This window comes from Sorex fumeus, unplaced genomic scaffold (assembly GCF_029834395.1).
Source record: "Sorex fumeus unplaced genomic scaffold, SorFum_2.1 ptg000199l, whole genome shotgun sequence".
NCBI lineage: Eukaryota > Metazoa > Chordata > Mammalia > Eulipotyphla > Soricidae > Sorex > Sorex fumeus.
In genome coordinates, this window is record NW_026606256.1 from 1684335 (window position 1) to 1751762 (window position 67428).

The following is a 67428-nucleotide window of genomic DNA, read 5'->3' on the forward strand; positions in this document are numbered from 1 at the left end:
ACACTCTTCCCTGCTGTACTGTTGCTCCAGCCTCTCCCCCACGTCTTTCTAAGTACATTTCATTCAATAAAAACTATTTTTCTGGGGGCTGGAGCAATAGCACAGCGGGTAGGACGTCTGCCTTGCACACGGCCGACCAGGGTTCGATTCCCAGCATCCCATATGGGTCCCTGAGCACTGCCAGGAGTGATTCCCGAGTGCAGAGCCAGGAGTAACCCCTGTGCATCGCCGGGTGTGACCCAAAAAGAAAAAAAAACTATTTTTCTGGACATACAAACGAATCTCAGACCCAAGCAACATGGTGCAGAGATGGCCCTGGACTTCGCAATAGGCCATTTCCGCTGGGCTGCTCCAGACGGGGACAGGTGTTGTCCCTCCACCTGCCCTCTAGGAACTCCGGCAGCCGACATTTTTTAGAAGTCAGAGAGAAACTCCAGGTATGAGTGGCGGTGGCGGCAAATCCCAAGCCTCACGGGACAGGGGAGGAGCGAGCCCTTCTCCTTCCCTGCCCCAATGGGACTCTGAGATGACGCCACATCTGGCCACCATCTACTTAAACTCCCACACGGCCACGATCCAGAGACACACAAATGAATCTCGGACCCGAGCAACTTGCTGCAGCAATTTCTTCAGATCCTAATTATTAAAAGTTTAGAATTCCTGGGCTGAAGCGATAGCACAGCGGGTTGGGCGTTTGCCTTGCACACAGCCGACCCGGGTTCAATTCCCAGCATCCCATATGGTCCCCTGAGCACCGCCAGGAGTATCTCCTGAGTGCAGAGCCAGGAGTAACCCCTGTGCATTGCCAGGTGTAACCCAAAAAGCAAAAAAAAAAAAAGTTTAGAATTCTTAGAGCGCATGGCAGCTCTCACGACTATGCGACATTATATTATATCCATAACGAGCAATTCAAAACACATTGTCTAGCATTGCTTTTAGCAGGTTTGAGTGGTGGTAGGAATGGTCTCAAAATATTGAAGATAACTAAAGTTGAGAAAGAGAGTGTTGTGCAAATTGTTTGCCACACAGGCGGGGGGAGGTGTGGAAGGGGGGGATACCGGGGATTTTGGTGGTGGAAAACGGGCACTGGTGAAGGAATGGGTGTTTGATGACTATGATCGAAACTCAAACATCAAAGTTTTGTTACTGTACTTCATGGTGAATCAATTAAAAAAAACTATTTTTCTTCACTAAAAAAGAAAGAAAGAGAGAGAGAAAGAAAGAAAGAAAGAAAGAAAGAAAGAAAGAAAGAAAGAAATTAGATTAGAGGTTTTTGGGAGATGGAGTTGGGTGGGGTGTGGAGGGAGGAATTATAGAGGACCTAATGGGAATGGGGGTGGGCAATGGTGAACACACAGTCTTGATGTTAGTTTCTAAAACCTTGATTATGGTTTCATAGCGATAGCACAGCGGGTAGGGCATTTGCCTTGCAAGCGGCCAACATGGCTGACCCGAGTTCGATTCCTCCACCCCTCTCAGAGAGCCCAGCAAGCTATCGAGAGTGTCTCGCCTGCACAGCAAAGCCTGACAAGCTACCCGTGATGTATTCAATATGCCAGACACAGTAACATGTCTCACAATATTTCTGGGCCTGCTCGAGCAAATCGATGAACAATGGGAGGACAGTGACAGTGACAGGTTAGTACTTACGCTAAAACATGTCAAACTGTAAGCTTGACATATGTGTGACTTGAAATATATGTGACTTATCTCAATAAAGCATTTTGGGGTGTCACACCCAGTGATGCTCAGGGGCTACTCCCAACTCTGCTCTCAGGGATTACTCCTCGGGGTGCCAGGGGACCACATGGATGCCGGGGATGGAACTCAGGTAAGACGCATGCAAGGCAAGCATCCTACCCCTGTACTATCACTCCAGTCCCCTAAATAAAGCTATTTTTTAAAAAAGCAAGTGAGGGCCTGGAGTGATGGTACAGGGTTAGAGCATTTACCTTGCATGCAGGTAGCTTACTTGGTACCATAATCCGTGGTACCACACAGGGTGCCCTGAGCCCTGCCAGGAGTGATCCCTGAGCACAGAGCAGGAATAAGCGCTGAGCATCACCAGGTATGGCCCAAGAACCCCAAGAGTAAATAAAGAAGCAAGTGATTCGGGGAGATAATTCAAGGATTTTTGGAGTACATGCCTGGAATGTGTTTGATCCCCAGCAGTGACAGCGACCCTCAGCAATGTGCCAGAAGCTGCCCCAAAGTCTGTGTGGCCCCCAAAACCAACATACAAACAAAAAACAAGTGACTGATAAGCTTCACACTCTGGAAGGGGGTGTGTGCTGGGGTGGGGTGTGACTGTGCCAGGCTTCAGTCTAGGTGAGAGCGCCAGATATAAGGTATTGGAAGCTTCCAGTTCTGGGCTTGGGGGACAGATTCGCCCAAGAGATAGCACAACAGATTGGATACTTGCTTTGTACACAGCTGAGCTGGGTTGGATTCCAGGCACCCCATAGGGTCCCCTAAACCCCACCAGGGATGATCCCAGAGCACAGAACCAAGAGTAAGCCCTTAGAATTACCAGGTGTGCCCCCCAAACAAATAGCAATGTGTACGCTCGCAAATACACAAAATAAAAGCCAGCCACATCATGGGACCAGAGCCACGGCACGGCGGGTAGAGCGTTTGCTTTGCCCGTGGCCAACCCGGCATTTAATCCCTGGTCCCCTGAGTACTGCCAGGAATGAATCCTGAGTGCAGAGTCAAGAGGAACCCCTGAACATTGCTGGGTGTGGCCCAAAAACAAAAGAAAAGACAGCCTCATCCAGACCAAAGATGGGAGTGTAACAAAGAAAATGAAAGGACTGGGATTTATCTGTTTCTGTGCAGCTACTGCACAGATTCTTTGTGTGTGTGTGTGTGGAGGGTGGGGGGAGTGGTTGGGGCCACACTTGAAGTGCTCAGGGCTCAATCCTAGCTCTGCACTAGGGATCACTCCTGACAGTGTTCAAGGGGACCATATGGATGCTGGGGATCGAACCCAGGTCAGCTGTGTGCAAAGCAGACACTCTCCCCACTGTCCTGTGTCTCCAGCCCACCTAAGGTCAGATTCTTTTTTTTTTTTAATTTTTATTAGTGAAACACCATGAGGCTTACACATTTTAGACTTACAAATTTTTGTGCTTGGGTTTCAGTTATACAGTGATCGAATACCCATCCCTCCACCAGTGCCCATTCTCCACCACTACTAGTCCCAGTATCCCTCCCACCCACCCCCCATCCCCACATCCCACCCTGCCTCTGTGGAAGGGCATTCCCTTTTGTTCTCTCTCTCCTTTTGGATGCTGTGGTTTGCAAAAGAGACATTGAGTGCAATCATGTTTGGTCTATAGTCTACTTTCAGCATGCTTCTCCCATCCTGGGAGGATCCTCCCAACACCCTTTATTTGGCGCTCCCTTCTCTATCTGAGCTGTAAGGTCAGACTCTTAAATAGCTGTGCCTGTGTGCTGGGGGAACTGGATACGTACAGGCAAAGAATAAAACTTGGGAGAGCCAGTGCGACCGTACAGAACAGGAGTGAAGTTGTTTGCCTGACACGCAGGCGACCCTGGTCCAGTCTCTGGTACCTCATGTAGAGCCCAGAGACCTGCCAGGAATGATCACTGAGCACAGAGTGAAAGTCAAATGTGATCCTGGAGCAGAACTGAGTGTGCCCCCCTCAGTCCCCTAAAAAGGTTTCTTTAACCGGGATGCCAAAACACAAACAAAACAAAAACAGATAAATTAGACAAGCAAATGAAAACATTTGTACTTCAAAGAGGACCACCAAGAAAGTGAAAAAAAGACAAGCGGGGCTGGAGCAATAGCACAGCGGGTAGGGCGTTTGCCTTGCACGCGGCCAACCCGGGTTTGATTCCCAGCAATCCCACATGGTCCTCTGAGCACCGCCAGGGGTAAATCCTGAGTGCATGAGCCAGGAGTAACCCCTGTGCATTGCCAGGTGTGACCCAAAAAGAAAAAAAAAAAAAAAAAAAGACAAGCTAAGAATCTGGAAAAAACCTGAGTGCCAGAGAACAGATGACTGGTTAAAGAAACTTTGGTACATCTACACAATGGAGTACTATGCAGCTGTTAGAAAAGATGAAGTCATGAAATTTACATACAAGTGGTACTACATGGAAAGTATCATGCTAATCGAAATGAGTCAGAAAGAAAGGGACAGACATAGAAAGATTGCATTCATCTGGGGAACATAAAGTAACAAAATAGGAGACTAACACCCAAGAATAGCCGAGATAAGTACCAGGAGGCTTACTCCATGACTTGGAGGCCAGCTGCACATGCTAGGGGAACAGGCAGCTTGAATAGAGAAGGGAGCACCAAATAAAGGGTCTTGGGAGAATCCTCCCAGGATGGGAGATGCATGCTGAAAGTAGACTATAGACCGAGCATGATTGCCACTCAGTGCCTCTTTTGCAAACCTCAGCACCCAAAAGGAGAGAGAGAACAAAAGGGAATGCCCTGCCACAAAGGGTGAGTGGGATGGGGGATGGAGGAGAGAGATACTGGGATCATTGGTGGTGGAGAATGGGCACTGGTGGAGGGATGGGTTCTCGATCACTGTGTAACTGAAACCCAAGCACAAAAATTTGTAAGTCTAAAACTGTACCTCATGGTGTTTCACTAATAAAAATTTTTTAAAAAAGACAAGCTACAGAATAGGCGAAAACTGGACATCATCAAACTGGCGAAGGGATGTTTCCATGGGCCTGGAGAATGCGCAGGTCTCAGCAGAGCAGCAGCGAGGGTTGACGGCTCCTGCTTTGCATGTGATTGGCTCTGGTTCGTTCCCCAGTTCCGCATGTTGTTTCCCAAGCTCCACCAGGAGTGATCCCCGAGCACTGTCTAGTGTGGCTCAACACTCTCTCCCACACACACACAAAATTAACTCAGATCATGAGCTGGAGAAATAGCGCTGGGGTGAGACCTGTGTCTGGCATGCAGCCAGTCTTGGTTCCATTCCTGGCACTACAGAGGGTCCCCTGAGTCCTGCCAGGAGTGATTGCTGAGCACAGGTCCAGGACAAGCCCTGAGGACCGTCAGGTACATCCCCCTAAAAAAAAGTTCACCATACAGGATCCCCACTCCTTGATAGAGAACCAAGAGAAATAAAACATGTCCAGCTAAAAACTTGTGTCTAGGGTCTGGAGCGATAGCACGGCAGGTAGAGTGTTTGCCTTACACGCGGCCAACCCAGGTGTGATTCTCAGCATCCCATATGGTCCCCTAAGCACCGCCAGGAGTAATTCCTGAGTGCATGAGCCAGGAGTAACCCCTGAGCATCGCCGGGTATGACCCAAAAAGCAAAAAAAAAAAAACAAAACAAAAAAAAACCAACAACAACAACAACAACAAAACACTTGTGTCTAGTTAGTGTTTTTGCAGCAATATTCAAAGGCAGCTTGAATAGGGCAGAGTGGGCAGGGTGGGAGAGAGGTGGCAGGGATGGGGAATAGGCTTCACGTGTAGGAGCCCCGACTCGGATCCCAGCACACATGGTCCCCCGGCACCACCAGGAGTGGCCCCTACGTACTGGGCCAGGGGTAGCCCTGGAGCGTATCTGACCCCAAAGACAGAGGTTGGGGGTGGGGGAGGTATGAGAATCCCAGTGTGTGCCTGCGAGCGAAGGCCAAGCTTGCACAGTCCCCCGAGGGCTGCACTCAGGAACTTGGCCGGACCCCCTGGCCTCGCTGACCCTGTCCCTCAGCAGTGCAGCCTGGCTGCGCTGACGCTCGGCGTGACCCCCCACGCCGGCTTGCAGAATTCCTTGGCCGGTGCCACAGCCGCCTCCAGAGAACAAGCCCGTGACTGAAGGCCACCTGCCCCTTCGCCACTCGACACTGAGCTATGTCCAGGTGTGGAGACTAGAGAGACCCCAGCACACACAGGGAGTCCCCCACTCCCACAGGCCACCACCCGGCAATTCTTCGTGCCGGCTCTCTCTCTGCCTCCTTCCCTCCCCCGCTCCCTCCTGCCTTTCTTTCTCTCTTTCATTCATTCTTTTTATTTCTTTCTCTCCCTTTTTTTTTTCTTTTTAGGTCACACGTGGCAATGTACAGGGGTTACTCCTGGCTCATGCACTCAGGAATTAATTACTCCTGGCGGTGCTTGGGGGACCATATGGGACGCCTGGCATTGAACCCAGGTTGGCCGCATGCAAGGCAAACACCCTACCCATTGTACTATCACTCCGGTCCCTCTCTCCCTCTTTTTTCTTTCTATCTCTCTCTTCTCTTTCCTTCCTTTCCCTTCCCTCCTTTCTCTTCCTTCCTTCCCTTCCCTCTCTCCCTCCTCTTTCCCTCCTTCCTTCCCTCCTTCCTTCCCTCCCTCCTTCCTTCCTTCCTTCCTTCCTTCCTTCCTTCCTTCCTTCCTTCCTTTTTCCCTTCCTTCCTCTTTCTTTCTTTTTCTTTCTTTCTTTCTTTCTTTCTTTCTTTCTTTCTCTTCTCTTTCTTTTCTTCCCTTCCCTCCTTCTCTATTTCTTCCCTCCTTCCTTCCCTCCTTCCTTCCCTCCCGTCCTCCTTCCTTCCTTCCTTCCTTCCTTCCTTCCTTCCTTTTTCCCTTTCTTCCTTCCTTCCTTTTTCCCTTCCTTCCTTCCTTCCTTCCTTCCTTCCTCACACTCAGCAGTGCTCAGGGCTTACTCCTGGCTCTGCACTCAGGAATCACTCCTTCCAGACTTGGGGGACCCTGTGGGATGCTGGGGATCAAACCAGGTCAGCCACATGTGAGGCAAACGCCCTCCCCGTGGTACTGTGGCTCCAGCCCTTTGTATAAATTTCTAGCACTGCTCTGACAAATGACCCAGTCAGTGGCTGAGACCCGCACACATTCATTATCATAGACTCCTGGGTGGCCTGTATCCAAATGGGCTCGAGAGGGTTGAAATCTAGGAATTGGCCGAGCCACACTGCCCCAGTCTCCAGGGGCAAGTGCGTTTCCTCGCCTTGTCTGCTTTCTAGAGGCTGCAGCATTTCTGGGCCTGTGGCTGCAGAATTGCCGCCAGGGACGCTGTCCACGTTTTCCCCCCTGACTCCAACTCTGCCCTCCTCCGAGTATCCACTTCCTTGATCTGGACCCTTCTGCTTCCCTCTTTCAGGGTAAGAGACTCCCAAGCAGTGCTCAGGGCATGCGGGAGTGATACTTGCCTCCAGGTCGATGGTTCCACACGCCCCAGGCCCTGTGGTGCCAGGAGCCATCACTTGCCGCTCAGAGGTTTGGAGTGACCCACGGTCCTGGGGAGGGGATCTGTGCTGCTGAGCATGGACTAAGGGTCCTGTGCGTGCGAAACCCGCACCCCTACCTCCTGTGCTCTCTCCAGTCTCCATTTCCCTCCTCTCAGGCCCTTTGGGTCTCACAGGGCCCCCAGTGGCCTGGAATATTCTCCAGCTCGGTTCTTCTCTTCAGAGATTGGTCAAGTTCCTTTCGCCACAGAGGAAACAAGTTCAACCCAAGAATAGTAGAGATGAGGACCAGGAGGATGATTGCTCCACAGCTTAGAAGCCGGCCTCACATGCTCACATGCTGGGGGGAAAAGCAGCTCAGATAAAGAAGGGACCACCAAGTAAAGGGTGCTAGGAAGACCCGCTCGGTATGGGAGATGTGTGCTGAAAGTAGACTATAGACCCAAACATGATGGTCACTTAATGCCTCTATTGCAAACCACAACACCGAGAGAGAGAGAGAGAGAGAGAGAGAGAGAGAGAGTGAGCAAAAGGGAATGTCGTACCACAGAGGCGGGGTGGGGTGGAGGGAACGGGGTGGGGCTGGTGGGAGGGATGCTGGGAACATTGGTGGTGGTGAAGAATGGGCACTGGTGGATGTGTACTCAATCATTGTATGACTGAAACGCAAGCACAAAAGTCTGTGACTGTACCTCACTTTGATTCACTAATAAAAATTAATTGATTAAGTAATTTAGAAAAAGAAAAAAAAAAGAAACACGTCGTCCGTTGTGGTTTGGGATGCAGACTCTTGGGGGCCGTTGTCCTGCCCCCACCAGGGAGAGGGGCTGAGCACGACTGCGTGGCAGCTGTCCCAAGCTCTGCGTGTCCCTCGGTTTGTCCCCATCCCTCTCCCTGCTCCTGGCTGTGAGCTGACGCCCAGCTTCGGCTGACCTCTCCGGGCTGTCTGGGCTCTGGTCACGCTGTGACCAGAAATGAGGCAGGGGATGAGGTTTCGTGCCCGACCAGTAGGGGACTGGCAGGAAGGCCAGGTTTCACTTCGGCGAAAGTCGTGGCTGTGAAGTTCGGTTAGAGGAGGGTCCAGTCGGATTTTTCAAGGGAGTTGGGGTCAGACCGGCTTTACGGACAGTGGACAGGCTGTGGCTTAAAGGGCATGATTTCACAGCACCCAAAAGGAGAGAGAGAACAAGGCGGAATGCCCTGCCACAGAGGGCAGGGTGGGATGAGGGGGTGGGGTGGGGGAGGGATACTGGGACCCGTGGTGGTGGAGAATGGGCACTGGTGGAGGGATGGGTATTTGATCATTGTATAACAGAAACCCAAGCACAAAAATTTGTAAATCTACAACTGTACTCATGGTGTTTCACCAATAAAAATCTAAATTAAAAAAAATAAAAATAAAGGGCATGGTTTTGGGGTCCCACTGTAGTGGGGATCTCGGATGGAGTTTTGGGACACCCAACCTTAGGAAAACAGCTTTTGTTTTTTTTTTGCTTTTTTTGGTGGGGCAATGCACAGCGGCAATGCATAGCGGTTACCTCCTGGCTTTGCACTCAGGAATTATTCCTGGTGGAGTTCTGGGGACCATATGGGATGCTGGGAATCAAACCTGGGTCAGCCGCGTGCAAGGCAAACGCCCTACCTGCTGTGCTATCGCTCCAGCCCCGAAAACAGCTTTCTTAAAGGTACCAGCCAGGCTCTGGGCTTCACAGCCAGCCCCAAAGACAGTTTATTTCCTCTTCATTTTTTTTTTTTGCACCACGCCCTGCATTGCTCAGGGCTGACTCCTGGGAGGGCTTGGGGAACCATATGGGGTGCCCGGGGATTGAACCCTCGGCTCAACCATACAAGGCAAGCGCCCTGTCCCTGGTTTCCCTTTGGACCCCGCAGGCAGGCCAGCCGGGCTGTGCTAACGTTACCTTTAACTCTGTTACTTCAGAACTAGGAAAGCTCCATGTCCGCAGGTGTTTGTGAGCTCCTGCCTCAGTGCTCAGCTGCTGCTTCTCACTCGGGGTTCACAGTTCGGCTTTTGAGAGAACAAGGACTTGAGGAAATGGCCCCCAGCCCTGGCTTGACCTGAGTCCCTGCAGCCTCCTGCCACAAAACTGAGGGCTGAGAGGACCATGGGGGCTTGAGGGCGGAAACTGGGGCTGCCGTGTGCGGCACCCAACAGGCTCTCTGGCCCTTTGAACCATCTCCCCAGACCACCATCAAAATTCCCCCCCAAGACGAAAGTGCGGATGACAGATTTGGTTTGTGCTGAGGGCTCTCTCCTGGGCTGGCTGCGTCCTCACATCGTCTGGGGAGAGGGGACAGAGAGAGCACTCTGGTCTCCGCCCTCCCTCCCTCCCCCTCTCTCTCCCTCTCTCCCTCCCTTCCTCTCCCTCTAACCTTCCTCCCCCCTCAGTTCTGGGGTCACACCCTGCAATACTTAGGAGTTACTCCTCACTCTTGGTGGGGCTTGGGGGACCATCTGGGGTGCTGGGATGGAAGGTAAGGCAAGCGCCCCTCCTTTTCTCCTTATAAGGACAGGGATCCTGTACCAAGAGATAGGAGGGGGGGGGAGGGGGGCGGGGGGGGGAGGGGTGCTGGGGGAAGTCATTGACCCTGCATGTGATTGACCCTAGTTCAATCCCTGGCACCACATACATCCCCATCAGGCGTGAACCCTGAGCACAGAGCCAGGCAGGAGCCCTAACCACTGCTGGGTGTAGCCCCAAGACTCCCCAAAATAAAATTAACCTTTATGGGGACCCCTCCTTCACCCCAAAATCCCATCATCTTGTGGGGTAGAGCTCAAACATGAGAATTGGGGAGACCTCAACTGCCTCCAAACACTCAAATACTCATTTCCCAAAACTCAAACCTTTTCCAAACACTGGTTTGTTTTGTGCTGTTGTTTTTGTTGTTGTTTTGCTTTTTGGGTCACACCCAGCGATGCTCAGGGGTTACTCCTGGCTCATGCTGTCAGGAATTACTCCTGGCCGTGCTCAGGGGGACCATATGGGAACCCGGGTCGGCCGCGTGCAAGACAAACGTCCTATCCGCTGTGCTATCGCTCCAGCCCCCTCTTCCAAACACTGGGATGTGCATGAAAGACGGGCAGCAAACTACTCTGGTCTTTTGTTTTGGCGCCAAGAACCAGACCCAGGTCACACCTATTGGGACACCCCTGGTTCCCAGGGGCCAATCTAAAGGCAGAAACTTGGGCCTGAGAAATCGCTCCAGGGGCTGGAGTTCCTGCTTGGCGTGCAGAAGGGCAGGTGTGACTCCCACACACACCTTCAGGGGCAACCCTTGACCACTGCCAGGTGTACCCCCAAATAGGGCAGAAACCAAAACTGAAAGAGATGCAGAGAGAGGTGACTGATGGCGGGGCTGGTGGCCGTTGGGGCTGCGACTTGGCTTTGGGATGAAGAGAGAAGACAAGGGCCGGAGCATGGGCAGAGCAAACCCAGGGGACAGAAGCTTGTGCAAGTAACGGGCAGTGGGGTTGTTACCAGAAGTGTCAGGTGAGGCTTTGGAGGGACGAGATGTGAGGAAGACTTGTAGACCATCGACAAGGGGCCCTGGTGTTTTAGGGGGGCCAAACAGACCAGGAGCCTCCATCAAATTTTCCTGGAAGCTTAGGGTGAAGGTTTGCAACCCAGAGGGGGAAGGGCAGAAGGTTCTAGGAGACCCCAGGATGATCACTGCGAACCGGGAGGGCGGGGGACTTCCTGATCACAGTCGGAAGCTGGCGTTGGCAGTGGTGACACCCAGAACTGTGGTGAGGGACACCAGAGACAGTGTGGGCCCAGAAGAGCACACAAGCCAATCCCTAGAAACGGAGAGGGCTTCCTGGAGGTAGTGGCATTCCAAATGACTACAAAATGAGAGCGTTGAATGCCAGCCACCGCGGGAACGGGAGTGCAGTCCTCACTGCCTCCTGTCTGCCCACCCCTTCTTCCCATAGTCCTCCCAGGCCCAGTGTGCTAAGGCTCAATTGGGACAGTTTTATTTTGTTTTGGGGTGCTCAGGGGCTACTCCTGGCTCTGTGCTCAGGAATTACTCCTGGCGGTGCTTGAGAGACCATATGGGATGCCGAGACTCGAACTCTGGTCAGGTTCATACAAGGTGAACACCCTCCCCGCAGTATTATTGATCAGGCTCTTGTTTTTGTCTTTTTGTGAAGTAAGATAGGTTTTGAGTTTGGGGTTTTTTTAGTTTGTTTTTATTTTTAAGTCACACTCAGCAGTGTCAGGACTTACTCCTGCTGGGGCCTGGGGGACGACATGGGATGTTGGGGATAGAACCCAAGGCAAATGCCTTATCCACTGTCCTATCTCTCTAGGCCCCAGTTCTATAAAAACTTATTTAGGGAGATTTGAGAGGAGAGAAAGGGAGAAGGGTGTGTTCAAGCCAGAACACAGGCTTCTCCAGAGTAGAAAACAGGCGAGCAAAGAGACACAGAGACATTCAAACACGATACGTGCGCAAGGGAGATGGGCTGGAAGAGAAAGGTCACACTGGCGATACTCAGGGGTTACTCCTGGCTCTGCACTCAGGAATCACTCCTGGTGGTGCTCAGGGGACCAAATGGGATGCTGGGAATCGAACCTGGGTCAGCGGCGTGCAAGGCAAACGCTCTACCGGCTGTGCTATTGCTCCAGCCCCATGGGGCAGTTTTTTTTTGGCCTCCACTATCCCCCTTTTCCTCCCTCAGTTTATAGCGCTCTCTTGGGATTCAGTATTTTCTTTCTTTCTTTCTTTCTTTCTTTCTTTCTTTCTTTCTTTCTTTGTCACACCAGGCAATGCTCAGAGGTTACTCCTGGTTCCATACTAAGGAATTACTCCTGGCGGTGCTCGGGAGACCATATGGGATGCCGAGGATCAAACCCTGGTGAGCCGCGTGCAAGGCAAACGCCCTCCCTGCTGTACTGTCACTCCCGCCTGGGATTCAGTGTTGTCTCAGAACTCCTAGATATCCTTCAAAGCCCACTCAAGCGTCACCTACTCCTGCAAGCCCCCCCCCAACTGCCCTGGTCCTAACTCCGTGCTTCCTTAGCAGGGTGTTGAAATGGCACCAGCTGGCACATGGATGTTTGATTTTAGACTAGTGACTGACTTTCCAAGGAACAGTGGCAAAGGAAGTTCGGGTGCACTGATACCCGGAATTCTCTTTGCCCTAGAGTCAGTTGAGTGAGAAAGGGGCTTTTGGGGCAGAACCACCCCCCAGGGCAGAGATTACTCCTCCTGGGAACTCAACCACTCTGGACACTGCTGGGTCAAATAGGCCCAGATTATCACCTCCGGGCCTGGGCTGTGACTTTGGACGGTGGTTTCCTCCTGGGGAACCCCAACTCAGGCTAGCAGCATGTGGGGGAGGCACTGTGCCCTTCACCCCATTATTTTTTTGCCTTTTTTGTGGGGGGTCATACCCAGCGATGCACAGGGATCACTTCTGGCTCTCCACTCAGGAGTTACCGCTGGCGGTGCTTGGGGGACCATATGGGATGCCAGAGATTGAACCCAGGTCACTCGCGTGCAAGGCAAACACCCTACCCGCTGTACTATCGCTCCGGCCCCTTTCTTTTTTTCTTTTTTTTTTTCCTTTTTGGGTCACACCGGGTGATGCACGGGGGTTGCTCCTGGCTCTGCACTCGGGAGTTACTCCTGGCAGTGCTCAGGGGACCATATGGGATGCTGGGAATCGAACCCGGGTTGGCCACATGCAAGGCAACCCGCTGTACTATGGCTCCGGCCCCTTTCACCCCATTTTCCAGCCTTGTAAACCGAGGCTCTGAAGGTGCACGGCCTGTCCACGGGCAGGGCACGGTCCGAGATGGGGGGGGGCCCATCTAACACTCAGAAAATTGTGGCGCGAAGCCAAGGCGGGCTGGGGTGGGAGGGGGGACGTGAAATGAACCCCACAGAGGGGGACCGCCTGCGGGGGGCGCTCTGTCTGCCTGGGGGCGTGGCGAGAGACGGCCGGGAAGGGTGCGAGGGACGCGGCCTCGGAGAAGGACGGCGGCGGCGGAGGGCGGGTTGGGGCGGCCCGCCCCCTCCCCGCCCCGCAGCCCCGCGCCGCGGCCCCTTTAAGGGCGGGCGGGGCGCCCCCTGGCGGCGGCGCGCGGCCGAGCCGGAGCGGAGCGGAGCCGGGGCGGAGCGGGCCGAGCGGGCCGAGCCAGCAGCCGAGCTGGGGGCGCGGGCGGGCGGCATGTACCGGGCCCGGGCGGCGCGGGCGGGGCCGGAGCCCGGCAGCCCGGGGCGCTTCGGGATCCTGAGCACCGGGCAGCTGCGGGACCTGCTGCAGGACGAGCCCAAGCTGGACCGGATCGTGCGGCTCAGCAGGAAGGTAGCGCGGGGCCGGCGGGGGCGCGGGGGGCCGGGCCGCGGCCTGCGGGACCCGCGCCCGGGCCGGGCCGGGCCGGGCCGGGCCGGGGCGCGCGGGGCGGGCGGCGCGGGGACCCCGGCGGGAGCCCGCGCCCCCGGGAGGGCCGCGAGGCGTGTCCCCGGGCGGATGCCCCGAGCCGTGTTCCGGGGGGCCGGGGGCGGCCGGGGGGCCCGGCTCGCCCACCCACGTCCTGGAGGGCCCGAGAGGCGGCGCCTTCCCGAGGCGGAGCTCGGGGGGCCTGGCGGCGGGGGGCCCCGCCGAGGGGGTGGGGGCGGGGGGCGCGGCCTCCGGGGGGCCCGGGGTGGGTGGGGGGGCTCGTGTCGCCCCTTGGGGACGGGACCCGCGCCCAGGCCCCCGCCGGAGAAAGTTGTCTGTTTCCCGGGAGATAGGCCCCAGCTGGCCGCCTGCCTGCGGGCTGGGCTGGGGAGCAGAAAGGGAAAGTGTCTGTGGCCCGCCGGGGGGCGGGAGGGGCAGGTGCACCCCACCGGGGACAGATGGAGGGTCGCGCGCCCTCGGGGGGCCGCGGGGGGGGCGGCCGGCCCTCCTGGCAACGGGCAGGAAGGGCTCTCCCAGCGCCAGGCAGCCCCCCGAGCTGCGCGCTCCAAGGGGGAGGGAAGAAGGAAAAGGGGGTGTGTATTTCTGGGGGTGCGGGGATTCCACTGGAGGGCAGAGGAGGGGGGTGTGGGAGGAACAGCAGGTGCCCCCCGGAGGCGGGTGCCGGGCGGGGACCGGGCCGCGGAGTTGGGGCCTGGGGAGCACCTGAGGAGGAAGGAGACAAAGGCCTGAAACGAGCGGCCACAGCCCGAGCGTGGAAAATGGGACAGCGGAGGGCGGGGACCCCTCCCTCGGGGACCTGAGCAGACATATTAATTGAAAAATTAAAAATTAACTAACATTTGTAGAGGCCTTCCGAGTCGGCCTCGTGAAGTCTTACAACTGGCCGGTGGGGTGGACGGGGCGCCCGGCAGTGCACTTGGCCTTCAGGGGAAACTGAGGCCTGCTCCAAGAGGGTGTGCGGGCCGGCTTCCCCCCAAGCTCTCCACCTGTTGGGTGGGCTCCGCTGCCTGCAGGTCTGGGGTGGCCTCCCGCCTGGCCCTGGGGTGGACACGGGTGCCGGCCGGGCCTCGCTGAGCCCGGCGTCTCTGCCCGCAGTTTCAGGGCCTGCAGCTGGAGCGGGAGACTTGTCTGGCCTCCAACTATGCGCTGGCCAAGGAGAACCTGGCGCTGCGGCCCCGCCTGGAGATGGGCCGGGCCGCCCTGGCCATCAAGTACCAGGAACTGCGCGAGGTGGCCGAGAGCTGTGCAGACAAGCTGCAGAGGCTGGGTGAGCGGCCCAGCGGGAGCCTGGGGTGCAGGGTTTGCGGGAGAGCCATGGAGGGCAAGTCAGGCTGGGGCTCCGCAGGGAAGCCCGGGTGAGGTGAGCGGGGTCGGTCAGAGAGGCCGGCGGGGGTCCTGGGCAGTGAGGGAGAGCGGGCCCGGTACCCACGGGCCTTGGGGCACCCCAGGAGACGAAGCCCCTGCCTCCTCTTGGGCAGCCAGGACTAGGGGACGTGGAGAGGGCATAGTGAGGAAACTGAGGTCCCCGGGAGGGGGAAGGAAGTAACTGGCTCCTGCACCTGGTGAGTGAGGGCAGCAGGCCTGGCCTCTGCCCTGCGCCCTGAACCCCTCCCCACTCCCCCCCTGCAGATGATAGCATGCAACGCTGGAGCCCTCACTGCGCCCTGGGCTGGCTGCAGGCCGAGCTGGAGGAAGCCGAGCAGGAAGCAGAGGTGAGAGCTGGGGGCGAGGGAGAGGGAGGGACACCCCCATGTGGCAGCTGTCCCCCTCCCTCCCCCCGTGGTCCCACAGAGAACCCTTCTCTGCCAGGAAGCCCGCGGGATGGGTTGGGGGGGTCCCACCACTGCAGCCTGCCAGACTTGGGGGACCAGCTACTCAGGGAAGCGGGCTGGCCCTGAGAGGCATCTGGTCGACCTCAAGGGTGGGGCACGGCCCCAGGGTGGCCAGGAGGAGGGTCATGGTCACCAGTGGACCTGCAGTTCAGGTGAGGGGGGAGAGGTCGGGGTGGGGCCCCTCCCCACCTGTGCGTCCGTCTTGCAGGAGCAGATGGAGCAGCTCCTGCTGGGTGAGCAGAGCCTGGAGGCTTTCCTGCCCGCCTTCCAGCGGGGCCGGGCCCTGGCCCACCTGCGGAGGACCCAGGCCGAGAAGCTGCAGGAAATCCTGCGGCGCCGTGAGCGCTCTGCCCAGCCCGCCCCCCCTGCCGCTGCTGACCCCCCAAAACCCTTCCCTGCTGCAGCCGTCCTGCCCACCGGGGCTGCCCGGGGGCCACCAGCGGTGCCCCGGAGCCTGCCCCCCTTGGACTCCCGCCCAGCGCCCCCCCTGAAGGGCTCCCCGGGGTGCCCTCTGGGCCCCGCTCCTCTGCTGAGCCCCCGGCCCTCGCAGCCAGAGCCCCCCCACCGGTAGGATCCAGTGGGTGGCCCCCCCATGGGGGGTCCAGACAAACTTTGACCTGAGGCTCCTCCTCCTCCTCCCCCACTGCCTGGGTGGGGGGAGGGGCAGGCCCCTCCCCCTGGCCTCAGGCAGGCCCTGGCCCTGGAGGCTGAGCTGGGGAGGAGGGTCACCTGGCAGTCGCCCCAGGGGTGGGGGGTCAGGGGGTCCTGCCTCTGTTTCCCCCCAGGTCCCTGCCCTTCCACTGGGCTCGCACAATGCCAAGGCGTCAGGCGTGTGTTGCACCGCGCCCCCCCAAGCCGACTTTCCCCCAGCCCAGCTGCGGGGGTCCCCATCTCCCCACGCGTGCTCAGCGCTCAGAGCCTGGGGCAAGGCAGGCCGGGGCTTGTGCAGGCGAGAGTGGGCCTTCGGGAGACCTCCTGTATTTTTCTGTCCTGTCTCCCGAGAATGGAACCTTTTTGAAAGCAGGTCCTTGTCTTTGTATGTCCTGTCCCCAGCCCCGCCTCCCAGGGGCCGTCAATAAATGTGATGATGAGGACTCCTGCCTGCCTCCTTTCTGCGCCTGGGAACCACAGCCTTGGCAGAGGCCCTTGCTTCCGCTCGGCCCTGTCAAAGTCCGGCTCCGCTGCCTCCTCTCCCATGAAGCCCTTCCTGGTTTCCTTTCTCCCAGTCACTCCCGGCTCGGCACTCCTGGCTGGAAGGTCCACTCGATCCCGCTTCGTGGCTTCTCGTCTATGCATGCCACCATCTCCCAGGCTCTGCAGGCCTTGCGCCTGCACCGGACCCTATTCGAGATCCCACGTCTGCCCCGGGGAAGGTAGCCGCCTTCAGCCAGTGTGGCAGGAGGCCTCTGGCTTTACTGAGCCCTTGGGGACAAGAACAGGGGAGAGATGGAGCCCCAGAGCAGCTGGGTCAAGTCTAACAGGTGGCGATTGGCGAAGAGGCAGGGAGAGGGACAGTCAGTGCTCTGGAGCCCATGGGAGCGGCTCACAGTTCGGATGGAATCATGGAGATGGGAAGCGTGGACACATCTCATATGTGTGTGTGTGTGATGTATTCACTATTTCCCACAGGGTGTGTGTTTGTGTAACTATTTCCTACAGGTGTGTGTGTCGTGTGTCTAGGTGTGCATATGTATGGATGTGTTCAATACTTCCCACAGGGTGTGTGTAACTACTTCCCACAGGGTGTGTATATGTGTAACTACATCCTACATGGGAGTTGTGTGTCTGGGTGTCCACACGCACACATGTGTTCACTACTTCCCACGGGGGGGCGGGGTGTGAGTGTATGTGTGTGACCACTTCCCACAGAGTATGTGTATGTGTGTTTGGGTGTTCATATGCATGCATGTGTTCACTACTCGCCACAGGGTGTGTGTGTGTGTGTGTGTGTGTGTGTGTGTAACTACCCACGGGTGGGGGGGTGATTGTGTATGTGTGTGTGTATGTGTGTATAACCACTTCCCAGAGAGTGTGTGTGTGTGTATACTTCCCATGGGTGGGGCGTGTGAGTGTGTGTGTGTGTGTGTGTAACCACTTCTCAGAGTGTGTGTGCGTGTGTATTGTTTCCCACGGGGTGTGTTGTGTGTCCAGACAGACGCCCCAGTCTGTGCTCTCTCTGGAGGGAGAGGGTGTCCCTCCTGAAAGAGGACTATCAATCTGCACCCGCATGACAGGGAGCACTGAAGATTTTCAGGGTTTGGAGGACTGGCCCATTTGAGCCCGAGAGCCCCTAGTCATGACCAGTTTCCCTGTGGTATGCTGCCAGAGCTCTGGCAGTCCCTGCGCACCGCTCCCTCAGCCTTCCTCCTTGGTCTCCATCGCCCCACCCCCAGCACTTGAGTTGCTGGAGGCTGAGGGGCCCTCCAGGATGCCTGTAGGGGAGGAAGCGAAACTTTCCTGCTTTCCCAGCACTGCCTGGGCAGACGTGCCTGGGCAGACAGGCCTCTCCCCGTCTGCCCCCATCCCCTCCCAGGCCATACTAGGGTTGTTTGCACATTTTGTTTCTTTGTTTTTATTTTTGAGCCACAGGTGGCTGTGCTTGGGGGACCAACTGAGGTGTTGGGATCAAACGCCGGTCCACTGCATGCATGCAAGGCAAGCATCCTGCCCCTTGTGCTATCACCACAGTCACCATTCTGGGGGTTTGTACGGGGGAGCCTCCAAGCAGTGCTCAGGGGCCCAAGAGCCAATCCCAGTGATGCTCAAACAACTGGTTGCATCTCAGTGCTTGGGCCCAAGGACGGGGTACAGACATGATCCTGGTAGGCCCCAGCACTGCCACGGGGTGTCAGCGATCAAACAAGTCTCCGTGGCATGCTTTTCCTGACCACTGAACTACCTTCCAACCCATTTCAGATTTCTTTGTAATTTTTTTGTGTATTTTCTTGCTTTTTGTTTTTTTTTCGGGGGTGGGATGGGGTGCGTACCTGGTGGTGTTCAGGCTTACTCCTGGCAGGGCTCCGGGGACCTTATGTGGCATCAGGGATCGAACTTGGGTTGGCTGCATGCAAGGCTAGCTACTACTGCTATTCTATGGTTCCAGACTGTATTTGTGTATGTGACCCAAAGGTCACATACAAAAGGAATGGCCAAAGGTGAAAGGTGGGGCATGTCTGAAACTTCTTTGGCTACCGTGAGGCAGGAAGCAGCTTCTAGACGGCAGACACTAGAGAACCAGGCCCTTCTGTTCAGCCCACGCTGAAAAGACTTGAAGCAGATGGTAGCAACATCACCAGACCGAAGGGTACCCCGTGCTGGGCAGAGGGAAAAGGCTTCGACGGTTAATGCAGTTCATTATTCTCCCTGCTTGAAGGAACATAGAATGTTCTGGCATGTTTCAGGCAGCCTGGCCTTCCTTTTTTTTTTTTTTTTTTTTTCTTTTTGGGTCACACTCAGCGATACTCAGGGGTTACTCCTGGCTTTGCACTCCTGGCAGTGCTTGGGGGACCCTATGGAATGCCGGATATTGAACCTGGTCAGCCACTTGCAAGGCAAATGCCCTACCCGCTGTACTAGTGCAAGGCAAACGCCCCTACCCGCAGCACTATCCTCCAGCCTCCTTGTTTGTTTTTGTTTGTTTCTGGCCACAACTGGTGACGCTCAGGGATTACTTTGGGCTCTGCACTCAGAGATCATTTGTGTCTGACTTGGGGAGCCATATGGAATGCCAAGATCGAGCCTGAGTCTGCCACGAACACGGCAGACACCCTCCCCACTGTCCTGTTGCTCTGGCCCTGATGTTCTTACCTGCCTTCTAGAACTCAGTCTCCAGGCTCTGGTGATCCAGGACTGTTCTTTTTGTTTGGGGGTCACACCCGGTGATACTCAGGAATTACTCCTTGCTCTGTGCTCAGAAATTACTCCTGGTGGTGCTTGGGGGCCCATATGGAATGTCCGGGATTGAACCTAGGTTGGCTGCATGTAAGGCAAACACCCTCCCACTTATCTCTGTCCCCAAATGTGCTTGATGGCTGTCCTCAGAGAGAAGCCACTCCAGGGGCACCATCCAGGAATGTACAGGAATGGTCCCAGACCACAAATACTTTGACAAAACTGAACCCAAAATGATTTAAAAGGCAAATTCCCACCCTTTTATGGAACCCATTGGATCTGCAGTTTCAAGACCTTGTTTAGAAATCACTAGCTTCTGATCCAGCTTCCATATTATTATTATTATTATTTTGGTTTTTGGGCCACACCCAGTGGTGCTTTTCACTTACTCCTAGCTCTGCACTCAGGGATCACTTCTGGTAGCTCAGAGCACCATATGGGGTGCCAGGGATTGAACCCAGGTTGACCACATGCAGGCAAGCGCCCTCCCCATTGTATTATATCTTTGGTCCCTCCCCCATCTTATTTTCTATCTTTCATTTTGCTTTGGTTTTGTTTTTTTGGGCCATACATGGTGATGCTTCAGGCTCCAATCATAGGGATCTCTCCTGGCAGGCTTGGGGGACCATATGGGATGTTGGGGTTTAAACCCAGTTCGCCATGTGCAAGGCCCTACCCACTGTAGTATTCTCTGCCTCCCACTCCTATCTTCTTTTTCTTTCTTCTCTTTTTTTTGGGGGGGGGGGGTTCAGCCATATTCGTCAATGCTCAGCGGTCACTCCTGGCTCTGTACTCAGGAATTACTCCTGGAGGTGCTCAGGAGACCATATGGTATGCCAAGGATTGATCCCAGATTGATCCCAGATTGCTGTACACAAGGCAAATGCCCTACCCTCTGTACTACCGATAACTCCGGCCCTCAGAAACTCATTTTTATTTTTAAAATTGAATTTTTATTTATGGTGGTGGAAAATGGGCACTGGTGGAGGGATGGGTATTTGATCATTGTATAATCGAAACCCAAGCACAAAAATTTGTAAGTCTACAACTATACCTCATGGTGTTTCACAAAAAAAAAAAAAAAAAACCAACAAAAAAAACGCCAAGAGCGGGTGCGGTGCTACCAGCAGGTCAACCTGTACCCACACACGGGGTGAGTGCATCAACTGCCTGATGGTGCCTTCGGGCTTCCTGATACTCCAAAATTGCTACTGTGCCTGTGACTGAACTTCAACAACTCAGGACTAAGTTTCCTGAGAAATTAAATGGCTGAAAGTTAGGTATGTGGGAGCCACGCCCACAAACCACCTCCAGCTCAGCTACACAAGCTCATTTATCAGCCTTGCTTCAGAGACCCATAAACAAATCTTAAAAGAGATCAAAAGCCGCAGTTAAGGGGCTGGAGCAATAGTACAGCGGGTAGGGCGTTTGCCTTGCACACAATTCCCAGCATCCCATATGGTCCCCTCGAGTACTGCCAGGAGTAATTCCTGAGTGCAAAGCCAGGAGTAGCCTTTGTGCATTGCCAGGTATGACCCAAAAAAGAAAAAAAAAAAAGCTGCAGTTAAACTTGGACCCATGCAAAGCCAGGGTAAATTGGAGGGGGCAGATCAGGCTGGTGCCTGCCCAAGCAAAGATCCTGGTAGCCACTTGTTCCCACAATCTAAAATCATCACCGTGCCCCCACCAGACTCCACCATCTTGGGACGGGGACCTCACTGAGATATAATCTGCTGAAAATTTGGGTATGCAGATTTTGTGACTGAAATCGCCAGGCTTTCCAGGATGGACTACCTTCCCCCACTTCCCTGTACGTCCAGCCTCTGCAGTGATGTCCACACCCCAAAGCTGCCACCCAGTTAAAAAAAAAACTACTCCAGCCTTACCTTCCTGATAAAAATATTGAACACCTTGAACAAACCTCTTAGTACCTGTATTGCAAACTATAATGCACAAAACTGTCCGCTGTAGAGGCAAGCTGGGGGGAGGGGCGGAGAAGAGGGTGCAGGAGGCAGGAGGATGATGAGAGGGAAACAGGAAGCACTGGTTGCTGGTGGGAAGCGTACACTGGTGGAGGGATGGGTGTTGGATCATTGTATGACTGAGACCCAATCATGAACAGCTTTGTAATGCTCTATCTCATAAATATTCAATAAAAAAATAAAAAGAAAGAAAACTGCTAAGAATTGAGCTTCCACACAGCCCAGCAATTTCACTTCTTGGCATCTACACTAAGCCCCAAACACCATTTCTCTTTTTGGTTTTGGGCCACACCTGGCGATTTTACTCAAGAGGTTACACCTGGCTCTGCACTCAGGCACTATTCCTGACAGTGCTCGGGTGACCATATGGAATGCTGGGGATCGAAACCCAGTCAGTTATGTACAAGGCAAGCACCTTAGCCACTTGTTCTATTGATCCAACCCCAACGTTTTGGGAGGAGGGGGCACACCCAGCAATGATCGAGATTACTCCTGGCTCTGCATTCAGGAATCATTCCTGGTGCAACTCAGGGGACCATATGGAATGCTGGGGATTGAAGCTGTGTTGACCGCACGCAAGGCAAATGCCCTACCTGCTGTACTATGTCTCCTTCCCAAGAAATTCTAGCCCCCAAGCCAGAGCATATCTTTGCCTCTTCCCTTTGCTGAACTATTTCACACCTCTACCACACACCTATCTTCTATTCCGGGTTATCTATGAGTCCTGGTCAGCAAGGGACATCACTAATCTTTCCCCCATAGTTACCTGTTAACACGGTCTTTGGAGAAGTGAGATTTGGGTGTTGTAGACTGGCTGGTCTTTCTTGCTGTTGACATGACCTTAAGTTATGTCTACTTTTCCGCCTTCCAGCAGAGTGGACTTCAAGGTTTTTGTTGTTTTGTTTTGTGACCACACCAGTGATGCTCAGGACCCGCACTCAGAAACCACTCCTGGTGATGGAGAGGGGACCATGGGATGGTGAAGATCGAACCCCACTGCATGCAAAGCAAGCATTCTAACTACTGTCCTGTCAATAGCCCCCAAACGCCATTTTAAAAGGACAACTGCACTCCTATGTTCATTGCAGCACTATTCATAGGAGCCCAAAATTTGGAGAAAATCTAAGTGTCCAAGAACAGATGACCGGGTCCAGTAACTGAAAATATATAATGGAATCCAGCTGTAAGAAAAAAAAGAAATCTTGAGGTTTGTTGCTACGTGGATGGATCTGCAGAGTGTCACGCTGAGTGAAGTCATTCAGGAGAGGGGCTGGAGGGATAGTACAGCGGGTCAGGAAGGCACTTGCCTGCATGCAGCCAGTCTGGGTTTGATCCCTGGTATAACACATAATCCCCTAAGCACTGCCAGGTGTATTGCCACTAACCCCCCCCCTGAAAATAGAGAGGGAAGGACAGATACAGAATGATATTTCGTATATGGGATATAAAGCACAATAGGGGAATAATAAATGACAAAAGAACAGTTCTACAAAACTGAATTTACTAAAGGCAGGGGTATTGGACGGGGGTTGTGGGGGTTGAGACACTAGCAGAAGAGGTGGGTATTAGAATGTGGTTTGTATAAAACCCTATCTATAACAGTATTGGAAATCATAGTTAAAAATAAAAAACCTGGAACCAGAACGATAGTAAAGCAGGTAGGGAGTTTGCCTTGCACACTGCCAACCTGGGTTTGATCCCCCAGCATCCCATATGGTCCCCTGAACACCACCAGGAGTGATTCCTGAATGTAGAGCTAGGAGTAACCCCTGAGCATCACCAGGTGTGACACAAAGAGCCAAAACAAATAATATAAAAACACTAAGGGAGCTGAAGAAATAGGACAGCAGGAAGGATGCTTGCCTTGCAGAGTTGACCTGGGTTTGGCACCTGAACCCAGATGGTCTCCTGAGCACCACCAGGAGTGATTCTTGAGCTTAGGGCTAGGAGTAATCCCTGAGCACAAAGCCACAAGTAAGCTCAGAGCATCCCTCCAACTTCCCCCCAAAACGAGCAAAACAAAAACAAAAATATGAAATAACACTAATCAGGACCAGAGAGATAGTACGGGGGTAAGGGGTTAGCTTGCAAGCAGTCACCCTGGTTTGATTCCCAGCACCACATGGTCCCCCAAATATCACTGGGAGCAACCTATGAACAAATAGGCAAGAGAACAGTCCCCTAGCACTGCCAGACATGGCCCAATTCCCAGCAAGACACTGTGCCAAGGGTCAGAGACATCAAGGCACTGGAGTGTGAGCTACACATGATCAGGGCTCCAAGTCCGACACCAGCACTTCATGCCCACCCCCCACCCCAGCACCGCGGGTGGAGCCTCAGCAGTCCCAAACCAACGGACCAGCAGCACCCACTGGGCTGAGTATCTGGAATGGCCATTACTTGGGAGGCACAAACAAAAATCAAAAAACCAACCGCTCCTGGGGTTGGAGTGATAGAACAGCGGGTGGGGTATTTGCCTTGCATGTGGCCAACCCAGGTTTGATTCCTAGCATCCCACATGATCCCCCTGACACCACCAGTAGTTCCTGAGTGCATGAGCCGGGAGTAACCCTTGTGCATCCTGGGTGTGACCCAAAAAGCAAAAAAAAAAAACCAAAAAACAAAAACGCAAAAACCCAACCGCTCCTCAGAACACCTCATATTGGCGGTGGCATGAGCACCTACCTACTGTCCTATGGTGGTGCCCAGGAATGTCCACTCAGGCAGTGGTCTGACTCTCTGATTGCTTCTGGCACACCTAAAAAAGGCCTTATCATCATGAAGCAGCACTCATCCAGGTCTAACGGGGCGAATGCTAGAGGCGACAAGGCAGGCTAAGAAACACACATGCTTCAAGACTAGCAACAGGTTGGAGGGACAGCACCATGCGGAGGGTGCTTGTTTTGCACAGGTTTGATTTCTGGCACACCATATGGTCCCCTGAACTGTGCTGGAGTGATCCCTGAGCTCTGCTGGGTGTGGCCAAAACAATTTAAAAAGTTAAAAAGAAAAGAAAAAAGATGAAGGCAGTACCCCCCTTCCAACAACCCGGAGTGGTGTGAGAACTCCAACGGCATTATAACAGCAGGGCTCCAGGTTCCATACCTGGGCACCACCATATAGCCCCAGTGGCCCCAGCACTGAAGGGAGCCCCCCGCCCCCAAAAAGACAGTGGTGAGATGGTTTGATTCACAGCGGCGCTGCACACAGGCAGAGGATGAGGAGCTTGAGGGCCCAGTGCAATAGGCCAGTGGGGAGGTGCTTGTCCAGGCAGGCGGCCCAGGTTCAAACCCCCGAATCTCATCTAGTCTCCCAAGTCCCACCAGGAATAATTTCCAAGCATGAGTCAGGTGTATCCCCTGAGTACACCAGATGTGGCCCTCAAAACAAAACATTCCCCAAAAATCTATACTTAAAAGTTTTATCCTGTAGCTGGAGGTACGAGGGTAGGGTGTTTGCTTTGCAAGCAGCCAACCGGGGTTTGACCCCTGGCACCCCATGTGGTTCTCTTAGCCCCACCAGATGTGATCCCTGAACACAGAGGTAGGAATAGCCACTGTGCACCTCTAGGTGTGGCCCTTCCCTAAAAAACGTTTTTTTGAATTTTTTAGTTCTCTTTTTTTTTGGGGGGGCGGATGTGACATGCAGTGGTACTTTAGAGGCTAGTCCTGAATCTGTGCTCATAGGTTACTTCTGGTAGTGTTGGGGGGTCATGAGGTATGAGGAACTGGGCCTCCTACACAGGATGTGCTCAGCTTGTACTATTTCTCCAGCTGGAAAGGTTAATAAACTTCATATTCTCTACCCTCTGGAGTTGCAAGTAATGACCCAGACATGTCCCTGCCTGGACCCTTCCCCCACCTGAAACTTCACCTACGTCTCCAGGTGGGGTCCCAAAGAATCTTCTCCAGGAAGAATAAACTTGATACATTTCTGCCAAGAAGCTCCAGACAGCTCCCAGCTGTAAAGACTGCTCTACAAACTGGCACCTCTGTTTTTTGTCTTGATTTTGGGGCCACACTGGGCAATTCCTCAGGGGTTACTCCTGGCTCTGTACTCAGAGATCTCTCCTGGCTATCATATGTGGTGTCACAGCGTGCAAGGCAAGCGCCCTACTGGCTGCACTATCTCTCCAGCCCCTGAACCTCGACATTTTTCTAGCAATTTTCTAACTCAGTCTTGTCTGCAGACTTGTCTGTGGTTGAAGGTCTCTGAACATTTCATTAATTCCCTACATTATTTCACTGACTCCCTAAATATCTCACTAACATTTCACTAGTATATTTCACTAAGTAACATTTCACTAGTACATTTCACTAAGGTACATTTCACTAAGTAACATTTCACTAGTATATTTCACTAAGGTACATTTCCCTAGTATATTTCACTAGGTAACATTTCACTAGTATATTTCACTAAGTAACGTTTCACTAGTATATTTCACTAAGGTACATTTCACTAGTATATTTCACTAAGGTACATTTCACTAGTATATTTCACTAATGGACATTTTACTAAACTCCATTTAGCAGTCTCTGTAGTGGAATTGCAAGAACAGAATGTTCTGCTCCCTCAATATGAAACATAATTGCGTTAAATGCTCTTTTTAAAAGTACATACCCTCCCCTGCCCCCAAATCCAGGCTTCCTGAAGTAGGTAGATCTGAGTCATGCAGTTTCCCACCTCAAATACTGACTGGTGTCTCACTGCTGAGAGGGTGGTCGAATACACTGAAGGACAACTACAGTTGTACTTGCTGTGGGGCTTACTCTGATTTATACAAGTTATTTGCACAAAAAAGTGAGTGCAGGAATCGAGATTGATATACCACTTGCTTGTTTAGCCATGAGACTTGGTGACACATCTCTAGCAAAAGTTTTCCACTGAGGGAGATAAAGTGGATAGGGTGCTTGCCTTGCATATGGCCTATCAGTTAAATCCCTGGCACCTCAAGCCAGGAATAGTTTCTGAGTGCAGAGCCAGGAGTAACTCTTGAGCCAGGTGTGACCCCAAAACAAAAAAATGTTTCCTACTTAGTCCCAACATCATCCATCACCTCCCAACTGCCGATGTCCACCCCATCCCAGGGTACAGCTTTGGCCTTGAAGGCCATCTCAGGGCTTAGCAAGCTTTAAAATACAGGATTAAAGCCTCGGGGATCCAAGTAAGGTGTTGAAATTCAACCATGTGCTTCCACGTGCTACACAAGCTCATCAGCTCCCCAAATTCCAACAACCTTAATGAGGGTCTATAATGAGTTAAAGGGGAGAGCTTGCACCGTGTGGGTCACTCAGACCTGAATCGCTGGTCGCCGCCCTTTTCCGGAAGATGCCCATACTTGGCAGTGGCTGGTATGGAATGACCAGGCCAGCATGGCCCCAGGGCTGTACTTGCCAACCTCATGTTTATTATTTTTATTTTGCTTGAGGGCCAGGTTTGGCAGTGCCCAGGGCACTTGGGGATCCTCGTGGCTCAGTGAGTGGGGATCGAAGGGAATCCCACTGGAAGGCCGCTGCCTGGCCTCCCCCTTCCATCGGAATCAGAGCCCGGAGACAGACCCCAGGCAATCTCCCCTAGGGACGTGGGTGCGGGGGAACATCCCATGACCTTTCCGAGTCCCATGTGATCCCCGCAGAGGGGTAGGGGCCGAGCCCGGCTGACCACGGATAAGCCGTAGGCTTTTGCGGCGAAGCCCCATCCCAATCCGCCTGGGGGCTCCCCCACATGGACTGGGGTACTCACAGAAACACAATATTCGGACAAAACCCCCGTTTTCATGATTCTTATTATTTTTTGGCAGCCCATAAACGGGTCACATGGCACGCTCTGCGGTTACGACCCCGGGGCCCGGCAGGATCAACGGAGGTGAGGTGCCCGGCGCCTAGCCACCCTGGACACCGGGGTGGGGGGGTCCAGCATTCCGCACCCCATCAGGAAGGCAACTTCTGACGGCCACCCGTGCGGGCTTCGGGCCCTCTTCTTCGTCCGCGGGGTCTCCGGGGCGGGGCGGGCGGGGGACGCTCAGGGGCGGGCTGGGGCCGGGCGGGGGGGCTGCGCAGCGCCGCGTCCTGACCCCAGGAGAGGTAGATTCTGGAAGGCCCCGGGTGCGGGCCCCCTTCGGGGGGCGGCGGCGGCGGCCCTAGACGCGGAAGCCCAGCAGGATGAAGAGCGCGAGCAGCAGGCACAGGAACGCCGCGTCGCGGGTGTCCTCCCAGCCGAAGCCCTTCTGGGCCCGCTGCTCGCGCAGCCGGCGCAGCGCCTCCCGCCGGGCCCGCAGGCGCCGCTCGCGCTCCAGCTGCTCCCCGTAGTGCGCCTGGTAGAAGGCGTCGAAGTCGAACATGGGGCGGCCGCCGCCCGGCGCCGGCTGGCCGCGGGGGGTCGCGGCGGCGTGCGGCGACGACGGCGGCGGCGGCGGCGCGTGGGCCGCGGCGGCGGCGGAGGACGCCGGGGAGGGCCGGACGCCGGCGCCGCGCAGGTCCTCGTCGCGGAGCAGGCCGCGGTCGTACTTGCGGCGCAGGGTGACGCTGCCCAGCACCAAGTAGGCCTGGGAGATGCGCGTGAAGCGCTCGGCCGCCTCCGCGCTGCCCGCGTTGCGATCCGGGTGGTAGCGGAAGCTCTGCCGGTAGTAAGCCGCCTTGATCTGCGCCTGCGTGGCGGTGGAGGGCACGCCGAGCAGCTCATAGAGCGCCGTGCGCGAGGAGGGGCCGCTGCCCGGGCAATAAGGCCGCGCCTCGGGGCCCCAGGCCCCGGCCGGGCTCGGCGCGACCCCGCGAGTCCGCCACAGGCTCCACAGGAACAGCCGCGGCCACCTCAGATCGCTTTTGGCCGCCATCTTGAATGGGTAGAGCGGGCGGGGCCAGGCGCAGCGGCCAATCGGAGGCGCGAGTGCTTTGACGGGCCTCGGCGCCCTAGCCAATGGCGTGAGCGAGGAGGCGGGGAGCCGGGTGGAGCATGCGTGTTCCGAGGCGTGCGGGGCGCCGACTGTATATAAGGGGAGCGCTGGGCGCTCGGCGGCGAGCGGCGTGCCTCGGAGGAGTGAAAGATGTCTGGCCGCGGACGACGCCCGGAGCTCGGCGGCCCGCCGGAGCTGGTGAGGCTCGCGGCCCGAGAAACCCCCTTCCCGCCGCCGCTTCAGCGGCTTAGCATCCCCGATTCTTCTCAACTTTTTTCTCTCTCTTTTTTCCCCCGCAGTTCTACGACGAGAGCGAAGCCCGGAAATACATGCGCAAGTGAGTGGCTGTGGCGGGGCTGCGGGGGCCGGTGCGGCTCGGAGAACAGCCGCGTCGGGGTGGGGGGACGCGGGGGAGAAGGCAGCGGGTCGGGTCCTTCTTTCCACCAGGGCTCCTCTGAAGCCACTTGTCGCTGAGCGACTCGACTCCGTGCACCCCGATAATCGGAGTTGAGGCGGCGGCGTCTGCTTCAAGGTGGGGTTCTGAGGGGAGGAGGGGGCCGCTCGCCCCAGCCAGTGGGGAGGCGGCAGAGCCCGCGGATGTCCGTTGCGGGGACGGTGCTGCTATGGGGGTTCGGAACTAGTCGCAGGCTGTTCCCGGCCGTACCCCGACTTCCATCAGCCCGGATCCCCCAAGCCACGCGTGGTGCCTGAGAGTTTCACAGGGGGTGTCGGTCACTCCCAAGCCCCGGTTCCGGGCGACAGCGCGGGAGCCAGGTATTTCCTGCTTTCCCCAGAGAACTCTCCCTCCTGTTCAGTGTAGAGGAGAGGTGGGAGCGACAATCTCTGGTTTTGTAGCAGAGCTGTGTGTGTGTGTGTCAGAGGTGTGTGTGTGTCAGAGGTGTGTGTGTGTGTGTGCGCGCACGCTGATTTTGGAGTCACATCCAACAGTGCTCAGGGGTTACTCCTTGCTCTGCACCGGGGGATCACTCCTGGGGGTGCTGGGGGGACCATATGGATGGGATTCAGAGATGGAACCCAGATTGGCCGTGTGCAAAAGTAAATGTCCACCCCACCGCACTGACGTCTTTTTTTCTGGCATTTTGATAAATAGCGTGCACAGGTTCAGAATTGTTACAGGGGGCTGGAGCGACAGCACAGTGGGTAGGGCGTTTGCCTTGCATGCGGCCTACCCCGGTTTGAACCCCAGCATCCTGTATGGTCTCTCCTCCCCCCCCCCCCCCCCAGCACTGCCAAGAGTAATTCCTGAGCGCATGAGCCAGGAGTAACGCCTGTGCACCGTGGGTGTTACCCAAAACGCGCAAAAAAAAGAGAAAAAACACAGCCAGTTCAGTGGCGAAAGCAACTGCCGTGCAAAAAGAATTGTTAACGACAGGATCGTTCAGTATGCTGTAACCATAGTCCTGTGACCATAGTCGCTCAGGAAAACTAGTTTGCGTTTCTGTAGCTTGAAGAAAAGGAAAAATAATGTGTTGGTCATATGTGTGGGGAAAATTTTTTTTTAATTTTAATTGGTGTGATTTTGGGGCCACACCCCATGGTGTTCAGAGGTTACTCCTACCTCTACACTCAGGAATTATTCCTGGCCGTTCTCGGGATCATATTGGATGCCAGGGATCAGACCTGGGTCGGCTGCAAATTAACAGCGCTGCACTCACATGGATTATTGGGCCCACACTAGAATAATTGTTTGTTAAACTGCAGAGAGGACCTTGGGAGTGTTGTGTTCACTCCTTTGTTGCTTGGTTGTGTTTCTTCAAGCTCGCGCATGATTGATGTGCAGACCACTATGGCCGGGAGAGCCTTGGAGCTCCTTTGCCTGCCTGAGGATCAGCCCTGTTACCTTCTGGACGTTGGGTAAGATCCCAAGACCCACTTCCCGGTTGTTTGTGCAGTGGAGCATCTTTCTATGTCCTGAGTTTCTGGTTTGACTGTCTTCCAGCTGTGGGACCGGCCTGAGCGGAGATTATCTCACGGATGAGGGACACTGCTGGGTGGGCTTTGATATCAGCTCCGCCATGCTTGGTGAGTTGGTCCTCAGCCCTTCATGCCTGGGAAGCAGTGATATAGGTGGTCTCCCCTTGACGTGTTCTTCTTTTTCAATGTAGATGCAGCTTTGGATAGAGAAGTTGAGGGAGATGTGTTCCTGGGGGACATGGGCCAGGGCATCCCCTTTAGACCTGGCACCTTTGATGGCTGTATCAGGTAAGTGTTGGCACATCTTGGAGATTTAGTCCCATAGGTAAGGTAATTTCCAATCATCAAACAGGAGATGTCAGTCTGTACATCTGAAGACTTTTAAGTATAGCGTGTAGGAGCAAGACTCCCAAATACGTGGGATTATTTACTTATTTTGTATTATGAAGTGGCTTGACACCTGTTCAGCACCAGGGCTGCTTTTCACAGTGTGGCTGGTCTTCTAAGCCTCTCGGAGTCACCTTGGTTCCATAATGCATTGGAGAGTTCTGTGGCTGTCTCATATTATTTCCTTTTTGCAGGATCTCAATAGAAAAATGGTCTAGATTGCTCCAATTTCTTAATTGTTTAAGATTCTATTCTGAGTTGTCATGGCCAAATTTTGAGCTTGTAACAAGTGTTTATTTTGATAACCTTTTAGAACATTGAAAATAGAGGGGGCTTGAGAGATGGAACAAGCTGGTATGGCATTTACTTTGCATGTGGCAACCCAAGTTTAATCTCTGGCACCCTGTGTGGTCCCATTAGCCCCCCCAGGAGTGATCCCTGAGCACCACCATGTGTGACCCATAAACTTAAAATAATACAAAAGATTTTTGACTTTTTTCTTCTCAGTTTGAACTTAGTTCAGTAGTTCCTGGGGAGTGACAGGGTCAGATCTGTAGGTGGCTCTTTTGGGGGTTTGAGTCATTTTCAACGAGGGTGTTTTGGGTTGTTGCTGGCAGTGCCCTGGGGATTGCTCGTGGGGCTCTTGCATGTGAAGTGTAGGCTCTAGCTCTGAATATTTTTTGGGGGGGCACACAGTGGTGTTCGAGGCTTCTACCTCTGTGTTCAGAAATCACTCCTTGGGCTCAAGGAAGCCTATGGGATGCTGGGAATCAAAATTGTGTTGGCCACATGCAAAGCAAACATCCTAGCTCTAGTCCTGGAATTTCCTCCTGCTCATTCTCCTTTTGCCCTTTGTTATACTGTCCAGGGCTCAGACTTGCTGTGCTGCCTACTGGTCGCCCTCCCCTTGGTGTGGCCCTGGCCCATTTGGTCGTGATATGCCAGGGTCTGCACACTTGTGGGGACAAGGACCATGATGACAGGGATCCTGAGCTGTGTGCGGGTGGAAGCAGTTGCTCTGCCACTAAGCATGGCCCCAACTCCCGATTTGGAGAAGAAACGAGAGGAAGCTTCTGGAGGCAATTGGGGTGGTTTGTGAGAACTGTCAAAGCAGTGGCTGGAGGGAGGATGAAACACTGGCACTTGGGGGAAGAATGTGTGCTGACACGAGAGACGTGGATGTCTGAGAGCTGCTGAGGTTGGAAATGATTCGAGATGCAGTCACAGGAAGTGACTGAGGAGAGGAGTGAGCGAATGACTTTCGTACATACTGGGAAGTTTTGATCATGGGAGGAGGACCAGCATCCACGGCAGAGACAAGAAGCGGAGTTGAGGATTGTAGGACTAATGCAATTGGGGCACTGCCCTTGCAAATCTGAGGACACGTGTTCCACTCCCTGGTCTGCCACATGTGCTCAGTGCAGTCCTGGCAGCTCTGCGGTCTGCTGTCCTCTGCAGTGAATTTCGGCTGTAGGGCAGCCGGCCTAGGCTCCACGAAAAGGGCACAAATGCTGCGGCTGGAAAACTTGTGCAGAAAGTGTAGCCTGAAGCACAGCTGTAACCTCTGCTGAGAGTGAGACCCTTGGTGAGTGAGTGCTGAACTGGAGAGCAAAGCCCAGTGAACACTGGCCACATGGGCGAACGCCACAATCTGATGTGTATGAGCCCAGCAGGCACCACACGGCTTCTGTGCTGTCACAAGAGCCATGGAGGAGGTGGGGGGATTCAGGAATTGGGGACAGGGGCCAAAGTGATGGGACAGTAGGTAGGGTGCTTTCCTTGCCTGTAGTAGCCAACATAGGTTCAGTCACCAGCACTCCATGTGGCTAACCACCCCCCCACCCTTTCCCAGCCTGCCTGGAGTAATCCTTGAGCATCACCAAGTATTATTTAAAAAGAAGTTAGGGACCAGAGAGATAGTACAGAGCATTAAGTGCTAGCCTTGGACTTGACTGATGTAATTTTGATGACTAGCACTGCCAGGCGTAACCCTTGAGTTCAGCTGGGTGTTTTGCCTTGTCGCTCCCCCCCCCCCCCCCCCCGGAAGCATTTCTGTAGACTGGCAGTATGGATCTTGATTCAGGCCACACTTGCACGCAATTTTCCAGACTTGTGGGGTGGTGCACACAAGAACAAAGTGCGTTGTCAACAGCGGGGGGGGCCCTGTGCTATGCAGTGGGTCGATCACTCATGCCGCAGGAAGGGAAGGGGAGAGATCCTGGTCTCCATTCTGACCTGGTCCTTCCCCCTTGCAGCATTTCTGCATTGCAGTGGCTCTGTACTGCTAACAAGAAGTCGGAAAATCCCGTCAAGCGCCTGTACTGCTTTTTTTCTTCTCTGTATTCGGTTCTGGTAAGTGGAAGATCTTTGCCCCTAACCTGGCTGCTTGCTGCCCTGCAGAAGTGGAGGTGTCCAAGGAACACCAGTGGGAACATCAATGGGATGGTGGGATCTTCCTATGGCTTGGTCTGTTTCAATTCAAAACTTAGAAAGTTTGATGGTGGCGTTCAGCTAGACCAAGAATCCCTCTCTGAGCAACCCATCCTGACGCTCCAACTCACATTTTCCCACTTCTGACTGCCTGCTGCAGGCGTGGGGCGCTGCTGAGCTCCTATGTGAGCTTTATCTTCCCATGTTGGTGCTGATGCAGACTCTCACATTTTTCTAAAAGTGAATTTGAGAGGTTAGAGTGATAGTTCAGTAGGTAAATTGCTTGCTTTGTATGCTGCTGACCTGAGTTTCATCCCTGGCACCCAGTAGAGTCTCCTGAGCACCCCAGGGGTGATCCCTGAGTGCTCAGCCAAGACTAAGCCCTGAGCACTGCCAGGTGTAGTCCAAGAACCACAGTGGGGGAGGTTAGGGGGAGGGCACACAGCCTGGAAGCAGCTATTTGTCGGTCTCCTTGGCTCCCCATTGTGCCCCGCTTTCAGGGGTGGCTTCTTTCCACAGACTGCATGTTCTGGTGCCAAGTTGGGTTTCTTTCTTACTCGGGGTGCTGAAGTTCTGATGACTTCGATGTTGAACTCACTCTCTCCCTGGAAAATTCTGTCTGCTTTCTGTTCAGATGTACCCTAGTTCTTTGTGGAACCAAGAATCCACTCAGGAACCGTCCATGGACCTTTCCTGGGACCTTGTTTTCTTACAGCTTTTCCAGGGGGTGGCCCATATATACTGGGTGCTCAGGGCCCTGTGCAGTTGGTGCTGGGGAGTGAACCCAGGGCTCTGACCTTGTGCAGGGCAAGTGCTCCAGCTCTCGGCGCCATTTGCTGCCCTCAGGAACTTACAATTTGGGGGCCATAGTCATTGCTGATAGTGGGCAGGGGGTGGGGGAGGTGGGTGGGTTTCTTCTTGTACTTGTTACCCAAAGAACCTGTGCATCTGCATTTGGGGGGACACGTTCGGCGTAGCCTATTCAGCTCCTTTGCTTACAGGCACGGGGAGCCCGAGCCGTCCTGCAGCTGTACCCGGAGACCTCAGAGCAGGTGAGCCCCTTGCTCTTGGGGGGGCGCGGGGGAAGAGGGGCAGCATGCAAGCAGTGTAAGAACCTGCTGTTCAGGAGGAGCAAGACTCCAGGTGCTGACCGGGCACGGGACCGAGTGGCCAGCACCACATCCCTGATGGTGTTTTTTTGGTTTTTGCTTGGGGGGTGTGGAGGGAGAGCAGTCCAGTGGACTGACCAGGTGGATAAAGAGAGGGTATAGACTCAAAGCCAGATTCATAAATGGGATGGGGAGGAGGTAGGGGGGTGACACTGAGAACATCAGGAGGGCATGGGGTTTTTGTTTTCTGTTATTTTGCGGCCACACCTGGCAATGCTCAGGGGGTTACTCTTGGCCCTATACTCAGGAATCACTGCTATCAGTGCTTTAGGGAACCATATGGGATGGCGGGGATCAAACCCATGTTGGCAGGGCTAACTCGACTATCGCCCTGGCCTGTACAGCAGCAGTTTGTTCCAGGACATACAAAGTTTAAGAACAGGGAGGTTCATCCTCGGAACCACAGGCCAGTGGTTGTGGAGCAAGTCCTGACTCCTCCCCTTCTCCTGTTTGCCACTTTCACTTCCTGCAGTTTACACGGGAACACTGATCTTGGGGCTAGAAAGCCCATGAGGATGGAGGGAACTGCCTGTTCAGGGGCCATCTCCACTCTACCCCAACCCCATGGTGTAGTTGGTTGTCAGGGTTGGGTCCAGCTTGGGCTGCTTCTTCAGGCTATTGGGCTTCAGAATTGCCTCGGTCAGCTCCATCCTAGGGTCTCCAGGGGGGTGCAGGGGAAGCTGCCTGCCACCCTCTCCCCAGCCTCCCTACTGACCCCCCTCCCCGCCCCCCTGCACTGTCTCTTCAGCTGGAGCTGATCACGGCGCAGGCCACCAAGGCTGGCTTCACTGGTGGCGTCGTAGTGGACTACCCCAACAGCGCCAGAGCTAAGAAGTAAGTCAGTCATGGGTGCGGTAGAGGCAGGGCCCTGCATCCCGTGACCTACAGCCGAGGGGATGGAGGTGCCGGCTTGGTTCCCAGGAGGCTGAGGTCATGGTTCACCCACCAGGCTTTCTTCGCTGTTTTGGGGCACAGTGCTGGGGTTTAAACCCCTACCTAGGCCACTGCTGTCCGCTGAGCTCCATCCCTTTGTCACTCAGCGGACTGAGCCAGGCCTTCACTGCCCTTCTTTCAGGTTCTACCTCTGTCTCTTTTCTGGACCTTCGACCTTCCTGCCACAGGTGAGTTGGCAGGCCTGTGTCCGTTGGATTCCTCTCTGGGCTGGGGGCCTAGGTCCCCCTTAGCCCTGTGGGGTGGAGCAGGCAGGTCAAACATGAGCACTTTGATTCCTACAGGGGCTGAGTGACACAAAGGCTGAGGAGGCGGCTGAGGAGGCCCCCGTGGAGTCTTCCTTTGTGACTGGGAGGTAAGGGGGTTGCCCAAACAAGGCAGAAGCTCAGTTGGCCTGCTGCCCCTTGTCAGAAAAATAATTGCTTCGCACTGAAAGTGCCTTTTCCAGTGGAGGGTGCTGGGGTTGCTTAGGGGTGACTGCTGGCAGGGGGGCTCAGGGTGAGGACAGAGCGTGCACGTGCTCCAGCTTGTTGCTCACTCCAACCCCTGGAAACGGAGCTTTAAGAGAAATCCCTCAAACGCATCCAAGAATTGTCTGCCACCCCTCCTCCTGGGGCTGCCCACTCTGGGGCCTCAGTGGCAGAAGTGGAGTGTGTGCCGGGGGGGTGGGGGGGGGCTGCAAGCAGTGCCTTTGTCCTTGCTTCCTCTGTCTGGCAGGATTTAGTAGTGGTTGTGGCTGGTCCAGAACCCACCAGCACCCTAGAACTACATTGGCTCCCGGGCCAGGTAACAACCTTCAGCCTGACCCCTTTCTCGCCATGGCTGGCAGGCTGGTTCCTTTCGAAGATCTCTGCCACGTCCTGGTCCTTCGGCCTACCTGACTGTGGTGACTTCTTCCCTCACTGCCCTGGGCCGTTTCCATCAGCACAGACTTGAGCTCTGGGCTTAGGAACGCTCCTTTTGTTCTTTGAGGGCTGGACCAGTCATCACCTTCCAGGGGCCTCGTCTCTGGCCCCCCCCTGCAGTTGTCCTCTGGGTGTGTGCCTCTGCTGGACTCTACTGCAGTCTCCTCCTACTCTTCTGGTTTCCCCATCTCTGTCCTCGGGCTGGCCTTGCCTCATTCGCTCCCCTGGCCTCCCCCCACTGTCCTGCTCCCCCCTCCCCACCTTAGACTCCTGATTGCTGCTCCTCAAGCATCTGCTGACCCGGCCTGGCCCTCCTTCCAGCTGTCTGCTTTGAGCCCCAACACTGCCCTTCACTCTGGGGTGGTGACCTTGGTGCATCCAGTTTCTGTGCGTCACACTGCCCTGAGGTGTGTGACTGTCAAAGCTCTTGGTTTTTACCCACTTTCCTCCATCCGTGTCATCCTCTCATACAGCTACTCCACTCTCGTTTTTACGACCCCCCCCCCCCCCCCCGCATTGTTAAGCCTCCTCGCTGAGTTTGCAAAGAGTGTGGACCTTCTTGGCCTTTTCACCTGTCCTGTCGTGGCAGCAGAATTGTGTCCTGTCATCTCTGGTCAGCATTTTTCTATTTTTGTTTCTATTTTGGGGCTGCACCCAGTGTGCTCAGGATGACTTCCGGCTCTGTGCTCAGGAATGACTCCTGGAGGGTACTTGGGGACATACAGGATCCTGGGGGTTGAACCCGGATTGGCTGTATGTAAGGCAAGCACCCTCCCTTCTGTAATGTCACTCTGGAACCCCTTCCTTTTGGGAGCACTGTCTCTTCCCCCAGTCACAGGTGTGTTTCTTGGTTCTCTGAGTCCCTGAGTACACTTGGGGACCAGTTTTGGGGAGACACACAGGAATGGGCATTCGGTCTTTGAGGCTGGTTTCTCAGGAGGCTGACTACCCTTGTGCTGTGCCTTCTGCTGGGAACGCTTTGGGTTCTGACTGCCCAGGCTCCACGTCAGGACCTGGTCCCATGGAGCTGTGGCGGAGCCTGGTCAGGCCCGCAGTCATGATCAGAGCGGTCTTGAGCTAGACTGTTGGGTTGGAAGTGGTTTGGGACATTTGTCACGGTCTCTGCCAGTCCAGGACATCGAGTAGTGGTAGCCGCCTTCCCTGTCCCTGCCAGGAAGTCCTGAGGGAGCTGGTCTGGTTTCAGTTGCCAAGAAGTAGCATGGCCCCCGCCTCTGCTCCATAGACGGAGGCTCCAAGTGGGCACTGGCCCAGTAGGGAACTGTCCTGAGGGTGCATCTTGGTGTGCCTCACCTGAGCGCAGTCCTGCCTCCCAAGGGCAGGCCAAGCCTCTGAGCCGTGTGTCCGTGCAGGGTCCCTTTCAGGATGACCAGGCGCTGGATGGTGAGGAACACCCGCCAGTGGGTGCTGCAGAAGAAGGCGCGCCGCCGACGCCAGGGCAGGTGAGTCCCCAGGGGCACAGGCTGGGATGAGGGGGGCTCTGGGGTCCAGTTCTCTTTCCTGAAACATTGTGTTGTGTTGCCGCCTGTTTTTTGCCACAGGGAAGTCCGACCTGACACCCAATACACGGGCCGCAGGCGCGGACCCCACTTCTGAGCAGAGCAGGAGGCCCTCCTGAGGGGCCACACATCTGGGAAGGTTCCCATATCCAAGTTCCCGTTTTTCCCATGGATCTAAGACAAGTTTTCAAGAAAAGTTCTAAGTTCTAACTATTTTTTCTCTAAATGTTTTGAGAAAAAAGTTCTGAGAGCACTTTATTTTGTTTAAAAGCAATAAACACTTTTGGTTGCATTCTGGCACTGGCATATTTCACCTTCAGTCTTCCTGGGCTTGTGCAGAAGCCTCTGGCTTCCTGAGTAGAATTCAGTCCCTTTTGGATAGTTGTGGGGGCCACTGGGGTCACTCGGATGTGCACGGGCTTGAGGTGGGGCTGGGGACTGCACCTGAGGCACGCTCCGTGGGCTATGTACAGGGCTTGCTCTTGGGCCTTCTGGAGTGCATTCCTGCTGTGCTTTTTTTTTGCTTTGGGAATTGAACTTGGGTTGGTTGTGTGCAAGGCAAACGCCCTACCCCCTGTGTTATCGGACCCATCAGCCTCCTGGGGCATGAAGGCCAAAGGCTCCAAGCCTTATTCCCTAAGACACATTTTCAGCCAGGTACAGATACAAATGTTTATTCTACATAAAAATGTCACAAAATGGGCAGCTGGTTGTCCCGAGACCTTTGGTGAGGGGGTTTGGGGGGGGCGGGGTAGCTTTCAAGAAGGCAACACGGACAGAGGTCACAGTCACTGCAGGAGCAAAGCGGAGGGAAAGTGGGGCCCCGGCGACCCCCTGCTGCATGCACCCGCATGCACACTCCCTGCCGCAACAGGAGGGGGCACACTTCTGTGGGGAGCCCCGAGATGCTGGAGAGGAGCCCCTCCCTGGCTGGCTGCCGAATACTGCATCTGAGACACCTGACACCCACGTGGCACATTGATGGGGGACAGCGAGGGTAGGACAGGATTGCAGGCTACAGTGACTTCCCCGAGAGTATGAGAGCAGGGACCAAACTGTCCCAAACATGCAACACAATGGCTTGAGGACCCGATGGGCCTACTGGGAGAGGTGCTCTCCCCCAGCCTCACGGAGTGGCCGTTGGGGGCCTCCAGTCCCCTCCAAGGTACCTGGGACCAGGCCTAGGGCCAAGGGCTTGCTCCCAGGAGCGTGGGAATGTGGGAAGGGGATGGAGGCTGCCCGAGGGGTCTCTGCCCATCAGGGAAAGGAGTCAGCAGCCACCTGGCCATGACGTGGAGCCTCCCTGGCAGTGCTGGGCTGGTAGAGGCTGCGCTGGGCTGTCTCAGGGCCACCCCCCCCCCCAACCTGAAAAGCAGCACCATGTGGCCAGCTGGTCCCCAGGGGACAGCTGGAGAGGACAGGCAGATGGGGTAGGTCAGGAGAACAAAGGGCAGGGAGGGGACTTATGAACCCAGGGCAGCCCTGCCTGGGAGGAGGGGGCATGGGCAGGCCCTGCAGCTGTCCCTTGCTGCCCCCGCCTCTTCTGTACAGACACACACGGTCACCACGATCATGCACACAACGGCTCAGGCAGGCGGGGGCAAAGGCCCAGTGGCAGGGGCGGGGAGGAGTAGGCAGGGAGGAGGCAGCAGCCAGGGGCCACTCAGGGTGGACGATCCAGAGGAATGGCAGGCGGGTGGCGTCTAACCAAAGATGCCCCCAAAGGTGGAGGCGATGATGATGCCCAGGATCACACAGCATATGATGATCATGATCTTCTTCTGCACCGGGAAGAGATGGGGGCTCAGTCCAGGGGACAGGGCTACGGATGACCACACGACAGAGAAGGGGCTTTGCTCTGGACAGAACACTGAGGGCTGAATGTTCTGAGCAAAGTGGACAGTTTAGGGGGGCTCAGAGTTTGGGCTACTGACCCGGCGAGCCTTGCTCTGGTACTTGACGGCCTTCTTGGTGTCCGACACAGCCCTCTCCACATAGTCCACCGAGTGTTCCACGTTATACTCGATCCTGTCAATCATCTCCCCCTGCAGGGCCATGGGCCACCAGAGCTCCAGGGGGCAGCCCCTCGGAGTAAGGTGGGGGACTTCTCAGGATTGGGCTTTGTGAAAGTGCCCTAAGGTTGGAGAGAGAAGGGGACATGAGGATGGGCAGGGGCTTCTCCCCCATGCCCTCCAGGCCAGATCCGAGGCAGCGCCCACTGTTCCCCCAGAGCTGCCCGTCTGGGGAGGGAAAGGACTGTGCAGGCTGGGGAGCAGGGTGGGGGCCACGCGGAGCCCAGTGGCGGACAGGAAAGCAAGGTAGCCAGGGCTGGGCCAGAACCAGGGGACCATGGGGAACCCCCGGCTCCACCTTCCCAGATGTAAGGGTTCCCGTCACTCTATTCCCTTGGAGCCTGCTCTGAGCCCCACCACGGAGCACTCTCCAGGGCAGGCCGCAGAAGCTTCCTCATCCCACCTGCTTCCTAACTTGGTCCTGCAAGACCCTGAAACCTAGAAGACATTCAGACGCCCACCCCATCCTGTGCTATCTGCCCTCCCACCACAGACCTCCCTCCTGCTCCTCAAACAAGCCACTGGGCTGGCATGGCTGGACCCTCAGCCTGGCAGCCCTCTCGTCCCAGAGAGGCCCTCCCAGGATACCCCATTCAAAGTGGCCGCCATCATTATCCTGGTGTAATTCCACACATTGCCCTTGGCCTAGGTACATCGGCATCACCCTTGAGATTATTAGAAATGCTAGTTCATGGGGCTGGGGCGATAGCACAGTGAGGAGGGCACTTGTCTTGCACACCGCCAACTAGATTCGATTTCCAGCATCTCTTAGGATCCCCTGAGCAATGCTGGGAGTAATTCCTAAATGCTGAGCCAGGAGTAACCCCTGGAGCACTGTCCGGTATGGCCCAGAAACCAGAACAAAACAAAACAAAAGACAGGGCCAGAGTGATAGTACAGTGGTCAAGGTGCCTGTCTCACATGCGGCACACCCAGGTTCGATCCCAGCATCCCATACGATCCCAGCATCCCATATGGTTCCCTGGCCCCTCCAGGAGTGATTCCTGAGCTTAAAGCCATGAGTAACCCCTGAGCACCCCTGGGAGTGGTCAAAAAAAAAAAAAAACAGAACAAGTTCAGGGCTGGGGAGAGAGTTCAATGTGCTGAGCCTATGTCCTGCATGCACAAGGCCTGGGTTTGCTCCCTGGCACTGCACAGGGTCCCCGAATACTGCAGGGAGTAGCCTTCGAGCACCAACAGGTATGGGCCCCCCCAAACCAAAAAAGGAATATAAATTCAGTGGCACCCACCCACCCACTAATCTCTGGGAACTGGGAAACATAATGGGCATGCCGCAAGATTTTGGGGTGTTTCGTTTTCCAAGTCTGAGAAGCTTGAACAGTTGCCTTAGGCCTGGCACAAGAGAAAACATTCTGTCCTTCCCTGCTGCGGCCCTTTCATCAAACTCACATGCATTCCAGGGAGCAGGCCCTCCGCTGTCTGGGTCACTTCTAAGCCTGCCTGGGATCCACAGTGCCCATGAGACAAACCATTGGCAACAGACAGGGCGAGCTGGGCGTGGGGGGCTGGGGCCATGCAGGGCCAAGCAGAGCCATGCAGAGAAGGGTCAGGTAGTTTCTAAAGGGTGGCTGGTTACCTGGACACTCAGGCCCTCCCCGGCAGGGCAGCATGTCGGGCAGAAATGGGAAGGGTTAGTTCAGCCCTGGGGGGGATGAGGAGGGCTGGGGACACTGTGGGGGTGGGGCACTGGGGTGTCCTGCCAGGGGTGTGTACCTGGCTCTCCACCAGCATGGCCATGTCCATGAACATGTCATGCAGCTCCCGGATGCTGTTCTCCAGCTTGATGATCTCACTGTGCCGCGTCTCGATCTCGCTCAGAGCCTGCTTCGAGATGCTGGAGTCCATGATGATCTGGGGAATGGCGTAGGGCTCTGTGCTGGGACCCGGGGGGAGAGGACCAGGACAGAGGCAGGCCACGGCAGCTGGGACCGACCATGGCCTGGGCAGAATGTTCCAGAAGCAGGCCTTGAACCCTCCCCACTTCCTCCTGGTTGTCTGCAATTTTTCTTTTTTTTTGCTTTCTGGGTCACACCTGGAGATGCACAGGGGTTACTCCTGGCTCTGCACTCAGGAATTACTCCTGGTGGTACTCAGGGGACCATATGGAATGTTGGGAATTGAACCCAGGTCGGCCGTGTGCAAGGCAAACACCCTACCCGTTGTGCTATGCTCCAGCCCGTCTGCAAATTTCTTGGGGGTAGATTTCCCATCTGTGGGGTGGGGCTATGAACACATCTGCCCTTGGCTCACAGCTGCTCAGCACCACTATACAGAGCCCGGCACAGCACCCCAAGGACCCACGACTGGGCCAAACTTTGCCCACCCTCCCGCCAATTCTCTTCCCTCCCCTCCGACTGTGTAACTGCTACCACCTTCAGAAGCCCTCCTGGGGCAGGGTCCAGCAGAGGGTCCTGACCCGTGCAGTAAGGGTAGTAAGGTAGCAGGCCCCACTGGAAGGGATCCGGAGGCAGAAGTCTGTCTGCTTCTCCCTTTGCCACTAACTTAGCTGACCTCCGTGTGGCTACTTGGCCTCACTGGACAGCTCAACCTTTTCTGAAATCTACTGCCAGGTAGCTGTCCCAATGCACAGCCCCTGCCCAGGGATTCCCAGTGGAAAGGGCGGCGTCCGTTCTCACCCCGGAGGCAAAAATGGCCGGGTTGCCACTCTCCAGCATGTCCTCCAGCTCCTCACTGGTCGTGGTCCTGCCGGCTGAAGCCAGAGCAAGCAGTGAGCCGAGAGGACCCCCGGAGAGGCAGCGGCTGCCCCGCCCCTTCAGCCTGACCCCGCCCATCAGACATAGCCCCGCCCACCCGGCCCCGCCCCTCGTTACTGATCTCCAGCTGCCTCTGGATGCGGCCCTTGCAGCGCTCGCGGTAGTCGGACTGTGTGGCGTTGTACTCGGACATGACCTCCACAAACTTCCGCGACAGTGTGGAGTGCTGCGGGGTGGAGACGGGGGTCGTGGTGGGGCATCAGGCCCGCCCCCTCCCCGCCCACGGGGGCGGAGCCCCCGTCCCCGCCCCGCCGGCCCAAAGGTCCGTACCTGCGTCTTCCGGATCCGCAGGTCCGCGGACGAGCGGTTCAGACCCTCCTCCTGCTCGATGCTCTGCTCGATGCCTGGAGGAACCGACGGCTGCTGAGCCCGAGGCTGCCCTACTCGCCACTGCCGCCTACTGCCACCCCCAGGATTTGCACGAGACCTCGGGGGCCCGCTAGGGCCAGGACGAGCGCCACCAAGCCCCTCCCGGCAAAGGCCCGCCCACCTGCGCTCTCGGGTGTGAGACACCCACATACTACGCGCAGGGTTAGAAGGCTGAGCACCCAGCAACGGGGCGTGCCTCGCCTGCTGTGTGCACATCGGTTCCCAGTGGGGGTTTCTGGGTGGGGGCTGGTGGTCTGGACTTCCTTTTACCCTCTTTAGCTTAAGAGGGCGGGCGGTACCCTAGCTAGCAGCACTCCAGGAGCATGTCTTGAGCATCTGGTCAAGGCCCTGTCCAAAGCATGGCACAAATGGACCCATCTGAGTAGCTGTGGAGACTGGGCATCTGCTGGCACCCTTGTTAAGGGAGCAAAATCCCACGGATTTGCTCAGAGTTGGAAAAAACCCCCGTGGGCTGCCTGGAGGAAGCAGGCGTGGCGCCCAGACTCACTCTTTAACTTGGAGCGAACTTTGTTGGCAGTCTTCTTTATGTCAGACATGAGTTCCTCCAGCTCCTCCTTCGTCTCTGGGGAGGCAGACAAGTGTGGAGTGGCGGGGAGACACCCCGGGTTTCCCTCCTTCCTGGGGTAAGGCACTCAGCCTGCCTTGCGATCCCCAGCCAGGAAGTGAAGCCTCCTTCCTCGAGGTTCCCCACCCCCTGCAGATAACAGATGGGTCTAAATTTAAGGCAGACAACCGTGGAGCAGCTGGTGATGCTGGAGCTGGCACTGGGGAACATTTACTTGGTCCCTGCATGAGCTGAAGTGGTGGATGTGGGTTCACCCAGCATTACCTGATGGCTGCAGGGGGCTGAGGGGGGAAGCCCCCCACTCTCGCCAGTGGGGCCCCTCGCCGGAGCCAGAAGCCAGCTCCCCACTTCTAAAGGCTCATTCAACTCCGGGAGGGGACAGAGCTTCAGAGCTTGTTCTCCAGGAGGATGCACCTGCTGGATACCCAGCGAGTACTGGAGGGGGGGGGGAGGGGGGGTTGAGGAACCAGGAGGCTCTTGGCGAGGGTGGGCGCTGATGGAGAAGTTCCAATGGGCAGGCCACTGGGGCACAGCGCCCATGAGGTGGCCGGGAGCTGGGAGCACCTGGGGGTGTGGTCTCACTGGCTCCTGAGGCAGGGGTGGGGGGAACCCGCTGCCCCATTCTCCCTACTCTGAGAAAGAGGGATTGGCTGGTAAAGTGGGAGCAAGCCTGCTTCCCTGGGGGGGGGGGGTGCGCATCTATAATCCCCAGCTCCAGGGCGCCACACCCAGAGGGAGACACACAAACGAAAGCAGCTCCCAGCTTCTGCACACCCTCGGCTCCCCGGGGGCCTGGGCAACCCAGCCAGGAGGGCCACCCCTGGGAGATCCCTCCCAAGAGGCACGTGCACCAGGCGAGTGGGGGGCTTCAGGGAGCGGAGGAGGGCGCTTCATTCCACCCAACAAAGGAAAAACTTGGTTCCCAGCTGCTCTGACGTCTTCAGCCACTTTTGCTCAGACCCAAAATAGCCCAGCCCGGATGGCAGCCCCCAGAGGAGCCGACAGGGAGCCTTGGCCGGGAAGCCCGCTCGCTCGCAGCTGCCAACTTCCCCGACTGCGTCCCCCACTGCCCCTTCCCGCGACCCGCCCGGGCACCTAGCGCACGGCAGGAACTTCCGGCCACCCCTCCTGGCTGAGCTCGGGCCGATTATGAACTGGTCCCACTGACTGTAGGTGTCAGGGCATGGGTCCAGGGGAGCAGGAGCACGGGGAGCCTTCGCCCCCAGCAGTCCTGTCTGGGCGTGTGGATGGCGGGGCCCGCGGTGACTTCCTGGAGCCCGGAGAATGCCCGGCTCCGGGGTCCGCGTGGCCAGTGCCAGGGCTGCAGCTCCCTCCGGAAGCGCGGTCTGCTCGGCCACTCTGCCCTCCCACTGTGCTGCCGCCTCACAGCCGCCATCTGCTCTCCAGGAGAGGGAGCCGGGCTGCCGGCCCCTGGGGATCCCAGACAACTCCCTCTCCCGGGAGAAAGGGGTGCAGCCAGTCCCCGCACCCACGGGCGGGACTAGTCTCCCGGCCCCGCCCACCTCCCAGGGGACCTAAGCAGGAAGCCCCAGCTGGGGGTAGGAGGGGCTGGGGAGGGGGGGTGTCCCCGGGTGGGGTTGCAGAACTGTTTATCATCTTTGTTTGTTTTTTCATTTGGGACTCACTTTAGAAAAAAAAAAACACTTTGTAGGGGTGTGTTTTTCTAATTATTTACAGTTTCATGCACAAGTTCTGATGTGATTTATCTATTAGTTTCGTCTTTTGTCCCTAAAAGTCCAAAACTGAATGTTATGCTTTCCATATGTACAACTGTATCTGCTTTTTAAAAATCCGTACAGACGGTATTTATTATTGTTTACTCGAGCTCTCGTCAGAGTCTTGTTCCTTTTTTTTTTCCCTATTGTATTTCTGAATTCTGCACGCCCAGGATGACTCCTGGAGGCTCAGAGCACCCTACGGGATACCGGGATGGAGCCCGGGTTGGACGGGTGCCAGGCAAGTGCCCTCCCGGCAGGGGATTCTCTGCAGGCTTCCCCCAGAGGCCTCCCCCACTGAGCTAGCATGAGGGGTGCCGGGGGTCCCCCACCAGACCAGGACACTCACTCTCGTCGGGGTTGGGGGAGGCCAGGATGGCGCTGTGTTTCCGCTTCACCTCCTCCACGTTCTCCGAGATGCTGTCGATGAAGCCCCGGATCTCCTCCACCTGCACACCAAGGCAGGGGGTCAGGGGGAGACTCCAAGGCCCCCCAGGCAGGCTGCAGTCAAGGCTCAGGGACTCAGGGACAGGGATGACGGGAGGGGCCCAGCTCCCCTCGGCTTCACTCTCTGCAGCTTCAAAAGGGTTTAGCAGAGACAGGTGGGGCCCATCCAGGCCACCCTGGGGGGGTGTCTGCCAGGGGGGCAGGGAGATGGAGGTTGCTACCACTCTCACCTGCTCGAAGAACTCATCCATGAAACGGTCTCGATCCACAGTGACAGTGACATCGTCGTCATCATCGCTGTCCTTGGCCTGCATGAGGGTGGGGGGCACATGTGAGCAGAACTCCGGCATCCCTGGACCCTGTGCCCTACATCCACCCAGAGCGGGCAGCCACTCCTAGCCACAGAGACGAGCTGGGGACACTGCCAGGTGACAGATACACAGCCCCCTCCAGGCAAGACCCTGGGGCCTTGCCATCAACCCCCATTCCCCTCTGGAATATCCAGGGGAGCAAGCCTTTACTTATCACAGCCTGTGGCTGCGGCCTGAGGTGAGCTTTGCCTCTGCCCTGAGGTGGCCCTGAGCACCCAGACCCCAGGCAGGACACTGGACATGTGGTAATTCCGCCCCAAAGACCCTGAGTCTCACTGACAGTCCCTTTTTTTTTTTTTTTTGCTTTTTGGGTCACACCCAGCGAAGCTCAGGGGTTATTCCTGACTCTGCACTCAGGAATTACTCCTGGCAGTGCTCAGGGGACCATATGGGATGCTGGGCATTGAACCCGGGTTGGCCGTGTGCAAGGCAAACGCCCTACCCGCTGTGCTATCGCTTCAGCCCTTAGTCCCTTATTTTGAGGGGGGAGCAGTGTCCACTTCTGGCTGGTACTTGGCCAGGTTTCAGAGGTGCTGGGGGTACAACCCAGGACCTACTCAGTCCCTTGAGCTCTTTCCCTGGTCCTGGCCTTGCCAGTTTTGTTTTCATGCTTTGTTTTGCTTTGTGTATGACTGTCTCTTCAAGATACCAAAAGGTGCAGGGGTGGAACCCGGGGCTCCCAGGCAAGTGTGCCAGTCCTGCGTGTCAGTCCCCACGGGGACCCGCAGCTGAGCTCAGCGGCCGATCCACATGGCCTTCAGCTTGGGAGCCGGCCTAAGATCTCAGGCTCGGGTCCCGTCCCCCGCCAACCCCCCACCCCAGGAGTAACCCAGAGAAAAGGGGACTGACTTCCCCTGTTTCCAAGACGCCCGCCTGGTTCAGTGCCAGCGCCCTGTAGCCCTGTAGTGGGTGCCGTGGCCAAGGGCTTCGCAGGTAGTGACTCTTGTCCACTGGCCCGGACCTGCTGAAGCCAAAGATGCAGGGAGCGGCAGGGGCTGAGTGCGCAGAGTACCCTCTGCACGCAGGGGCCCAGGTCCCATCCTCAGCACACATAACCAAGCATGCACAGGGCAAAGGTGTCGGGGGCGGAACACCCAGTAGCCCCTGGCCTCCCCCATTCAGTGGGGAAGGGGCGCTGCGTCTGGCCTGGACTGGTTGTTCCCCTTTTTCCCACCCCAAACTCCGGGATGTTTGCTGGGCTGAGAAATTAGGACAGCGAGGCTGGCTGGAGGGAGAAGCCGAGAAAAGGGGGGGAGCACAGCGTGTTCCGGAAGGGCTGTGCGGGGGCTCCTGGGGTCTGACTGCTCCACTGGAGTGGGGGCCGGGAGGAGAGGGGGCTGGTGGGGAGCGCGCGGGAGGGAGGCAGTCGGGAGGGGCCCCCTCTCCTTGAGGGATCACACCTCCTCCCCCAGCAGCTAAAATAAATCCGGCTCCACAAGAGCCTGTGGCAGCTACCAGGTGGCCCCCCTCCCCCGCGGGCCCACCCGGGCCTCAGCGCCTCGAGGAGCCATTTCCGCCTGAGCCACAGAGCTGAGCCCTCCAGGCGGGCACAGCCCCCCACCGGGGTCCAAGACCCCAAGGCCAGGGCCACGGGCAGCCTCAGCCAGACCCTCGACTCATCGTCTCTGCCCACCCGCAGGCTGTGGCCTCCAGGACTGCAGCACACACGGGGCACTCTCTCTGGAGGGCAGAACTGGCGTCTGGGTTTTTTTTCTGCTTTTTGGGTCACACCCAGCGGTGCACAGAGGTTACTCCTGGCTCTGCACTCAGAAGTCACTCCTGGCGGTGCTCAGGGGACCATATGGGATGCTGGGAATCGAACCCAGGTCGGCCACATGCAAGGCAAACGCCCTACCCGCTGTGCTATCGCTCCAGCCTCTGGCGTCTGGGTTTGGACGGAGATCTAGGCTGGGAGCCGCCACTCCAGAGTGTGGCAATTCAAATTTACCCAACAGCCAGTGTGGGGCTCAGGGACTGGCCTCAGTGCCTTGGTCAAACCAACTGCAGCTGGGGGGGGAGGGGGCAGAGAGATAGTACAGTGGGGAGGGCGCTTGCCTTGCATGTGGCTGACCCGGGTTCGAACCCCGGCATCCCATAGGGTTTCCCTGAGCACTGTCAGGAGTGAGTCCTGAGTGCAGAGCCAGGAGGAACCCATGAGCACCGCTGGGTGTGACACCAATAAGAAAAAGGAAAAAAAAAACACAGTTTTTAGAAACCAGGGATATAGTACAGCAGGTAAGTCACTTTCCTTGCTTAAGGCTGACCCTGGCACTGTATATGATCCCTGGAAGTGATCCCTGAGCACAAAGCCAGGAGTAAGTCCTGAGCACTGCTGGATATGGATTCTCCCCCAAAATATAAAGTTTCTAGAACAAATCAGAATGAACGGAGGGGATAAGACCATTAAGGGTGGGTTTTTTTTCCCACATCTATGAACGGGAATCCCAGACTGCAGTGTCCTGGGGTTCCAGGGCCTGGGGGTCCTACTCACAGTGTCCTGGGGTCCCAGGGCTGGCTCCCAGGACTGAGGGCCAGGGTGTGGCATCTCTACCGTCCACTGCACTGACTGTCCCAGCATTGGCCGATCACCTCAGCAGCCCTCAGATGGAGGCAGGGCCCCTGGCTGAGTGTGGGCCCCTTTGGCAGAAGCTCCTGGGTTCTGGGGCCCCTGGAGCCAGAGCGGTCTTCCCGGGTTCAGTGGGGGGGGGGGGGGGGGAAACCCTGTCCACAGGACCGTTTCTGTCCCTCCTCCTTCGTGACTAATCAAAGGCAGGACCAGCAGTCCCGCAGGGCAGGCAGTCAGGGGTGCCCAGGGCCAGACTCTACAGATAAGAACACCTCCCCTTGGTTCTCCCCACTGGTAGCCCTGGACCAGCAGTCCCCAGGGTAGCCAGGCAGGTGGCTCCAGTCTTGGGTGTGAGGATAGCAGCACAAGGGAATGGGGGTAGAGTGGCACCGAGCCTGCTCTTATTTTTCATTTCTTCTCCTTCATTTATTTCCTTTGGGTTTTGTGCCCCACCCAGCAGTGCTCAGGGCTGACTCCTGATTCTGCTCAGGGACCACTCTTGGCGGTGCTCAAGGCTGACTCCTGACTGTGCTCAGGGATGACTCTTAGCGGTGCTCGGAGCTGATTCCTGATTCTGTGCTCAGGGATCACTCTTGGCGATGCTCAGGGATCACTCTTGGCAGTGCTCAAGGCTGACTCCTGACTCTGTGCTCAGGGACCACTCCTGGTGGTGCTCGGGGCTGACTTCTGACTCTGTGCTCAAGGACCACTCCTGGCGGTGCTCAGGGTGTTCTGGGCTTAGCTGAGTGCAAGGCAAGCGCCTTCCCACTGTCCTGTCTCCCTGATCTCATTTCTTTCTTTTTTAGGTTCACATTTGGCAGTGCTTAGGGGTTACCTTGACTCTGCCCTCAGGAATCACCCCTGGTGGTGCTCCAAGGACCATACAGGATGCCAAGGATTGAACCCAGGTAGCCATGTGCAAGGCAAATGCCCTCCCTGCTGGACTACTCCAGATCCTCTGGTCTCATTTCTTTATTTAATTAAATTTATTTATTGGGTTTTGGGTCCACACCCCATGATACTAAGGGCTGATTCCCAGCACTGCACCCAGAGATCACTCCTGGCAGAGCGCAGGGCACCATCTGGGGTGCTGGTGATCAAACCCGGGTCAGCTGTGTGCACAGCTATGGCTCCAGCTGCGTTTCTTTTAGAGAGGAAGTGAGCAGGAGGAAGACCCACAGCTCAGAGCTTCTCATGCCTGAGGACAGATCCAAAGACATTAGTGGCTTTCTTCCATTTTCTTGGGGGCTTGGGGCCACACTGGGCAGTGCTCAGGAGGGGGTCGACTCCAGGGGTGTTTGGGGGCCCTATGCAGTGCTGGAGCCAAGGTAGGGCTGCAGGCCAGGCCAGCGCCACCCCCCTGCACTCTTTCCAACCTGTGACGCCTGAATCACCACTGATGTCAACTGTGGGGTTCAAAACCGCTGGTTGAAGGCATGAACCTGCCTGGGGGGTTCCCCAGTCTCTCCCGGGCAATGAGAAAAAGCCTGGGGCCTGGAGCAATAGTCCAGAGAGGCTCCTGCCTGTGTGCAGCCGACCTGGACTCAGTCCCCGGGGCCACATCTGGTTACCCGAGCCCCAAGCACAGAGCTAGGAGTGCTCACACCCGAGAGTCACACTGGGTGTGGCCAAAAAAAACCCCAAAACTGGTGGGCAAAGGTGGGTGGGCCACCCAGCCAGACCTGCTTCAGACCAGGGGTCAGGAGCACCCCAGCCTAGGGGCTGGGCCCTGCGTGTCCCCCTTTGCCCCCTGCCAGGGCTGGCTGTCCCCACCCCCCACCTCTATGCCCTCTGCCACCTGCTGTAGTTCCCATGGTCCCCAGGGCCCAGCACGTCCATCCCACCCACCCTAGGCCCGGCGAGGGGTGGCCAGCTCCGTGGAAGGAGGGGCACGAGGGGGGTCTGGAGACTGGCATCACTCAGCCTGGAGTCCCGACCAGTGGGGCTTGGGGCCCTGTGGGGAGGTCCCAAGGTGCCTGGCCTGCAGGCAGGGGCAGCCGCTGAGGGGAGCAGGGCTGGAGGCGGCTGCAGGGCTGGGCCGGCCTCAGCTCCGAGGAAACGCGCCAGCTCCTTCCGAGTGTGACTTTTATAAATAAGCTCCCTCGCTTCCCTTCCAAATGTGCTGGTGTCGGGGGGAGGCGGGGGTGGGGGCCCACACCGGCCCTGGCAGCACCTCTCGGGTCCCAGGGCTCTGGGGCGGAAAGCTCGACTCTCGGAGGTCAAGGGCTCCCCCAAACGTGGAGTAGTCAGGAGACCAGTGACACCCCCTCCTGCTTTTGCATGCCGAGAAACTGGGTTATAGATTTTCCCAGCTTCACATCAGAGCAGGGAGAGGAGGACAGGCAGCGCCCCACCGGAACTGGTCACCCACCCCCCAGGGCTCCAAAGGCCCCCACGGGCAGGCTACTGGGTGGCCTGCAGAGAAAGCCTTGCCGTCCATGAGACTGCCATATTCACTCCTGGGGGGTGACCCTCCAAGGGTAAGAACCAGGCAAAGCCCATTTCTCTCTCTGTCTCTGTCTTTCATGTTTAGGGCACACCCCGTGATGCTCAAGGGTTTCTCCTGGCTCTGCTTAGGAACCTCCCGGTGGTACCAAGCGGACCATATGGGATATGGGATGCCAGGATAGAACCCAGGTGGGTGGCACCTCCCTGCTGGGCCATCCCTCAAGCCCCCCCCCCCACATACAGGCCACCGCTGTCATCTCCGCTCTCCACCCAGCAGAGCCCCGTCCCCCAATGACCGGCTTCCCACACAGACACACACCCGCACCCCGGAGCTGAGATCAGATACTCTCTGACTCAACAGGCCCCAGAAACCTGAGGGAAACCACAGGCGGGTGCCTGTTTCGGCCGTGATTGTTCCTTTGAAACCTCCTGGGGTTTAGCTCTGGGCTTGGCCCTCTGCCAGCAAGAGCCGGCAGCTGGGGGGCTGGGGACAGGACGGTGAAGTCCCCGTGGGGGTGCGGGCTGCAATAAGTTGGGGGGGGGCGCTGGAGGAAAGGCGCCAACACAGAGGACGGGCTGCACGAGCAAAAGCTCCAAGGGCACTTGAACTTTCCCCAAGAGGCCACCGGGGTCTCCGGCGTGGGGCAGCAGAGGGGTCCCCGGGAGCCACCAGCTAGAGCCCCCTAAATGCCGGGTCAGCTGCCGCTGGGTCACCAGGGACTCCGATGGAACTCATCCTCCGGGGCTAGACGCGGGCACCCCTCGTCCCCTTCCCTGCAACCCCCGAATCCAGGGACTGGCCATCCCAAAGGGCACAGCCCCCCTGATCACAAGGAGAGGGGGTTCGAGCTGCGGGGCGGGCTGGAGGGGGGAGCCTGCCAGGCCCGGGATGGGGGTGAGCAAGCGCTGACTCGATACCTTTGTGCATCCTCCTGCTCCCCCAAACCCCGCCCAGGAGCCACACCCCAGGGGCCTCGGAGACACAGGTGGAAAAATAGGTCGGACCGGGCGCGGGCGGCGGGGGTGGGTCTGCCCGGGCGGCCCCCGGCGGCCGGAAGCGGGGCGGGGGCGGGTCTGGGCCCTCGGGGGCCCGCCGGGAGCGGGCGGGAGCCACAGGTGACGGCAGCTACAGGTGCTGGAGGGCGCGGGGGCTCCGGGGGCGGCTCCCCGAGCCAGGGCCGGGCCCCACCCAGGCGTCGTGGTTCCGCGGCGCGCCCCGCGGCGGGCTCCGGGCAGGGGCGCCCCCCCGGCCCTTCCCGCCGGGCCCCGCGTCCCGCGTCCCGCTCCCAGGGAAGGGGGGGGGGCGCAGCGCGAGGACGCGGGGAGGGTGGGCGAGGAGGGTCGGAGAGGGGGCACGACCGGACGAACCACCCGACCGGCTCCCCGGATCGGGGCGGCAGAGTCAGGCTCGGGGGGTCCCGCCACCGGCCTCGGCTCGCCCCTCGAGCCCCCTCCCCAAATCCAGGGGGCTCCGAAAAGTTTATCCAGGACCCCCGGCTCCGGCCCGCTCCGGGGCAACAGGGCAACGGGGCGAGGCGCCCGGGCGCCCGCGACCCCGGCAGGGTCCGAGGGGCGGACCCCGGGCACGGGGGTCCCCGCGGGCAATCCCGCCCGCGCCGGGCCGGGGGCCGCCGAGCTGCAGCGCGGGCCGCGCGGGCCGGGCGGGCTGGGCCGGGCCGGGCCGGGCCGGGCCGGGCCGGGGGCGCGGCCAGACTCACCGTGCGGAGCTCCTGGGTTCGGTCCTTCATGCTCCCGGGAGTGGCAGCGGCGCCGGCTGCAGCCGAGAGAGCCCCGCATGCGCGGAGGCCGCCCCGCGGCTGCGCAGCGCCCGCCCGGCCCCGCCCCGGCCCCCGGGACCCCGGCCCGGCCCCCCGCCCGGCCCGCCCCGCCCCGCCCCGCCCCGCCCCGCGCCGGGAGCGGGGACCCCGGCTCCCCGCCCCGCCGGCTGGGGCCTCCTGTTGCGCCTCTGCGCCGGGACCTGAGCCCTACCCGGGGGACTGGGGGCCCGCGGAGCCTCTTCTCCGCCAACCCCCCCCCCCCCGTTAGACACATCCTGTGTTTTTGGACCCCGAGTCTTCAGTCGCAGAGTTTGGGGGGGAGGGAGAATGTAATTTTATTGCCCCTCCTTCCCCGCCCCCACTAATAATAGAGAAATAAACAAACCACCTGCTCCAGCGGGGACCCTTCAGGCCTTCAGGTGTCCAGCCCCCGAGGCCCACCCCTCTCTCTCCCCCCCCCCATCACCCCACCCAGCCCCAGGGTGGCCCCTTCGTGCCCCAGAGCAGACCTCTTTCCCTTTCCTCAGCTTCTGCAGTAGGCAGTACCCTCTCTATCTGACGACTAGATGCAAGTTGTCCCCAAATCCCAGCCCCAGGCCTGGGGTTGGGGGTTCCATCTAGAAGCTGGGGCAGTGGGTCGTGGGATCCAGCTCCCTGCCCTCTGATGGGAGCGCTGGGACTGACCACAGGATGTGCGTGGAGTGGGGCAGTGACAGCTGGTCCCAGAGTCCCTGTGGGCTTCTTGTCCCAAAGGCCTCCACGCCCCACTGCCCTGACCCAGACCCCCTTGGCCTCAGACCAAACATTCCCCACCTTCTTCCTGACTTTGCCAAGGTGCCACTGTGGCCCTGGGCCAGGCCCCCCCCCCCTCGCTGCCCAGTGTGTCCAGGCTGGCGCGGCTCCCAGACAGTGGCACAGGTTAGCTACTTGGCAGGAGGCTGAGACACTGACAGCCGCCGTCACTCCTTTCCTGCAAAATCTGGCCCAAGAGGCGCTCAAAGTCTGGCAGGAGAGACAGTCACACCCCGTCTGTGACTGGCCTCGGCCCTGAGCGCCACACGCCTTCTCCACCCCCATCCCCAAGTACCTTCCAGTTTGGACCTTCACTGAATATTTTCTGGGGAAGTGTTCTGGAGTTCCATTCTGCATTTAAGGTCCTCCAAGCCTCAGAGAACAGACTCACTCTCTCTCTCTCTCTCTCTCCCTCTCTCTCTCTCATAAATGCATTTATACATAAATGCATTTATATAAAAATTTAAAAACAATATTTGGGGACCCCCCTATAATTAGTCAAGCAGAATAAAGGTATACAGTATATGATACCTGATGATACCTGTTTGTTTTTTTTTTTTTTTTTGCTTTTGGGTCTCACCCAGCGATGCACAGGGATTACTCCTGGCTCTGCACTTAGGAATTACTCCTGGTGGTGCTCGGGGGACCATATGGGATGCTGGGAATCAAACCTAGGTTGTACGCGTGCAAGGCAAATGCCCTACCTGCTGTGCTGTCAGTCCAGTCCCGACAGAACCACTCTTTTTGTTTTTTGGGTCAGGGGTTACTCCTGGCTTTGCACTCACTCCTGGCGGTGCTCGGGGGACCATATGGGATGCTGGGAATTGAACCTGGGTCGGCCGTGTGCAAGGCAAATGCCCTGCCTGCTGTGCTATTGCTCCAGCCCCCCAACAGACCCACTCTTAACTCGCCAGGGTCAAGGGTGAGTTTTAGTGACCTTGGAGGTGGGTGTGGAGGGGCAGGCCGCAGCTGGGCAGAGAAGGGTGTGTGGGGAGGGGAGCACCTGGAGAAGCCCAGGCCCTTGCAGTGGGGTGTGCTCAGAGGTGGGGGCCACGGGCTGGAGGGATGGTACTACTGCAGGTAGGGCCTTGCATGCGGCTGACCTGGGCTGGATTCCCGGCGCTACATATGGTCCCCTGAGCACCGCAGGGAGGGATTCCTGTGCAGAGAGCCAGGAGTAACCCCTGAACACAGCCAGGGGTAGCTCAAAAATAAACAAAAGAAATAAAAAGAGAGGTGGGGAGCCTCATGGGGTACTGACAGGGTCAAGCGCTCACTCCTCCATCAGAGTGCCGCGTGGGCATAGACTTCCACTGACGGCCCATCTGGGGACAGACATGCCCAGACCTTGGTGGGTGAAGCTTTGTCCCTCCGCACAAACTCCCCCAGAGCCCAGGAGAGTTGAGGTGAGCCCAGTAGTCCCACTCCACAGGGGAGAAGCTTTGGAGTGGGGTGGGGTACAGGCCTGTTGAGGACTTCCCCTGAAAGGAGATGGTTGGGGAGGGGGTATCGGAGAAGGTGGCATGTGGGTAAATGCCCAAGGGGGTCAAGGAACCCAGAGGGGGACAGAAGACCAGAGACAAAGTGGGCTTTCAGGACTGAACCCCTGAGGGGGCCAGAATCACTGAAGGGTTTCTGAGGGTGGGGGTGTCAAGGCTGGTTATCAGGGCGCAGGGTGGGGAGCAGACCGATGTCATTGTCAGGGTCACTGAGACAAGTGGCGTCGCTGGTGGCGTCGCTGTCAGATACTGGATAACTTTATTTTGCTTGATTAATTATAGTGGGGTCCCGAAATATTGTTTTGGGGACCTGGGGGCAACTCCTTGTGATACTTGGTAGGATAATTCAATCCTGGGGCCCAGCAGTGCTGGGTGTCAGGGGACTGTGTACTGCCTGGGATTGAACCCGGAGCCTTACGCACACAAGGACCCAATTCTGCTGCCAGTCTCCTCCCCAGCCTTGGACACGTTGTACTTATGTTGATGGTGCCAGGGATCAAACAGGGCCTCACACATGCAAGGCGGGTGCTCGACCCCAGTCACCTCCCAGGTCCCGAATTCTTTTTTTTTTTTTTGGCTTTTTTTGGATCATACCCGGCGATGCTCAGGGGTTACTCCTGGCTCTGCACTCAGGAATCACTCCTGGTGGTGTTCGGGGGACTATATGGGATCCTGGGAATTGAACCCGGGTCAGCCGCGTGCAAGACAAACGCCCTCCCTACTGTGCTATCGCTCCAACGCCAACCCTGAATTTATTTTAATGGCCACGTCCATGGAGAGAAGGGGAACCACAACGGCCTGAGCAGAGGGTTTTGATCTGCTCCTTGGGGAAGTTGGGGTTTCCATTTGCTAAGGTGGGGGGCAGGAGACAAAGGAGGACAGGTGGGGCTGGTCAGTCTGGAGTCAGGGCTTGGACATTAACTCTGAGTTGTCCCTGGGGAGGGACAAAAGACCATTGTGTATCTGAGCCTGGAATTCAGGGACCAGGGGAATACTGGTGGTGGCCAGCGTTGAAGGTTCTGGAAACAAGGGGAGCCCCCCCACCAGGGGCCACAGGGAGGACAACAGAGAGGTTGAGCTTGCTCAAGGGACAGGCACGGGCATCCTTCTGGGCAGCAGAGAGGGCAGAGGCATGCAGGAGATTGGTTTTGTGGCTTCAGAAATAGGTCAGCAGGGAAGGTGCTTGTTTTACCAAACTAGGCCTGGTTTGGTCCCACAAGCACCACCAGGAGTGATTCCCTGAGCACTGCCGGGTGTGGCCCCTGTCCCGTCACTAGCCCTCGGATCCTGTAAGGAAGAGGCTTGCTATAAGGCGAACATCACCATCGGCCCGATGGACAGGCTGCAGCAGGCAGGAGCACATAGGTGTGGTCATGCCAGGACAGAGACCAGGGGGCTCCTCAACACCCGGTGGACACAGGAGGATGGTCAGTGAGTCAATGTAGACTCATTGGCTTGGCTTGGCTTGGGTGGGGGGAGGTTGAGACTTTCGGGTTCAACATAAGGAGTGTGTGTATGTGTATGTGTGTGTTTGCGTGTGAATATCTTTGGTTTGTGGGGCCATACTCAGCAGTACTCAGGGTCTGTGCTCAGGGATTAGTTCTGGCAGGGCTCAAGGAAACTTTTAGAGTGCCAGAGATTAAACCTGGGTCAGGGACTGGAGCAATAGCACAGCGAGTAAGGTGTTTGCCTTGCACGCAGCTGACCCAGGTTCGATTCCCAGCATCCCATATGGTCCCCTGAGCACCGCCAGGAGTAATTCCTGAGTGCAGAGCCAGGAGTAACCCCTGTGCATTGCCAGGTGTGACCCAAAAAGCAAAAAAATAAAAAATAAATAAAAAAATAAACCTGGGTCAGCTGAGACTATCTCTCTGCATGCGCGCGCACGTGTGTGTGTGTGTGTGAAGAAACAGGGCGGGGCAGAGAGCACTGGGCAGAAGCACTTGCCTTGCACTTGTCTGACTCTAGTTAATTTCCAGCACCACTTGGTCCCCACTACCACCATCCCCCCCAAAAAGAAAGGAGGAGGCTGGAGTGATATCACAGTGGGTAGGGTGTTTATCTTGCACACGGCTGACCTGGGTTTGATTCCCAGCATCCCATATGGTCTCCCGAGCACCACCAGGAGTAATTTCTGAGTGCAGAGCCAGGCGTAAGCCTCCCCCCAAAAAAAGGGGTGGAAGGAAAAAAAAAAAGGAAGGAACAAGCTTGAAGCTGGAGCGGGAAGCTGCCCATCAGCCTGACAAAGATGGCGCTGAGCAAGGGCACTGGAATGATGTCCGGGCCCTGGGAATCAGGGGCCATCCAAGTGGAGGATGGCCCCTGAATTGACTGGCATGGAGGAGATACGGGCTGTTGGGATGTCCCCAGACGTCACTGCATCCCAAGGCTTGGGCACAGCCCACCTCAGCCCTTCCAGTGCTCTGCGGAGCCCTGAACCCCTTCACCCCAGTAGCATCTCTATGCCCCCTAGATTGGCGCTTTGACCCCCAGTGCTCCAAGGGAAGTCCTGACACCCCGTAAATTGCTTTCTCTATCCTTGGTGGGAGGGCTCTGCCTTCCCTCTGCACTCCAACCCCCTAGTGTCCACTCCTCCCCTCCACACATCACCTCTGCCCAAGACTGAGTTTGGGCCCCTTGTGGGGTGCTGGGCACCCCTATTTATCAGGCTGATGCACTCTGGTCCTGCACTCAGGACAGGTGTTTACCCCTTCTCAGCTGGGCAATGTTCTGGGATTCTCCAAGGCTGGCCCAAGTGTGCCTGGGGGTCTGTCAGAAGCAGCCACAGGCCAGGGACATGGCATTGGCGGGACCTGTGTGGGGTTCCAGCCTGGGCATGATCCTGGCACCACCCAGCGTCGCCCCTGAGCACTGCTGGCGGTGCCCCTCTGTAGATAAACACAGCATTCAGAGTCAGCATCGTTGCTTTGTGTTTTTGTTTTGTTTTGGGGCCACACCCAGTAATATTCAGGGATTACTCCTGGCTTTGTGCTCAGGGATCACATCTGGAGTGCTTGAGGGACCATATGAGATCAAACCCAGGTCAGCCAAGTGCAAAGCAAATACCCTCCCCGCTGTACTATCGCTCCAGCCCTGCGTTCCCTTGAAATGAGGGGTCAGACGAACACTGTGGATGGGAGGCCCAGGGAATGAAAACGCTGGGGTTTCATTCCCAGCATCAGGCTGGCGAGTCGAGGCCATTGCAGCCCTGAGTTGTGGTGCTGCTGCCACCTTCTGGTCGAGGCTGGTATTTCTTTCATGCCTGTATATATGGGTGTGTGTGTGTGTGTGTGTGTGTGTGTGTGTGTGTGTGCGCGCGCGCGCGCACCACAGCACTGTAGCACTGTCCTCCCATTGTTCATTGATTTGCTTGAGCGGGCCCAGTAACGTCTCCATTTTGAGACTTGTTACTGTGTTTGGCATACCGAATACGTCACTGGGAGCTTGCCAGGCTCTGCCGTGCGGGCGAGATACTCTCGGTAGCTTGCCGGGCTCTCCGAGAGGGGCAGAGGAATCGAACCCGGCTCTGCCGGGCCGGCCGTGTGCAAGGCAAATAAATGCCCTACCGCTGTGCTATCACTCCAGCCCTATACACACACATACACACACACACACTCATACACTCACACACAACATATACACAGTCACTCACACACACATACACACACTCCCCAGGGGCTGTGAAAGAAAGGTCCCCACCCATCCTCAGCAACCCTCTGGCTAGTGGGGGGACACCTTGAGAGTGAGGAGCTAAGGTGTGGTGGGGTGGGCCTGGTGGAGATGTGGCTTCTCACTCAGGAGCAGAGGGTCAGTCTGGGGGGTGGAGCAGGAAAGGGCAGTGGGCCATGGGCAGAGAGAGACAGAGAGACTCTGCAAGAGGGAGGGAGAGGAGAAGGACCAAGAGGAAGGGAGAAAGCAAGGGAAAGGGAGCAAGAGGAGAGCGTGCACTTAATGTATGCACCCGTGTGGTGTGTGTTGCGTGCTATATGGGATGTGTGGTGTGCAGTATGTGTGTGTGTGGTCTGTGCGTGGAGGGTATACAGGTGTGTGTATGTGTGTGCGTGGAGGGTATACAGGTGTATGTGTGCTTGGTAGAGGAGTGGCGTGTGGTCTGTCTTTGTGTTCTGTGTGTGGTGCGTGCTGTGTGCAGTGTGTGTATATGTGTGGTGTGTTCGGGAGGTGAAGGTGTGGTATATAGGTGTGTGTATACATGCATGTGGTGTGTGTGGTACATATGTGTGGTGTGTGTTATCTGTACGGTGCCCATGTGGTCTATGTGTGGAGAGGTGCGTGTGGGTTTTGCCTGGGTCTAACAAACTTTTCTGGGAAGTCGGGCCCGAGGCCATTAGCACACCAAGTGGCACCTCAGTGCCTCAGGAGGCCCAGCCGTGACCCTCTTTGGAGGGCTGGGTGCCCTGTTTGCCATCCCAGCAGGGCGACCCCTGCCCGCCGGCTCTCGCCTTCCTTCCTGGTCTCCCTGCCCACGCCCCTCAGGCTCTCAGCCTGGAACCCGGCCCCAGGTGGCACGTGGGGGCAGGGAGGAAGGGTCTGGGAAGGCTGGAGGAAGTCCCTGCGTGCCTGAGGAAGGTCATTTCCTCCTCCCCCGCGGAGAGGCCAGCCAAGCGTCCAGGCAGAGGGACGCGAGGGCTCCCCAGGGGCCGGCTTGTCCTGGAGACAATTCCGTTACTCTCTCTGCTCCGGCAAGCTGGCTCAGATCCTTCCCTCACTCAGAGGTGCAGGGTGGTCCCTGGAGCCCACCTCAAGTTCTCTGACCCCCTCAGGGCACAGCTGCCCTCCCCCAACGGCCTGGGAACAAGCACTTCCGGGACTCATGAATGAGGAGGTGCCTGGGAATACTATTGTGAGTCAGAGTGATTGGTTTCTTCTCTCTCTCTCTTTGGGGGGAGGCCACACCCAGCGATGCTCAGGGGTTACTCCTGGCTCTGTGCTCAGGAATCACTCCTGGTGGTGCTCAGGGGACCATATGGGATGCGGAAGGTTGAACCTGGATTGGCCACATGCAAGGCAAACGCTCTCCTGCTGTGCCCTCCTTCCTTCCTTGTTCCCTCCCTCCCTCCCTTCTTCCCTTTTTGTTGTGATGACTGGTGTCCCCAGTGGCAGCAGGGTTTTTCACATTTGTTTCGGGGCTTGCACACGCCTGGAGGCGGCGCCCAGATCACACACATCACCGCAGCTCTAGGCATCCCAGAGGGTAGCACCACTGGATTGCATGTGGCCTGGCTCCTAGCCACGGTGGGCTCGGAGCAGGGAACCCTGGAGTGTGCAGAGAAGCCAGAACAGCGCCTGGGCTGAGAGCTAGTCGCAGAGGGCCAGTAGCCGAGGGCCCCTGAACTCAATCTGCTGCACTCAGCAGAAGCCTGTGGGACCGGCCGGCAACAAGGCTCTGGACAACGGAGCCCCTGGCACCCGGGGATGGGTGAGAGCTTGCATTGCAGTTGGGGGGGTCTGAGGGCAGCCTTGAAGGAACACAGGGTGGGGACCACCAACTCAGGGAAAGTCCTGTGGTTTCATTAGAGGCACTGGGGGACCTACGGGATGCTGGGGATTGAACCCGGGTTGGTCACGTGCAAGATAAGGGCCCTCCCCGGGGGACCATCACTCAGGTCCTGCGAAGGTTCTCAGCAGGGCAGAGTCCCTTTGGTAATTTTAACGTGGGGGTGTGTCTGGGTGCGCCCATACCACACCAAAGTAGGGGTGGGAAGCCTGGTTACCCAAGTGCCGCCCCCCACTGGGAATCCTAGGGGAATTTGGGGTCACCGCCCTGAGAGGGCGAGTTCACCAGGACTGGGTCATCCTTATTTTGGGGGGAGGGGAGCATACCTGGTGATTCTCAGGGCTCACTCCTGGCAATCCTTGACCATATGGGATGCCGGGAACGGGATGGACGGGGAATGGAGGGGTGTAGTCGGGTGTGTGCAAGGCGAGAGACCTCCCCACGGCCCCACTGTACCATCTCTCCAGCCCAAACCAAAACCTTTTGTTTTCCTTTTTGGTCACACCCGGGGGGTACTGAGGACCCTGGCCTCCCACATGCACCAAGTTCCAGCCCTTGGAGTTCTCCCTGTGACCCCATCAAGGTTAAATTTTCTTTCTGGGTCACCCTTGGTGGTGCTCAGGGCTTGCTCCTGGTTCTACACCCAGGGGTCAGTCCTGGCGGTCCTTGGGGGACCACACAGGATGCCAGGGACGGAACCTGGGTCAGTGGCGTGCAAGGCCCTCCCCGCTGTGCTGCAGCACACCCTTCAGTTTTCTGTTGGACTGTCTTCTTGAAATTTGATTTTTTTAATTGTAGACATGGCACCGTGCTTGACAATACTGTGTAAGGTGGGGTTCACGTATGACCCAGCCCAGGCCCACTCCCCTTCCCAGCGTCCATTTCCCTCCACCACTGCCCCATTGTCCCCCCCACTGGTGAGCTTCCTGCTGAGACCAGTTCTGTTTCCGTTGTCACTGGTCACTGCACTGTTTGGGTCGTCTTGTGTTGATGTCAGTCCAAGTACCCACTCGGGGAAGGGCTGGCTGGTGGGCAGCGGGGAGGGGAACCTGACCCTCCTTCCCCATCCTCCGATGGCAGCAGAGCACCCCCTTCCACCAGGTGAGGGGGGGGCGTGTCGAGGGCTGGGGCGGGGCCTGCTGGGGCACCCAGCCTCCAAGGAGAGCAAAGGGCCAAGTCCTCCAGCCCCACCCCACTGATTAGCCTCCCAGTCAGCCCACTGCCCTGCCCTCCCTCTCCGTCTGGGGCCCCGGAGGGGTAAGTGCGCTCCCCAGCCAGCCGAACCCTCCTCCTGGGATCAGGGGAGAAAGCGTCAGTGCTCACGGGTCAGACGCCAGCCACCCCCTCACATGGCACCGTGCAGACTGGGCCGCCGGGGACACAGGCTGAACTCCTCGGACGTCTGGCTCTAGCATCAAGCCCCAGGGCGAGGTGAAGGGCCCAGGGCAGGCTACCCAGCTGGACGAGCTCACCCCGGCTCCCATCGCTTTTCCCGGCCAGAGCCCAGAGCGGAGGGTGGCTGGAGCACTGGGGGACCCTGGGACTGAGCCCTCGCTGGACCAAGCCCTGCGGGAACGCGATGAGGCCATTGCCAAGTGAGAGGCAACACCCTGCAGGGGTGGGGTGGGGGGCCTAGGGCTCCCTCAGGGCTGGGGGGGGGCGGGAGGAGGAAGGGGAAGAGGAGGTGGTGGGAGGGGAGGGGTGGGGGAAGCGGGAGGCTCCCGGAAGGACAGCACCGCCACCTCGAAGTGCCCTTCCCTTCCCGGTAGGAAGCGGGCCGTGGAGGCAGAGCTGGACCGCTGCAGGGCCCGGCTGCAAGCTGTGGAGGCCCAGTTGCTGGAAGTCCTGGAGGAGAAACTGAGGCTGCAGCAGGAGGTGGAGGCCTGGGAGGTAGAGTGGGCATGCTGCCGGGGGCTGGGGGGGGCGGGCACGGAGCCGCCCCTGAACCTGCTCTCCTGCCCGCAGGAAGACATGCAACAGCTGGTGCAGCGGCAGGTGGAGACTCAGCTGCGGCACGAGCGCGAGGCCCGGGGAGCTGCGGGGACCCCCGGAGACTCCAGAGTGGCCAGGGCCCCCCGGGGCCACTTCCCCCTGGGCCGGTGGGGGCACTGGCGCTGAGAGACCCTGGGCCGGGCGGTACCTTACTCATTAAAGGGAAGGATCTGAGCATCTCTGTATCTTCATGTCCTCCGCGGTGCCCGCCTGGGCCTGTGTGCAGGGCTGGAGCAGGCCCCAGGACAGCTCTCAGGCCAGAAAGCCGCGGACAGCAGCCATGAAGTCCTGCGGACAGTCAGCATGGACCCAGTGGCCAGCATTGGGCACCGTCTGCATCTGGGCACGAGGAAAGAGCTGCCGGATCTTGGGGTGGTGGCTGGGGCTGGTGGGCAGTGCCGAGAAGGGTGCGAGGCAGGGGAGGAGAAAGAACAACATGGCGGGGGAGATGGGAGTCAGGTGACGGCCCCTGCTCAGGGATGCTTCTCAGGCACACACCCCCACCCCCCGCCGGTCTCCCTACAGGGCTGAGAATTACCACACGAACTTGGAGTTCCCACCGAGGAGGAAGAGGGTGGGCCCCGGGTAGGCGTCTTGGTGGGCAGGAAAGGTCATGATCTGGTTCATGTGCTGTGTCAGGGCGTCCAGGTTGACCCGCCACACGTGGTGCCCGTCCACCTCCACCAGGTTGGTGAGTATGTACTGCCGCATGCCTATATCCTGGGGTGGCAGTTGGGGGTCCCCTGTGAGGCCACCCTTCCCTTGAAGGGTCCCAGTGGGCCACAGCCCCCGAGGACGGGGGTCACCGTACCTGGATGACGGGACTGAGCTGCTCATCGGCCAGCTTGCGGGCAGAGGAGCGGGGCAACCCATCCGGGATGCGGATGGCCTTCATGGCTGCCATGAAGGCCGGGAAGTCTGACACAGCCGTGGTCTCTCCAGGGCTGATGTCCACGGAGATCAGACGGTCCACCAGCTCGGGCTGTGGGGGGCAGGGGGCCGTGGACACCAGCTGTGGGAGTCAGGCAGAATTCCCTGGTGCTCTGGGGTGACCGCGCGGGAGCTCACCCTCTGGAGGGCCAGCAGCATCGCGGTCTTGCCTCCCATGCTGTGGCCAATGAGGACGCAGGGCACCAGGCCCAGCTTGGGCAGGAGCTCCTGAAGGTCCTGGCTCATGGCTTCGTAGCTGTTGTCTGGGTTGTGGGGGCTGTCGCCGTGGTTCCGGGCATCCACCAAGAGAACCTGGGCAGTGGGGCGAGACTGGGTCGGTAGGGTGAGGGGCCAGAGCCTGGAGAGAAATCCTGAAGTGGAAGGAGGGATGGGGGAAGGTACAGGGCCCAGGGTCAGTGTGCCCAAGAAGAGATGGCCCGGCACCTGTGAGTACATCTCTTTCCTGCTGTTTGCGCCACATCTGGCGGTGCTCAGGGCTTACTCCTGGCTCTGTGCTCAGGGATCACGCTTGGTGCGGCTTAGGGGCTACATGGGATGCCGGGGATAGAACCCAGGTCAGCTGCATGCAAGGCAAAAGCCCTCCCAGCTGTACTGCTCTGGCCCCTGTGGTCACATCTTTAAAGGTCTGGCTTGGCCGGGCGGCAAGCCTTAGGGAGGCCAGGAAGCGGAGCCTCGTCTCCCAGTTGGCGCTCAGAAGCAGCCCAGAGAGACCCCAGTCTTTGGGGGAGGCAGGGCAGTTGGTGGGGAGGGTGCGGCCACTGGGCAGCCCGCAGATGCCGGTCCACGCGTGGCTGCGGTCCATCCAGGTCCTGGGTCAGCTATGAAGTCGGCCCCAGACCAGCTTCTTTCATTCCGGCTCCGGCCACCCTCCAGCCCCCTCGTGGCCCGCGTGGAGGTCAGAGGGGGCCCCGCCCCCCGGAAGCTCACTCTGCGGCCGGTCTGCCGGGCCAAGCCCTTGGCGATGGAGTTGAAGTTGGTTTTGCAGCCGAAGAGCCCGTGCAGGAAGACGAGGGCCGGGAGGGTCGGCTCCCCGTCCAGAAGGTTGTAGGCAAGCGGCACTGGCCTGCGGGAAGGCGCAGGGACGGGGGAGGGTGTCAGCGGCGGGGGCCGGGCTGGGGGAGGGGCCCGAGCCCAGGGGAGGAGGGACCGGCCCGGGGGGAGGGGCGACGCGGCGCCCACGAGTTGCCCTTGACTAACCTCGGCGTGGCGCCGCCGCGGCCGCTGCTGCTGAGTGCGACGGGCTCTCGAGGAAAGCCGAGGCTGGAGGGGCCAACCCCGCTACGGGGGAGCCGCCAGGTGCGGGCCCAGCGGAGCATGCTCGGGAGTCGCTGCCTCACGCGTCCTCGAACGGTCCCTTTGCCCCGCCTCCCGCCCGCGCCTCTGACCCCGCCTCCCGCCTTCGCTTATGGCCCCGCTTCCCGACCGCGCCTCTCACCTTTGCTTACGGCCCCGCCTCCCACATTTACTTAGAGCCCCGCCTCCCGCCCCGAGCCCCGCCTCCCGCTCGCGCCTCTGACCCCGCCTCCCGCCTTCGCTTATGGCCCCGCTTCCCGACCGCGCCTCTCACCTTTGCTTATGGCCCCGCCTCCCACATTTGCTTAGAGCCCCGCCTCCCGCCCCGAGCCCCGCCTCCCGCTCGCGCCTCTGGCCCTGCCTCCAGCCTTCGCTTATGGCCCCGCCTCCCGCCTTCGCTTATAGCCCCGCCTCCTACCCCGCCTCCCGCTCGCGCCTCTGGCCTCGCCTCCAGCCCGCGCCTCGAGCCCCGCCTTCCGCCCGTGCCTCTGGCCCCGCCCCCTGCCCGTGCCTCTAGTTCCGCCTCCATTGATGGCCCCGCCTCCAGTTTTCACTTTTGACCCCGCCTTCGCCTCTAGCCACGCCCCCGCCCCGTCTCCGCCTCCACCCCCGTCCCGGTCCCTCTCGTGTCATTGCCGGCTTGAGCTCCGGTTTCCTTACTTCATCCGGGAGACCAGCTTGTCCCGCCCCTCGCCATTACGTAATCCCTTCGGGTGGGGCGGGGCTAGGCGCCTCCGGGCCACGCCCCTCACGAAGCCCTGCCCAGCTCCTTCCGGCGCAGACGCCTGCGTAGCCGGAACGGGTTCCGCAGCTTGCGAGTGTCTGGGGCTTGGGCCACGGGCGGCGGGTGTCCTGTTCCTCAGCTCCTCTCGCATCGCCTCGGGTGGCCAGCACGGCGCGGGAAGAGCCAGGAGTGGCCCCGGGTCGTCGGGGCGCCGCCTCGGAGGCGCCGTGCCCCGCAGCTGAGCACCGCTTTATCTGCACGTCGTCCACGCTCGAAAGGGACGGTAGAAGTCGTGGTCACCGGAATCCAGACTCCTTCACAGATGATTTATTCAGCCCCCACGTCAGTTTAAAGAAGCACTAATCCTCCCGCCCCACTGGACTCAGCCCGTCCTTCTCTCAGCTGCCACCCTCTTGTCCCAGGCCCAGGTTGTAGGGCGCACAGGAACTCCAGTGTCACCCAGATGGAGCTTGGACACGGGGACGGTGCTGGAGACTGAATGGGCCCACACACGGTGCCCCGAGCTGTGCCTGGGTGCAGAACCTCAGGTCCTCTCCTCACCTCACTCAGACTCTGCCTGCTACTGCCTAGCACTCCCTGAGCTCCAGTCCTGATGGCCCTTGAGGCCTATCTCCCCAATCCAACTCAGATTTCTGCAATTGAAATTAATCTCTTCTGCTCTGTGTTCTCAGAACACTTGCTAGAGTTCATCATGTTAGAACTGGCTTCTCTGGCCGCCATCTGCACTCAGGAATTAACTCCAGAATTACTCCTGGCAGAGCCTCAAGGGGCCATATGGGATGCCAGGGATTGAACCTGGATCAGCCGCGTGCAAGGCAAACATGTGCTTTGCTCTGGCACACAGCCACATTCTTAGTGCAAAGTGCAATGGTAATTTTACTGAGTGACCAAAGGTTCGGGGCACCAACCAAGGCTGAGGTGAAGGTTCAGCTGGCGGCTGGGTCAATGCCCTCTCTTGGCCTTGCACCTGCATTGGCCTTTCCTGGGGGCATAGTTGGGGGAAACTGACCAAGGTCTAATAAATGCCTGACCCATCTCTCTGGAGCCCAGGAGGGCTTGTGGAGGGATCGTTTTTCTTTTGGAGCCGCATCTGGCAGTGCTCTGGGATTACTTCTGGCTCTGGGCTCAAGGGATCACTCCAGTAGGGCTCGGAGTATGGCGCGGGGTACCATATGGGGTGCTGGGATAGAGCCTGGGGTATGCAAGGCAAATACCTTAACAGCTGTACTATGGCTCTGGCGCCCCAGGGCTTTTTCTGGGTCACTGGGACTTCAGAAAACTGCAGAGGGGATGATCCTGTGTTGTGGCATAGTCACAAAGGAATTTTGAGGACATCTGTGCTGGGCAGAGCCCCAAAGGGCAGGCTCTTGGAGGAGCTGATCAAGGCATGTGTTTCTAGGGGATCAGTAAGGGGCAGGAGGTGAGGCTGGTGACATAGAAGGGGAGTATTTCTGTATTGTTTTTGTAGAAGGGGCCACACCTGGCGATGCTCAGGGGCTAATTACTCCTGGGTCTGCACTCAGAAATCACTATGGAGGTGTTCAGGAGACTATATGGGATGCCAGGGATGGAATTCTGGTTGGCCGCATGCAAGGCAAATGCTCTCTCCCTACTGTACTGTTACCCAAGCTCCTATAGAATGGAGCATTTCAATCGTGATTTCAGGGTTGGAGAAAGAGTACAGTGGGTTGGGCGCTTGCCTTGCACACAGGTGACCCATGTTTGATCCCTGGCACCCTGAACCAGGAGTGGTCCTTGAGTGTGGAGTTGGCAATAAGCCCTGAGCACCACCGGTGTCCTCGGAAACCAGATATAATTAAAACATGGTTTCAAGCAGCCTCCAACCCCCACCCCACGCCAGTGGGCCGGCTTGTTGGCGTCCCCTGAGACAGGGGACCTAGGGACCTAGGGGCCAGATAGCCTAAGGGTTTCCTGAGTGCTGGACCCCAGCGCAGGGCGCT

The 67428-nt window shown here is 57.6% G+C and overlaps 5 protein-coding genes across 5 annotated transcripts; 2 read left to right on the plus strand and 3 right to left on the minus strand.

Annotated features, from left to right (window-relative positions):
• Nucleotides 1–13316: 13316 nt before the first annotated feature.
• Nucleotides 13317–16547, plus strand: VPS37D (VPS37D subunit of ESCRT-I). Its single transcript, XM_056108264.1, has 4 exons — nucleotides 13317–13525; nucleotides 14717–14888; nucleotides 15251–15333; nucleotides 15662–16547. Exons 1-4 carry the CDS (start codon nucleotides 13388–13390, stop codon nucleotides 16022–16024), a joined length of 756 nt encoding a protein of 251 aa, XP_055964239.1. The 5' UTR covers nucleotides 13317–13387; the 3' UTR covers nucleotides 16025–16547.
• Nucleotides 16548–27116: 10569 nt separating this feature from the next.
• On the minus strand, nucleotides 27117–28209 carry DNAJC30 (DnaJ heat shock protein family (Hsp40) member C30). Its single transcript, XM_056108265.1, has one exon. The coding sequence runs from the start codon at nucleotides 28156–28158 to the stop codon at nucleotides 27466–27468; it is 693 nt and encodes a 230-aa protein (XP_055964240.1). The 5' UTR covers nucleotides 28159–28209; the 3' UTR covers nucleotides 27117–27465.
• A 109-nt stretch (nucleotides 28210–28318) lies between these two features.
• Nucleotides 28319–37809, plus strand: BUD23 (BUD23 rRNA methyltransferase and ribosome maturation factor). The gene is made up of 12 exons (XM_056108263.1): nucleotides 28319–28416; nucleotides 28518–28555; nucleotides 29998–30093; nucleotides 30179–30261; nucleotides 30345–30441; nucleotides 32796–32892; nucleotides 33972–34022; nucleotides 34888–34973; nucleotides 35215–35260; nucleotides 35375–35445; nucleotides 37366–37455; nucleotides 37555–37809. The coding sequence occupies exons 1-12, from the start codon at nucleotides 28369–28371 to the stop codon at nucleotides 37607–37609; spliced, it is 858 nt and encodes a 285-aa protein (XP_055964238.1). The 5' UTR covers nucleotides 28319–28368; the 3' UTR covers nucleotides 37610–37809.
• A 1163-nt stretch (nucleotides 37810–38972) lies between these two features.
• Nucleotides 38973–52706, minus strand: STX1A (syntaxin 1A). Its single transcript, XM_056108262.1, has 10 exons — nucleotides 52621–52706; nucleotides 45748–45825; nucleotides 45420–45519; nucleotides 43257–43331; nucleotides 42650–42723; nucleotides 42437–42545; nucleotides 42242–42315; nucleotides 41319–41456; nucleotides 39447–39557; nucleotides 38973–39293 (listed from the first exon to the last, which is right to left on the minus strand). The coding sequence occupies exons 1-10, from the start codon at nucleotides 52648–52650 to the stop codon at nucleotides 39216–39218; spliced, it is 867 nt and encodes a 288-aa protein (XP_055964237.1). The 5' UTR covers nucleotides 52651–52706; the 3' UTR covers nucleotides 38973–39215.
• Nucleotides 52707–61319: 8613 nt separating this feature from the next.
• ABHD11 (abhydrolase domain containing 11) lies at nucleotides 61320–64837 on the minus strand. The gene is made up of 6 exons (XM_056108261.1): nucleotides 64627–64837; nucleotides 64357–64492; nucleotides 63547–63720; nucleotides 63290–63460; nucleotides 63017–63198; nucleotides 61320–62863 (listed from the first exon to the last, which is right to left on the minus strand). The coding sequence occupies exons 1-6, from the start codon at nucleotides 64743–64745 to the stop codon at nucleotides 62731–62733; spliced, it is 915 nt and encodes a 304-aa protein (XP_055964236.1). The 5' UTR covers nucleotides 64746–64837; the 3' UTR covers nucleotides 61320–62730.
• Between the last annotated feature and the right edge of the window lie 2591 nt (nucleotides 64838–67428).

Excerpts from the sequence above, each read along its gene's own strand:
- VPS37D (XM_056108264.1), top strand. The coding sequence starts at position 13,388 with ATGTACCGGGCCCGGGCGGCGCGGGCGGGGCCGGAGCCCGGCAGCCCG. Across the intron at positions 14,889-15,250 it reads AGACAAGCTGCAGAGGCTGG|ATGATAGCATGCAACGCTGG; the intron begins GTGAGCGGCCCA and ends CCCCCCCTGCAG. Across the intron at positions 15,334-15,661 it reads AAGCCGAGCAGGAAGCAGAG|GAGCAGATGGAGCAGCTCCT; the intron begins GTGAGAGCTGGG and ends TCCGTCTTGCAG.
- DNAJC30 (XM_056108265.1), bottom strand. The coding sequence starts at position 28,158 with ATGGCGGCCAAAAGCGATCTGAGGTGGCCGCGGCTGTTCCTGTGGAGC.
- BUD23 (XM_056108263.1), top strand. The coding sequence starts at position 28,369 with ATGTCTGGCCGCGGACGACGCCCGGAGCTCGGCGGCCCGCCGGAGCTG. Across the intron at positions 28,417-28,517 it reads TCGGCGGCCCGCCGGAGCTG|TTCTACGACGAGAGCGAAGC; the intron begins GTGAGGCTCGCG and ends TTTCCCCCGCAG. Across the intron at positions 35,446-37,365 it reads TCTTCCTTTGTGACTGGGAG|GGTCCCTTTCAGGATGACCA; the intron begins GTAAGGGGGTTG and ends GTGTCCGTGCAG.
- STX1A (XM_056108262.1), bottom strand. The coding sequence starts at position 52,650 with ATGAAGGACCGAACCCAGGAGCTCCGCACG. Across the intron at positions 42,724-43,256 it reads AGTTCGCTCCAAGTTAAAGA|GCATCGAGCAGAGCATCGAG; the intron begins GTGAGTCTGGGC and ends CGGTTCCTCCAG. Across the intron at positions 42,546-42,649 it reads TGCGGATCCGGAAGACGCAG|CACTCCACACTGTCGCGGAA; the intron begins GTACGGACCTTT and ends TCCACCCCGCAG.
- ABHD11 (XM_056108261.1), bottom strand. The coding sequence starts at position 64,745 with ATGCTCCGCTGGGCCCGCACCTGGCGGCTCCCCCGTAGCGGGGTTGGC. Across the intron at positions 63,721-64,356 it reads CCCGGCAGACCGGCCGCAGA|GTTCTCTTGGTGGATGCCCG; the intron begins GTGAGCTTCCGG and ends CCCACTGCCCAG. Across the intron at positions 62,864-63,016 it reads GGGAACTCCAAGTTCGTGTG|CCCCAGCCACCACCCCAAGA; the intron begins GTAATTCTCAGC and ends ACTGCCCACCAG.